Genomic DNA, 60,948 nt, shown 5'->3' on the forward strand with positions numbered 1-60,948 from the left:
TCCCTCATGTGGCTAACTTTATAATATTCGTACTTACTTTTCAGGGGGATGGTTTCGGGCCTGTCACATTTTGTGATTGCAGAACATCTGAGCTGAAAGCTGAGGGGGTGCTTCACACAGCAAGCACTGATGCTTACAGACTTCAAAAGAGATCTCAGTCTTTGTGTCTGGAGGACTCCGTCTTAATACGGGCCTGAAGAGGCGCAAAAGATTCAAGTAAGGCCAGGCAACACTGAAGAGAAGAGCATACAGGGAAATAAAGAAAAGAAAAGGAAAACACAAAACCAAAAAGAACATGGAAAATTTCCTCTCTCCCAGTTACAGAGCAGTAAATACAGAAAAAGGGTTGACTTAAATGGACTTATGATTAACATGCTCCAGTAAACAGAAGGATGTGTGATCTGAAGTGCCATCATGCCATCAGCAAAATAACTTGTATTTTCTTTCTTCTAATCACTGATAACTGTTTCTTCGGCAAGTGAAAAATTGACCTAGCCTTGATTTTCTAACATATGTTTCCCTGCATCTCATTTTGATCTGAGAGGGAAGGCATTCATCCTCCTCTAAAGACATTTTAGAATTTGGATTTCTGTGCAGAGACTTGTTGACCAAAGTGTTCTTTAACATCCAGGTAAGAACTTTGTGGTGGCCTGCCTGATAACAGTTGTGGTTAGTGTAACCATTGCTGGGACCTGGCAGTAGCCAGGCACTGCAGTAGCGTCTTATTCCTCCAGGCGAAGAGGCTGTGTTTCTGCCACCACTGTTTATCTCTTGTGACTTGCTGGGAGACATGGTTGCCTTGGAGTTTCACCAGCTGCCTGAGCTCCTTCCCTTTATTTTCCCAATTATTCTCCTTGCCTTTAGGAGTCCCTCTATGGAGTTATGTTACATTAGTCTCCGGCACTTTTACCTACCCAGGTATCTGCTGGACACTGAGGCTGGATTGACACCATCTTAGAAGCTTTAGCACAAAGCCCTCAGACTCCAAAGTTCTGCATTTGGCCTGTTGCCAGGCTGTGCATTGTGAGGACACACATTGCCTGCCAATGAAGTATAACATTGTTTGTGAAATGTACAGGCTTGGGACAATAAAACATACGATCTTGTTTAATGGATAACATTACACTGAACTTGACCTTCTGACTGAATGCAATGCTGCTCCAATAACATGTCTTTCTCATTTGTATCACTCAAGGAAATCCTGCTCTCTGTGACATTACTTTTTATCTGCACCATCAATCTCTACCAGAAAGACATACAGAAGCTCTGCTTAGGGGACTGCACAAATCTTTTTTATTATTATTAACGCCAAACATAACCATTTCAGCTTTGTAGTCATTATTTTCTGAATTCATCTGTTCATTTTTCTGGAACTTGAGAAAAATGTAGGTTTTATGTCTTATTTAACGAACTGTGGTTCGCACCGTAATGGAATTGCAAGCTACTGTCAAATCACAGATAATATGCCATCTGTGATGTTATACTAAGTTGTTGGGCCACATATTCTGCTGGTATAAGTTAGCACAGCTTAATTTACATCAGCAGTGCTTTTCAATCAAACTTGAAATAACAAATTCATCCACCCAAATGATCTTCCCTTTCTTCTAATTCCAGAGCCAAAATGCAGATATCAGAAGTCGTATTACAACTCTAGGAGTGTGAAAGCACTACTTCAGGCAAGCAAACAAACAAACAAATCAAACCAATTCTTTTAAAGAGTTGTTCACATGTATCTTAAATGCATATTATTGTGTTCTGTCTGCCCTAAACATTAAGCCAGCCAGTCTATAACAGATTTTTTTTTTTATCTTCAGTCCTAAATAATTGATGCATGAACTCAGCCTTTCCCTTTGCTGGTGTTTAAGGTCACTGTTTTTTTTTTTTTCCTGTGAAAGTGCGTATTGTACTGGGCCCAAAGCACAGTCATATCTTGGCTCTTTCACCAGTACAGTAAGAAATAGGCTTTCTGATGGTATTATATTATATTATTCTTGCACAAATACTTGAAGTAGTTCAAGTACCTGTAGCAGCCTGTCTGCAGCAATCACTTTTGCTTTCCAATGAAGGCAGAATGTCACCATAAAATGGCTACTCTGTCTCCATGGTATTTCTTATGGGCCTAGCGTGGATTTGTAAAAAAGGCATGTACAAGACATAGATCTCAAGAAAGGGGCACTGACTGGGCTGGCTTCCAGAACACCTTCTCTACTCTGCAACCTGCCCCCACTGCTCTCTGTGCTGAGGATCCTTGGCGGCAGGCAGGGAGGCTGCTGTGGGCAGACAAATTGCTCAGACAGCCCACAGACAGCATCGTGTCCCTTCCAATGATTGGGATGTTAGGTGACTAGATTTGCACCAGACATGTGATATGGGAACCACAATTCTGGTCGATGCTAGAGGCACTTCCAGTCATTGAACAGGAGAGAACATGGCTTTGCAGTGTCACCATAGAATGTTATATGACCCGTGTTTGCTGTAACATTTTTCACCCTGCCTTAAATTCTTGTGGAGTTGCAACTATTGTCATTACCAGGCATTGGCAAGAGTAAGCACAATGCATATGCTGTGACTGTACTGCCCATGACATGAGAACCACAGAACAGCTCAGCGCTTGGGCAAAGGCACAGATAAGTAAGGGATAAGCAGCACGTGAGAGAGAGCAACACAGGTTTTCCAAACTGTACACTTAATAGCAAATTGGGAAAGATAAAAGCCCTAGCAATTTTATGGGAACATTCCTCACCTGGACACCCCCACACCCCCTGACATGATCTAGGACCTTTTGGAAAGACACAGCAATAGTTGCAGATACACCCACAGTCTGTTCAACACTCATTGGCAGTAAAAGTTCTGGACTGAGAAGATGAAAGCTGAAGCTCTGCCGTTTTTATCCTCTGGAATTAAAATAGCTTTCCTTTCACCTTGCAGAGCAGCAGCCCAAACAGGGTTGCCCCCACCCAAGCAGTCACAGCTGCGTTGCCAACACTTGATCGCTGTTTGGAAAATAAGCAGTTTTGGGAAAGAAAAGATAGGAAGATTTTTCCACAATGTTTGGGAATGTTTGGCATGCAGAAAACCCCTGCTGGCTGCCTGCCGGCCTGCCCAGGAGCCAGTGCACAGAACTGCAGATTCTGCTGATATCGTCCAAATGTGCTAATTTTGCTGCCGCTTTGGGTATCTTTCATCATCTCCGTACAAAGCAAGAGATAGACAGGTGGGGCCTTTTCCTGCTCCCTTTGAAGCCTGTGGCAGGTTTCCCTTCAGAGGCAAAGTGCCAGAATCTGTACCTGACCAAATAATTTTGTGTTTCAGCAGCTGACTGCATTTCCCTGAAAGTGCTTGATCTGAGCCATGGTTCCCAGCCAGAATCCCATGGCTCCATAAGAACAGATTTTGGCCCCGGAGCTGGTACCAGTGCAGATGATACTCCTTTACTTAGTGCCACTTTCCATAGAAAGCCCTGGGTGTCCTATGCAGGGAGGAATGTCTGTGGGGCTGTGCCTTCCCCTAAAGCCATACCCTGGCCCTTGTTTTTCAGTTTCTGACTTGTGCTCACAACGATGCACCAATAGTGGCTGTATTATCACCTTCTTAGGTCAGGAAAGATCACCAGGGTGGATCGCCTGCCTTGCAGTTCCCTCAGTTCTAGTCCTGCAGCAGAGTGTTTCCTTTGCTAATGGTGCCCTTGGTGACAGGTCTGTGCTCTAGCGGGCACAGTTTGAGAGATATGATCCTTGAGCCACAAGGAGGTGAAGGATTCCCACACTGTGTACACCCAGGGTGAGTTTTATCCTCGGACAGAAAGGGCACTGGTTACATTAACTGGGAAAATAAACTCCAGCCTTGAAGACTGTGCTCACTCTGGCTTTAAGCACAAACTGGTTCACGTCAACACGCAAAGCATGTGCATGCTGCTGTGGTTTCTCCCTGCTTGTGGCAGGAAGGATCAAGGAAAGAGTTGTAAAGGTGAATAAAGCCTTTACAGCATCTACAATCCACTTTTCAGAGTAACAGCCTAGACCTGGATCCTGTCTCACCACCATGGGCAAGTAAAGTGGGAGGAATGGAAAGTGGCAGCGCTCCATTTTTAAGCTCAAAAGCATTAAGAGGAGTATGGCACTGAAGTTAAAAATAACATCTGATTTCTGCCGCCAGCAGATGCATGCTTTCCTGCCAGGGAGATCAAATTTGAACAGGCACAGAGAAACATTTACATAACAAGACTGTAAGAAGCAGCATACTGTAAAAGAGATCTGTAGGCCAGAGCTGAAGTGTCAGTGATTCTTCTGGTGATAGCAATACTCAAGCAAATAAACCACAGGGCTTTGAGACCACATCAGAGATACACATTAATGCTTAAGGTATTCAGATGAGAGCAAAAATGAGACTGTAGGAACTATTCCATATCTGAACAAGATGCGAAGTAGTAAAGTTTGCAAGATGCTTGTGTGCACAGAGCTAACAAACACAATCAGGAAGCAGGAGGCCCTGTATTGTGTGTTTTCACAATATATGTCATACATACTGCTTTCCATCACGATGTGATAAATCATTTGTTTGTATCCACAGCCTGACATACTTTAAAACAATCAGCAAAGGACTGCATTGCAAACCAGCTTGTCACTGCTGATTCTCTAAGCTTTTAGTGACTGCTGTTTTGTCCATATCATTACTGTTTGTCCTTTTAAAAAACATATGGCAATATAGCAAGCACCAAAGCAGGAAGAAAGGAACATGGCTAAAGCAGTAGTTTAACTGTGTCCATCCTTTATCAAAGTAGATAGCTTGGTTTTGGCTGGAAAAAAGTTATTTTTCTTACCAGTAGCTGGTACAGTGCTTGTTTTGGATTTAGTGTGAGAATAATGTTGTTAATGCACTGATGGCAGTGCATATCTACATAAAGGTCTATTCAGTTTCCCATGCTCTTCCAGTGAGCAGGTGCACAACAAACTGGGAGGGAGCACAATGAGGAGAGCTCACTTGAACTGGCCAAAAGGACATTCCATACCACAGAACGTCATGCTCAGTAAATAAACTGTGGGGAGCTGGCTGGGAGGTGCAAACCACTGCTCACGGTGGTGAGCAATTGTATTTTGCACCACTTGTCTTTCTTGGGTTTTATTCTTCTCTTTCTTTTTGTCATCTCCTTTTTCATTACTATTATCGCTATTATTACTACTACTACTACTATTATTATTGTTGTTGTTGTAATTAAATTTTACTTTATTTCTATAATTAAACTGTTCTTTTCTCAGCTCACAGTTTTTATCTTTTTCCCGATTCTTCTCTCCATCCCACTGGGGGAGTACAGAGTGTGAGCAAGTGTCTGAACAGGACTTAGTTGCTGGGTGGAGTTAAACTGCAACATGCAGAGCAGTGGTAGACATCTGCAGCCTGGACCTTTGCCCTTCCTCTCTTAACATCATGCAACTTGCAGTGTCACCTGATGATGTTGCACACTTCTGCAGCCTATGGTCCCACATTGTGCTCTGATTGTTTGAATCAAATAAAATACATGTAGATTTTCTCCCTGCCTTCTCCTGTAATTAAAAACTAGCAGGTGGCAAGTAAATTTTATTCTGTTTTTTATCCAACATCTCATGCAGTGTTACAGCAAACTGTTAAAATCTCAAAAACCTCAAACAAAAAAATGTGTCTGTGAATTTTTGTCAAGATGGAAACACAAGAACAGAAAAGTATTTAACCTATTGAAAAGGACACCAGAATATTAGTGGCAGCATCAAGAATGAAACAAAACTAAAAAAGACCTACCTCACCATTTCTTGTACCAGCCGTTGTACCACTGAGTCTTCATCACTGTCCTTGTGATGCAATCCATAGCAGTGTACCACTGCTTCCACTGGTGCTTTACCATTAGCAGCTTTATTGCTTAAGATTTTCTTTTTCTGCAAACAGTAAAATATTGCAATAACGTTTTTCAATGTAGATTATTCCCTGCTTGTAACAATTACCACTAAAATCCTCATATGATTCTTCAGTGTTCTATGCCTTGAAAATGGTATGAGCTCAAGAACTTTTACTGCACAACAGGAATGATTGAGTATTAATTTTCTGGGTTAGGATATTGGGATAACCAGAAAAGATGACACTCTTCTTAAAGGACATCTAGCAAGGGCTTTAGTTTTCTTAAATTATTGTCATCCAAGTTGAACACTAGGGGTCATATTTAGATAACCACTGACACATTGCCGAGCACATCCAGGATTAAAAATAACCACACACTCACCAATGCTAAACCATGAATGTTTAACAATTCACAAAGGAACAGCAGTGATTTTCATAGTATGTGGTGCAAATGTTGTTTTGCTGTGAAGTGCTGGGTTGATTCTTGTATTTCTGTTCTCAGCGGGAGTTTGGAAACAAGTGGGAAGGCTCACAACATGCTTACAGCGTCAGATGAGCCCTATATTTTCCCCTAAAGGGGAATGCCCCTGCACAGATGTCTCATGGTCTGTGCTCTCTCAGTTTTTTATTTTCAGCGCCACACCTATTCTAGTTCAGGAGAAGTGCGGCACAACATTTTTGTTGTTGACCCAAAGTGCTCTTGGGGAAAACCAGAAAGTTCATTTAGGAGTCAGATTCAGGGGCAGCAACACCAGCTGTTTCATCAGTTTTACTAAACTTTTGTATACTTACACATTTCTTGACATTAACTTTCACCACACACAAAAGACAGATGACTCTGAGGAAGTACGTTGACATTACATAGATTCCTGGAAGCCCAGATAACGCCATAGTGTAACATTAATTTTCCACCATTCTTACAGCAGTGGAAAGAGACTACCAGGAGATACGTGCTTTTGTGGAAGTGCAGCTCTACCGGTGCTGAGGGACAGACGTGTTCCCTTACCCCAAACAAGAAGTGCTAGAAGTGGCTTGACAGATGTCTTTGCACTCCCACTCTCTCTGGCTGTGCGTGGTTCTCCAGTGGTTCTGTGGTCACAGTTATAGATTGTTGCAATTCTGGGTTGATGTCAACCATTGTGCTGCTTTGTGCTGCTGCAGTTCCACATGATGAAATGCAAACATAGAAAATAAGCATTAGCTTGTGCCTAATGCCTTTCTGTCCACATGGCTTGCTTGTTTCCTACATTATAGTTTCCATTGTGTTGCCCAGTCACCTTTAAAAGTCCTAAGTACTGGAGTTTCCACCATTTCCTTTAGGAGACTATTTCACAATTTGAAATGTCTCGCTGTCAAGGAGGTTTTCCTGACATTCATCCTAAAATTTCCTTCTTTTAATTTCATCTAATTATCCCTAATTAAACACCCATGTAAAAAATTCCTTTCCTTGTGCCAGATTGTGGCTGTTCTTTCATATACTTGCAAGCTGAAGAAGGAAAAGGGAACCCGAATTTACCCCTGCCCTGTGAGGTAAATGCAGAACCAGCACTGAGTGACTCTGAAGAATATTCTTTCAAATTTGAAGTGATAAATGTGTTAGCATATACAGTTAGTTTGAACTCAGATGCTGTAGAAAATGTAAATCAGAACTGAAAATAAATAAAGCAGTTCAAGACAAATAAAAGGTGCGGTGGATTTTTAGTGACCTAAAGCTTTTTTAAGAACATTTACTGCTATTCCACAGTAAAGATATGGGATCATATATATACCTTTCAATTTCTGAAAATGTGCTACCTTACTTAAGTATCCCCACTGTTTTGTGGAGCTTCTTGTGAAACTACCTGACCACTACAACTCTTTCTTCGCTGGTTGACAAGTTACTCCAAAGTCTTATTGCTTACCACTTAGTAGTAACAGGTTACCCCTTGAAGCAGGGATTCATCATCAGGCATGGTGATAAGAAACCCCGGATTCAAGTATTTGGCTGAAATTCATCAGCATTTTGGGCAATAAGAGATTAGGTCCATGTTGTCCTGGTTAAATTCTGATTTACCTCTCTTGTGCCAACATTTAGTTCTCCTGTAGTTTCAAACTGAGTGTGCTGGTTTTGATTTCCCTTCTCAAAAATGGTTGCACAACATTGCTAGTACACAGTGGCTGCTTTGGTTACATCTCTCTCAGACACCAAGCCTCAACAGTGAGTGGATTAACTGTTGAGATACTTCAATCCCTAAATATTCTGCAGGAAAACAAAAAACTCTACCCATATAGAAATTTAGCAGTATAGACATCTTTTATTAAAATGCATAGCTGCTCACAAAGTTTGCTCTTCAGAAACCCATGCTGTTTCTTGCATATATCAAGTTTATCTTTGGTTTGATTTCAGAACATTCAGAACAGTATCAACTGAGATCCAAAAGGACTACACCAACTTTAAGCTGTCAAAACCCTACAGAAATAAAAAGGAACTTTAAAAATAGCTCCAGTTCAAATTAAATAACCTATATTTAAAATATTCTTGTTTTCTTTAAGATCTCTGGGAAATCAACTTGTCTTAAGAAATGGCATGGCTTTAAAAAGCATGCCAAATGCCAGCTGCTGAGACTTAAGTTTGTTAACTGGGATACCAAAAAATTACCTTACTTTCATGATTTTTCCTGCTTGGGATGGGATGGGATGGGATGGGATGGGATGGGATGGGGCAATTCTGTGGCTTGCATGTGGAAACCCTACTCTGCTCTGCCTGCATGCTGGAAAGAGCCTTGCCTGGAGAAAAGAAAAGCAGGCAGGGAGATGGAAAAAAGTCTGGTTTCTTTCAGGCCCTACAGGAAGTTTGGGCGCAAAAGAGCTATATTAATAGCAATATTTCTTTCATCCTTGGGTGCAATGGGACAAGAGAAGTGTGTAAAGACTGAGGCTAGTAGCTGGAACAAGCTGGCTTCTTGTGTGAGTCTTCACAAAGCTTTACTGGTAGGTTTTAAATAATTTTTTACAGTCTATTGTTATGAGCCATTTCAAATCATAAGGAGTGCCCTATTAATTCGGTAAAATGTCAGCCTGAAAATGAGAAAGTTTTACAGACTGCCAGAAGTTCTATGTTTTGTTGCTTTCCAGCCTCAGAACCAGATTTTTAATAGGTGAATTCCACCCCGCCCCGTGCTTCTCATACTACACAGAAAATTATTCTGAATAAGTAATGATGGGGGTTTTTTAGCATATTCTATTCTTAAAATCAGACAGACTGTAAGGAAAGGATAAATACCAAGCTACAGAGTGTCTATCCAACTAGATGTAGAGGACTATTTTTATCAAATGTGTAACACTGGAACAAAGAAACACCTGATGTATTGAAGTAAGGCAGGTGGGGCAACTCATCAAAGGCTGGAAGAATTAACACAGGAGTCTCACACAGATCACCTCTACTTAATATGGTTTTGTATTCCGATAGATAGTTGCATAAGCATCCTCCACGTGCTTAAACATTGAATTTAGCATTTCAAATCAGAAACTGGACACCTTTTAAAAGCTGGTGAGAAGGACTTAGCTTGGGAACCACAGCTTATGCAGAACACTCAAGCATGGGCATTTGCTGTGGAGATGAAGGCAGTGGCTTGTCTTTGGGGTACTAACTTTAGTAGTTGACTCTTTAACTAACAGTTTCTGTGCTTGGGAGTAACAGAGGCTCCTACCAAGCAGTTGCTGAACGTCCTCACTTCTTCTTTTCAATGAGGACTGGGGAATTCAGCACCTTGCAGGAACTGAGTAGTGTTCAGGGAACTACAGTGTCATGTTTTGCTGTTGATTGATATAAAATGGAGAAAACGTTCCTTTAATAAATCATAGTTAGAGAATTATTTAAACTTACTGCAAATGAAATTTTTGGTGATATTAGCGCTAGTACTATCTTCTGTAACCTACTTATCCGGGGTTCTATCCAAAATACATAAACAAAATCTACTGATTCGTTACAGAATGCACCAGAACGCACAAGTTTATCTAGACAAAATGTAATTGTTTTGCTTTAGCAAAAAAGGGTATAAAAGGCAAAGACCACAATATGTGAATATGTCAGTGCTCGCTTAAGGCCGTGCTTTTCAAAATGTAGTAATCATAACTGTTTGTTTAATGTTGACAGCATGCTTGCTGCTCTGCAATAGCAAACAAAATCATATTTTAATACTTTTGAGCTAACGTAACAAAGAACAGACATGACAGAAAGGACTGACAATACTAAAATAACTAATTTGAGTTACTGCTCTTACCTTCCAATTTTATAGCTATTGTAAAAGAAATGAGTTGTCAAAATGGATTGAGTGGAGAGCTATAACTTTGGTGAGATGAAATCAGGAGGATTCAAAGCAGTTTCCAGACTGTGCTGTTCCTGTCATATGGCTCAGTCAATGGTCGAGCCATGTAGAAGGCACTGGTTTTAGAATACTTCACCTGAAATTTACCCTCTCAGAAAACCATATAATTTCTTGAAATAATACTTAGCTCTCCTAAAACTGTGACAGAGATGTTGCGAAGGCTGAAACCCCACCATCCTCATGTTGTTTTTTTTATAATTTCTAGGTATCATATTTAGTCTTCACCTAGACAATACTACAGATAAAAGGTGAATATCAATTGAAATTTTTCCCCTTTTTTTCCTTGAATACACATCACACAAAATATAGCATGGAATTTAAATCTGTTTTGGCTTGCAAGAAAGCCCATAGAGATAGCAGGAATCCAAAATAACGAATGCATAATAGATAATATATAAATATATATATAATAGGTAAGGAAGTCTTCCTTTATTTTCAGGATATGAAAATAAAGACCCTGAAAAAATGAGGTCTGAAAACATGAGCAGGAGGGGAGGGGAAGTCCCTACATTTCTATGCGCTGTCCCAAGACCTGTAACAGCAAACTAGGAAGAAAGCTCAGAACATAAATAAATAAATAAAGACCAGTTCCCTCTTTGCCTAAAGGAGAGGGAGGGTGAAGGTCTCTGGCCATCTCACAAGCTCCCTTTGCTGAAGATGCAGAGGAGCTGTCAATCCAAGAGCTCTTGCAGGTGGCCTTTGGGTAAGGGTCTAAAATGATACCTTTCCCCTTGCCCCTTCACCCACCTTCCAGAAGGTGGTTAATTCATGAGTCTGTGACTTCCCAGCATTATGTTTTAGTGACAGAACCTGTTCAAGGTGCTGGTGCCCCCATTCCCCCTGGTACATGCACACTGCACAGCGATGCTGAGGTTTCTGAGTGACCCAGCAAACCGCAGCTACCCCTTTAATGAATCACTGTGCCTGGTGGCACTGTTTACTCACAGGTTTCCACACCTCAGTACTGCCTGTGGGACCCTTCCTGCCCTAAGTACTGCAGCTCTGTCCCAGCTTTTCCTTCTCTTCACCACCAGTAGTTCATTCCTGCCCTTCTGCAGCCCAGCTGGAAGAATGACTGCCAGAAGTGGGAAGCCTGCTAGGAAGGTCACATTTATGTTTACAGCACATTCTCTCATCTTCTTCCTTATTCCAGGGGCTCCCAAGGCATGAAGTCATTTTACGACCAGATGAAGAGAGAAGTGAGACAGCCATGAGAAAAGTAGGGATCTCTGTGGGCTCTGCTTCCCCTTTGAACTGTGATCAACCCATGGGATGCTTTATAAGACAACTAGAGCTTATCTGAGACAACATTAACACCCAAGAGATGTATTCACACTGTCTGATTCTAGATATCTAACATATGTGCTCTGACTAGTCTTCTGAACGGCTCTGTCTCTCTCTCTCCACTGACTTTGCTGAGGGCTCAGGCATCCAGGCTCCCCTCTTCTGCATCATGTCCCACAGCCACAAACCCAAAGCAGTCCAGAATACTGAGACCACATGGTTGCACAAACCACAGCTCTGCTTTCCTGAGCTCGAGTGCTGGGACCTGCTAGCTGGTGCAAGAAACAGAAAGCCTTCAGCATTTCTTCTCCTGGTGGATCAGCCCCTGCCGTGCATTTGGAGGGACCGGGGGTGAAGAGGTTTCCTCATCAGTTAGCACTGCTGAGCATTGGTGCCTACATGTTCTCTGTGGTGCTCACCTGGACATACCCCGTCCCCATGAACAGCCACGCTTGAGCTTCCTCTGTCTTCCAAGGAAATAGCACAGGGACCTGTGAGGCTAGAACCGTTATAGCAATGGCACACAGAACACAGTAAAAAGCCTAGCAAACCAGAATTTTTAGGTTTTTTCCAAGAATGGATGATATTTTATGAAGTACTTAGCTCCTGCTTTATTCTCTACTAGGATGTGAACTGTCTTGCAACTGTGAAGTGCTTCAAATCTTATTCTTAAGTGACACTGCCTTTTATGAAGTCTGTGAAAATGATGAGACACACCAAAGACTGAGGACTGTTTGCTTAGCAGATTACAGGAGCAAATTATTAGTGCTAACACACAGAGGACCTTTGTGTGGTTGATCTCTCCATGTAGCTGGTTTAGTGACAGCTGTTGGCAAAGAAGATGAAAAGGGAATCTGTATTACAGCTGGCCATGGGGGAATGAAAATAAAAGAAAAAAGTCTTCACAGTTTGTGAGTTATTTTTTTTACTATTGCATTAAAGAAGTTTTATGAGTGTGCTATTCGCTAGTCACAATAAAAATGTTAGAAGTAATCAATAGGTAGTTCAAGTCCAAATTTTACTGCTTTCCAAAACCAAAAAAATAAAGATTTACAAAACTTAATGATTATTGAAATATCTTTCAGATGAATGTGTTACCAAAAGGTAAGTTTTACTTTGGATTTTGTAAAACCAAAAAAACCCGATAAATGATACCAAACCTGATTTGTAAGGATGGTATATCTGATTAATCTTATTTTTCTGAACTGAATGAAGGCAAACACTGAGCAAACACGAGAAATAATGAAAAATATATGGACTTGAAAAAATACTATTGAAATTCAAGAATTAAATTCTAAATCTGCCAATGCAAGAATAATTAACTGAATTTGATATGAAAATGTCTGACTGTCCCTTGCTAGGGAGCAGGGATCCTCATTTGCAGAGACACATGGTGGCCTTTCCATGATCCCTGAGCGTGTGCTACTTTCCATCTCTGGCCATGAATGCTAAATCTGTGGTGCAGCCATTGTGCAAGGTAGATGCAAGGAATCAGCATGGTGTAGGCAGCTGTCTGTCAGAGACTATGATCCTTCCTCCTCCCTCCTCCTCTCCCCTCCCCCTGCATGACACAGCTTGTCAGTGGTTCTAGCCAGTGGAAGAAAAAAATACCTTATCTGAGTGTTTTTTTTGTTAAGCCTGCACTGAATCACATTCAGCGTGCATTCTTGGAAATGCCATCCCTTGGAAAGTGACTTGGAAAAAACCCCATTCCTTACTGTTCTAAGTTGTTTCATGAACATTTTCACCCATGGAGAATCAGTTTCCTAGGTTCTGAACCAGAACCATACTGCCCCTAAACAATCTTGCCTTTTATTTCTGTTCTTAGCAGAAACCTCTCACGCCCCCCTTGGGACCTTCCCTCTACCACATGTGGGACATTTAAAGCGCCAGGTTTTTCCCAGCATGACTCCACAATTGTTCTGTTCACTTAGAGCAAAGAAATTATAGACATAACCAGAATCAGACTTTCAGTTTCTGTTTTGGTTTCAACCTGAAAGCAGACTTTGCACGAAAACCAGACATTTCAATAAATCCTGCTAGCTTTTTCAACACACTCTCTGCCTAGGCGAGTGGCTGGAAAAGCCAGGTGTATTGGCCTCAGTGGTTCCTGGTCCACACAGGAACTGGAAGGTACTCAGAATAGCACAGACCTTTTCAGTGAGCTCAGTCACGGTGAAAACTAGACATCCAGACTGGCCAAGCAGAGATATGTCATAAGCCTGTTCCTCTTGCACAGAAAATCAAAACTCATGCAGTTGGTTGGAAATATACATGAGAAAGGAGATGAAGCCTATATAACAACTTTGAGATTTTAGCACTTAATGTTTTAGCAGTTTAAGTGTAAACTTTTGTTCATCTTAGACTTAAAAATAAAATAATAACCAGGAACAATTTCATAAGTAATCTAACAATTTTTCATTAGAAAGCAGTTAATTCAGGAGCCAAAGAAAGCCTGGGTTTATCATTATATTATGTCTGCAGTATCAAATAGGTTTCTAATATCCATAATTTTATTTTCTTGATGGGTGCAGAAAAAAAATGATTACAAGAAAAACAATTGGTGACAGTTTTTGTAATGCTCTATCAGCACATTAAATCCAAAATAATTTGGTGGACTTCACAGGGTTCATGCTGATGTAAGAGATTAAGATAATCTTCACAGTTATACAGGGCAGGCTGGAACCAATCTTGCCATGCATCATGAAAATCTTAATCCACATTTTAACTTTACATGTGGAAAATTAACAAAAACAATACTTCATCTAAGCATGAGAATTATGTCACTCCCAGTTGCTCCCTGTTGACAGCTGTTTACAGTATGGTCCTGGGAGTGCTGATTCACTCCCACAGCCTGAACTGTGATGTTGAAGTTATTAAGAGAAAGAACACAGAAGAAACCTGCTCTTTATGTTATTGCTATTTGTTAACCACCTGGTTTGGAGCCACCTGGGCACGTACTGTGCGGACATAACTTCTGTGGATGGGATGGCTGCCAAGCAAAGAACGTACAGACTCTCTTTCCCCCCTTTTCATGCTCAGTGCCTGGAGAATGTAGGTTCCCACATCATGTAAGCTACCAGCCTTTGCAATGTAGATGGTTTCAGACCAATAAAAGAAAAGTGAACAGCATGTCTGAGAAGGGAACAACAGGCTTGTCTGATGGCATCCCCATGCTGAGGGATGATTCAGGAGCTCCTTTGGGTTTCTCTTCTCTTTCCCCAGCTTATTAACCTATTCATTGTCAGACACGTTATGACAAACCAGAAACGACAATGCTGTATATAGACTGACTGTTCATCTTCTAGGTAGCTTTCCCCAAGATGGCATCTACTGGAGGTCGTGGCGGTTTCTGTCCAGACTGTGTGTCTGGGATCACTTCACCATTGTGTAGATGGGTCTCACTCCTAAACAGAAAAGCAATATAGGCAGAGCGGGGCAGGGCCTGGGGAGCAGCCCACGCAGCTGAGGGTGGAGGGTAGAGAACTTATACAGCCAGAGAATTTTATTTTCTCTTGATCTGAGGCCTCAGTCTCACCAGAAAAACCCCACCAACCACAAGAAAAGGAATTATGATCAGATGTTGTTGTCTGGGTCTGACAGTGTTCTAGACTGAGAAAATCTCCCAAAGGGACAGTCCGGTGAGAAGGAAACCACACAGTACCACTAATACTTTAGTGTCTAACGCAGCCCTGTGAAAAGGGACCAGTTGTGATATACATTAGTGGGAAAGGAAGAACCAGTCCTATGAAGTTAGGAGACTTCAAACAGCATAAAGCAATTGGACCTAACAGCAGCTTTTAGGAAGGATTCCTTCTTGGAAGGAGACAGCAAAAAGCTGCAAACAGTGTGCAGGTGGTCACTATGAACAGTTGCAAATCAGTTATTTAGATCACTTAAAGGACCACTGTCAAAAGCATTAGCAAAAGTGCTTTTGATATGATGTTATAAAGGTGTGACTTAATGAAGTTCACTGGCAAGGTTCACGCTATTGTACAGCACCATCATTTGAACAATGATTCCAGTCTACCAATACACAAACCAAAGTTATCAAGTAACAAATCAAAGTTACCAAGGCACTAACTGAAGTTATGAAGACAAAATTGAAGTTACCAAGTCACCAATCAATATTACCATACTGCAAGGTAATGCACAATATTGGTTGCTTGCTATAGATCTGTTGGTAAAAAGGTCTCTCAGCAATGAGGAGAAACCTTGAGAGGCGTCCCAGCTCAAGGGGAGACCACTGCCATGCAGCCACGTTGCCTAGCGGGGAGAGCTCAAAGGTTCACCTAGGCTGCCATATTTGTGAGATAAAGTGGTTGGCTTATAGTCAAATTATATGCGATGGGAAAGGTATGCATGAGACTTCTTGTACCTACAGCTTTCTTTGTTCCTTGATAAATGACTGTTGGAAAAGCCACCTGCTATTCATGTGTTAATTGTGTGATCAGTGTTCCAAGCTCATATGCATCGATGCTCTCTGTGTCACTCTGCTGCTCTGTGGGTTTTCAGAGAACAGATTGAAACTAGAAGAGTTCTTGGCCTGTTAACAACACAGGCTTTTACCTCCTTTGGTGCTTGTACCAAACTCCTGCTAGTTTATTTGAATGCATCCATCCCACCAGTGCTTCTAGCTTCAGTCTATTTCCAATGCTCTACCTCAAGCAGCAGGAGAAAGCATCCAGCATTTCAAGTCCATGCTTGACAAAGACAAAAAACCTGCAGAAAATTCAACACACAGTCATGCAAGTCTAACAGCCCAGAGACAATACCTGTTCTGTAGCTTCAGTCTTCTGCTCTGCTCCACATCTGTTCCACCCTCCTTTTCAATGACTGTTGTCTAAGACCAAGTGTTGCTGGTCAAAAATCTCAACAGACTTTAAAAAATAATTAAAACTGCCCAACAAGATAACACTGTCGTCAGTCACACAACACAAACAGACAGCTTCTCCTGAAATAACCAGGAACCATGCAACACTGTCTACTGAGTCATAAATTCTTAGAAGGGATATTCTGGCATTATGGATATACAAAATGGCTGTCTGCAGCGGTGTATCAGGGTATGGGTTTGGTGTATGAACTGACGTGAACAGTCCTGGTGAGCAAAAGGAACATGTACAGCTGAAGAAATCCCCGTGGCAAGACTTCTAGTGTAGTCTGAAGTTTTTTCTGTAAATGTTTTTTTTTCCCCTGTGCTTTAAGTTATAACCAAAGGCTTTTCTACAAAACAACAGCAGTCTTAGAAAAAGTGTTTTGTATAAATAATAATAAAAAAGGATGAAAACCAAACCCCATTTAAACATTTTAAAAAACAGAGGAAATATAACAGACCTAAGAGCTCTGCTTTTCTTTCCCCCTCATTATTCTTGGCTAGATGTCTTAACACTCGCTTTTTATTTGTTGATAACTGCTTTGAACTCCTGTGAGCTCATGTGTCAATCCATATGCTCTGTCACAGGCAGTGAATTATTTTACATTGTCTGACTACTGGCTGTAGCCTTTAATACGCTTGTGACCTAATATAATTACCTCCAGTTATGGAGAAGTCTTACAGCAGCTGGTAAGAGCAGCAAATGAATGAGGACTACAAGAGTACCGTGTGTGCTTTGCCTAGTATTTCCCAAGTGTCAAGGTACAAAACAAACCCACAATTACAAGAAAATCAAAGCCCAAACTCAAAATAAATAAACATCCCCAAACCCCAACCCAAAAGAAATACACAGATTCATTTTTTCTTTTTCTCTTTTTCTTTCTTTCTTCCTTTCTTTCTTTTTCTCTCTCTCTTTCTTTCTCTAAAGCACCAAAAGTTTGCAAAAGGTTTAGAGACAATTTTATTATCCCTCCCACAGGTGTGGAATACTGATTTCCCAAGAGTTTTCTTGGCTTTACAGCCTATCAGCTATAAATCAGAGGGGCAATACTTGGTAGCAGTGGTGGTAGGTTTTCACTATATTTTGCTTCCAGAAAGGGCCTTTTTTATATGCCTACAGCACTTCAGTTGTAGCACAACTGTTGGATACTCTGGAAAAATATTACAAACTAAAGGACAAAAGTGTATCTCAAAAATTATTTACCACTATCTACTTCATATAAGACAGACACTACATTAGCTAAGTGACTAAAACAATTAAAATGAAAATTACTGCAATTACAGACTGATCACAAAAACTAGATAAATCCATATAAATTTCAAACTCATCTTGAAAGATGAGTTTCCAGAAGAAATACTGTCATATTATCAGAGCTAACAAAGTAAGAAACATCACTGCACAGGGAAGGATATGCAAATATGCCTTTTCCTGGTATTTTCTGAAGAGTGACACATTTTACAGCATTAGATGCTCAGCCTAAGCCTGTGAACATGTTAAGTAATTTCAGGTGCTAAAGTACACAGTAGACATTAGAGTACATGAGTACTTGCAATTAAGTAAGATTACCAAGAAAGACCAGAAGAAGTGCTGGATTAGTTTCCCAGTCTAAGTAGACATAAAACTGCAGCCTTTACTGCTGTCAAATAGCCAGCTTTGAGAAACCACCAAAAAACTTGGTGGATACTTTGGCAACCTTCCACATGTTACAGATCTTCAAACATGACACCAAATTCAAAGTCACTGACCAAAGTCAAGTTCTTGTCCACCTCTGACCTGAATAGGGCTCACAATCCTACTCACATAACTTTACGTATGTTAAAAGATGAAAACACATCCTGTTAATCATACCATCTTATTTTAAAATAGCTTTTGATGGTATTGTTTTAATAAAGGTAGTTGTGATGATTACATACAGGGTACAGGAAAAGCCTGTCTTTAAATGACTGCAGCCAATGTCATTTACCAGAAATGAGTTTGGCCCATGATAAGTTATAAAGGCCACTTTAAATTATAATAAGATATTTATTGCCAGGAAAGCTCCTCTCTTTAATACAGATTTCCACTTTTCTCTGCCCCAAACAATTGACAAATGTGGCTGGTCTGAAGGATATAGTCTGTAACTGCTAATAGTTCATTAAAGTGGTGATTAGATATTACCTGACTCAAAAAGTAAAAAATATGCAGATGACAGAGTAGTAAATCTAGCTGTACAAGCACATAGTTGTGAGAACACTTTAATCATACAATGATTGTGAAAAGCAGGTGGTACTGTAAAAACTTCGGAATATTTTCTAATATGCTAACGTTTTCTAATCTGAGAAATGAAATGTTGTGTTACATACATATAGTATGACTGCAAAAATAAAATAATAATAAAAAACCAAACAACAACCCTGGATATATATTATCGTGTAACAATGTATGCAGGCTTAATGCATAGCAATACAACAAATTGCAACACATAACCAAATATCGAATATCGGTAACTAGAGCCACATTCCCCACACATTGCAGTGCCGAAGAGCCCTTTAGGCTCAGCTCTGCTTGTCTCTAGTCCCATTAGCATTCTGCCAGCTCACTCCTGAACAGTCTGCGGTAAACATGCAATGCAGAAAAGCAACCAGGAAAGCATAGCAGAGAGTGACTTACAGAAAACAATTAGGTGTCCTTCAGGTTTTTTGTTGCTAAGTGAGAAGCCTATTGTTTTTACTCAGCTAAAATGCCACAGGTATTCTGTAGGCCAGAAGGAACATATTAATCTTATTTTTCACAGACAGTTCAGATATGTATGGTTATTGTCTTAAAGCAATGAAGCAAACCAGTAAATGTCTCTGGGTTTTGCATCTGGTCTCATTTTCCCAAAATGAAGTGGAATACTATTGCTGCTGCAGTTACCTCTATGTTCTTTTCTAGCTATGCTGGATAGAGGCTCAAATTATTTTTAGCCTGCTGAACTTGTTTATTTCATTCTTATTTTGAACATATAGGAAATCATCCCTGCTGTCATTGGAAAGAGCCTGTGAAACACAATTTATTTCCTTCTGGAGTTAAAAAAATGAAAAAGAAAAAAAAAAAAAAGAGAGAGAGAGAAACCAAGGCCTTAACATCGTAGTTATCACTCTGGTTGAAGATCTAGTCTGATCATAGACTGGTACTAGAGGAATCTTCCTGGTCTTCAAGACTTACCCTGAGCATGACCACAAGATTTTATTTTTTTTTCTAGCCACTCCTTACAAGTGACTGTGTACAGGACCTGGAAAGCACTTACACTTCAAGTTGTTCACTTACCTGCATTGAGGCGGTTACTGTACCTTTCTGAATTTGTATCAGTGGTTTCATTTTTGTAACAGCACAGTGAGAAAAGGTTGAAAAAAAAAAAAGGCTAACTCTTCTTTCAGAAATATGTCCTGAAAAATAGATGAGCTTGTCCCTTAAAACTTGGGTAAATATAAAGTCTTCTGTTGTGACTTGGTTTGTTTGACTTTAGATACCAATGATTTCGGCCTTGCACAGGCAATGACCTTGCAAGGAATTTTTCTGGCATGAAAATCAGTTTCAGTGCCTCTTCTTCCTTAGGTTATGCTTTTCTGGCAGCAGCTGGGAGAAACTGGCAGAAGTCAGAGCAAGTCAAGTGCTACAGTGACTGCACACTGGGAAGCAAGATTACTTTACCTGGCCCTGCATGGCGCAACTAAGTAAGCCCGAAGCACCTGGGTGGTGGAAAGGCTCCTGGCAATGGGACCTGAGGTAGGATTAGCAAAGAGCTTACATGTGCTGCTTTCATGGCTGAAGTAGGAGCTTTCACAGTCTCCTTCAATCAGAATAGCAAAGTGTTATAACCCGTGGACAACGGTATATAGATGTTTGCGGCCAACCTTTTAGCTTTACAGTTTTCAAGAAAGGAGAACCTGCTATTTGAAGAAGTACGGATATCTGTGACAATTAAGTCCTTCACAGAGGGATACACAGACTAACGCATACTCTCAGTGACTTACGTAAGAATGATCCTAACTCGGTCATATAGTTTTTCAACTAAACCTCTGCAATGTGTTCCCAGTGCAGAGAAACAAAATGCTATGTAATGGCAGTCTTCAGGGTCTCATTAACCTTGCATGCCTGGCAAATAAATAAATAAACCAAACTTTAAAAGCCTGGAAGCTGCTGCCATCTTTAAGATCTTGATAAACAATTTCAAAACAGAACAAAATTTTTTGAGTTATTAGACTGACCCCACGGGACAACACATTAATTTAGTGGCTTCCCATGCCTCCACTTCTTTTGTGCTTGGTATGCACTAGAGCTCTGTTTGATTAGGGCTTCCATTCCCAAGGGACTATCAAGGTCTTCATTTGCAGTACATACCCTAAGTGCATTACATTATTTTGCTTTTAAAATTCACCCTCCTGTTAAGCTCTCACCCATTCCAGGAAACACTGGTGATGTTGATCACTTGTAACACCTGCACAGGTCTGTCAGCTACTGATTATTGAAGCTTTAACTTTCTGAATATTAAAATAAAATTCTCTCCAGCCAAAAAATTGCTAGATGTCTTCTGGAAATAGCACCAGGAACTGCATGAATGAACACAGGTGCTGAAGAGCTACTTCCTATGTTAGGTTGCAGCTTATCAATTCTCATTATTGTACAATTAAAAAAAATAAAATCTTTAGGGATAGCATACCATCTCATCCTCCCATTAACACTGGATTTACAGCAATAATTCAATTTATTTCAGCAGCATTAATCTAGCTATTGCTCCCAGAACGAAGTTTGGATGCACAGTTTATGAAAGAGGGCTATCTGAAATGTCTTTTTGTTTTATGTCTCTCTCAGAAGTCAACCCTGAATTGCTCATCAATAAGCAGCCCCATCTTCAGTACCACGTTACAAGGCTAGCTGAAAATTCAGCCCGAGCAACAGTGCGAAAGTGTTAACTGGCAAGAATACTAGAATGAAAAAAAATCAGTGGGGAAAAAGAAGGGGAGCATCTAGCCACTATAAGTGGTCTTCAGATGATAGATAAAGTTAGGGGAAAATGCATAAGCAAACAAAAACTCAGTGAAGCACAATGGACTAAACCTATCCCAAGTATAACTCCAGCCAGCTGGCCATTATCTGGTTGTCAAAATATGTTTACTGGGGAAAGAAAGAAACAAAATAAAGTATAAAATCTGTTCTAGAACATAGCACATTGGTTGTGTTTGTATAAATCAGGATGCCTTCTATAATGCAATTCTTCGAGATAAATTACTTGTTACTGCAACTCCAATATTAAGCCATGATCCTCATAATTTTTGTGAACCCTTCCATCCCCCTTTTTATTTCAAGCATTCTATAAATATCCAGCGTCTTATTTTCTTGTGTTCATAGTAAAGAGGTGTCTTAGGAAGTTTTGTACCTATATCACTGTGGAAAAAAGATATGTGTATACATCTGTGACTGCTCCTTCTCTAGAGAAAAATCCTGCATTATCTGTGCAAGCTTATGGCTAATTTTTCTGCATAAGATATGGGTGTCTTATTCCTACACTACTTCAGAAATTCATTTCATGTAGTTGCACATAGCAAGCTGTAAAGTAGGTTTTATGAAGCCAATAATGCAGATATAATACTTAAGGAATTCCTTTTGGTTTGGATATATTTATTTTTCCAAACATTTTGTTTGAGAGAAAACGAGATTGTTATCTGCTGTTTCCTTATTTTCTTGCAGGAAAGCAAAGGGTTGTTGACTTCCTCTCCCCTCCCTTCCTTCCTTCTTTCTGAAGGTACTGTACTCATCTGAAAAAAAAGAGAACGAAATGATTGTTCCTGTTCTCTTTCTTAAGTCATTTGAAACACTGTCCCTGCTAGTTTTCTAAGTTTACTGCAATCTCTGCACAGGGGGAGGGAGAGAGAGGGAGAGACAGAGATTACCAACATGAGAGCAGGTAGAGAGTTTAGGGCAAGACTCCTTCCAGCTTCAGCAACTGGTAAGTTAAGTGAAAATGCTTTTATGGTTAACTCTTTAGAAGTGCAATATATATGCTTTTGTATTAAGAAAAGGCATTAATCAGATACACATTTAACTGGTAGAAAGATAACCATATGCATTGACAAGCAGTATATTTAAGCTATAGATACCTGTAGTCTGGGTTTTAGAGACTGGTGATAATAGCCTACGCTTTTACCAACCTAGACAAGAAAGTATTTTCCAGTGAGGCTGATAATATTCATAACATAATCTGCTGTGAATTTTGCATATATGGCTTCTGCTACCAGAATCTTGTTACAGGCTTCACTAGCTTTATCCTGAATGTTTCAGCAAGATTCACTGGGTCATTTCTGAAACAAAGACAGAAGCCGTGTCATATGCAAATTGATGCATTTCATATATCATCTGCCACTAGTGAAGTCTGCTCCAACCCACCAACCTGTGCTATAGTGGGCGAATAATTACTAGGACTTTTTTTTTTCCTTCTAACCATCTTGTGTTTATGATTATACATGTTTATCTGTACTCACCTCTGTGTATGATTCGTCTAGGGTAAGTGACATTTAAGACATGGTAAGACAGTTCCAGGTTCTCACTTGAAAAAAAAAAAAAAAAGTACATGTTGTGTAGTATATAACAACACTGAGGCTGATGACTAGCATCAGAAATGGGATGGACCCAAATGTTCGTTTGTTGCTTGTATTGTTGCAGATATTGACAGTATTTTTCATGTTGGGCATAAAATCCATCAGAACAGTCAGAACTGGCATGTAGAATGAGTGACTGAATGCAAGAGTATATTACAAATATTGCAAGAGAAAAGTCCCCCTCTCCCCTCCGCGCCACACTTTTATAAAAGCAGAATGCAGAGGTGGGGGAAGGAATCAGGACAGGTGTCCATTTCCCTGCAGAAGGAGAGCTTGGTCATCTTCTGGTGCAGTGTTTCTTCAAGCTGCAGCTCTCTGAAGTGCAGGGTCCTCTGCGGGACGCCTGCAGCCCAGACAGATTGGCTCCACATGCTGGGCAGGCATGGTGGAGGGCCGTCAGGCAGCTCCAGCTGCCCTGCTCCCGCTCCCACTGGGGCACCTGCCCGTGCTTCCATGCCGGGACAACCCTCTGCTCCCACCCCTTGCTGAGCCAAATAGTGGAAAGGATTTTCTTCCCCCTCAACCTGGTATCTTTCTGCAAGTTTTTGCGTAGGAAGGAGTGATCTACCCCAAAGTCAGCCTGATTTCTGGGTAAGTTGTAGATTCCCTTCGCTTTAGCAGCAGTGGATGGATTCTGCTAAAGGGAGGTGGAAATAACTTGTTTCTTGAACTCTGTAGCTTTATGTTGCAGCTCGGTCCAGTTTGGTACCAATTATTAGGTTTATCTGGTTATATTTAAGCCACAAATGATCCTCTGCTAATAGCAAGTAAATGCCAGGTGTTGCCCTGAAAACCACTTGCCACATTTTCGCTCAGGATACGGTGTTTTATGTGACTAAATACTGACTCAAATTGAATAGATTATTTGGACAGCTATTTGGACAGCTATTTTGACAGCTACGTGTCAGACAACTGCAAAACCACTTTTTACTTCAAGTGAGAAGCAGAGGAGTCTCCCAAACATTAAAAAAAAAGTACATAAACTCTGTTGTGGTATTTTGCTCCAGCTGCGGAGTGGTAGTCTGGATTGCAATCACTTGTGAGTTTTGATTTGGATAGCTCAGAAGTTCAGTCTACCATGTAGGTAAGAGCCAGTTCCAGCCTTTAAGTACATATTTTATTTCTCAAGATACTAAACATTAATATATTCTTGATATGGACCACGTATATGACAAATTATTTCTCTGGGAGATTGTCTGAAATACATAAAAAGGAATATGTGTGTTCAAACTCATAGTAAGTGACCAAAAGTAGTACATACTGTTTCCCCAGTAATGACACACAGAAACAGCATTTTTAATGGAATGCTTAATAATTTAACAGTAAAAAATAGAACTTGAATTTTGAACTTCATTCTTAGATTTCACCTATTAGATTTACTTTTCTTTCAAATAATACATCTTTAAAATAATTTTCAGTTTATTTGTTTTCACATTGTATAATTCATTGCTGGGATAACTGTAACATGATTTAGTATAATGGTAATTTGTAACACAACTAATATCTTCCTCAAGGTGTCATGAAGAGGAGATTTTTGGCTGATGTGTTATCCTTATCCCACATGCTGAGATATTTACAAGCAGAGAAGGTTATAGACTGAAGCTGCGTTGAGTGCAGATCTACTACCAGCTTATGGCACAAATTAAATATTTGTGAAATGAATTTTCAGTTATTCACCTCAATGTTATAAAAAACCCCTCTAAATTTGAAGCAATGAACCAAGACTGAAAAGAGAGAGGCTCTGTTTATTTTCCTTACAGTCTTATTGCTTCTATTGCTAAAAGCCATATTTATGTATATAGCATACATAAGTAGACCGTCAGTGTATATGTTTACCTAGAGAATTAAAGCCATTATTTCCATTTGATTTGTTCTCAATTATAATGAAAAAGAAGACACAGAGATTTTGCTTTTGTTCTGAAAAACAAAATGAAAACTACACTAATACTGGCAAAGATGTTCCAAAAATAGGTTGCAGCCCATGGAAATCCCAAGTTAACAGGTCTGATTTAAAAACCAGAAACTGATAGAAATCTTTCTGCAAGTGTCAATTGCCTTTTTATTTTTAGGATCAGCTTCTTTAATGGTGAAAACTGTTGAGAACATGAGTTTTGGATGTAGAATAGTAGCACTGAATTACCTCCCTAGTAACATTTTGCATTTTTAATATAGATTTTTGACCAGGAGATAATTTGAATCTTTGGATTTTAAGGAGTTTTTTTATTGTTTTTGCATTCTTTCAAACAAGCACATTAATAAGAGCCTTGCCTTACGATTATCTGAATGTAGAGCAGATACTGGTGGACTCAGAGGCACAATGTGCATCTATCTCACCGATGAACATGTTGGCATACCTTTTAGGTGCCGTTTCTGGTAGTGCCAGATATACGTGCAGGCTTTAGAATGGGAGAAGCACAGGAGGATGAATCATTGTAGCAACCCAAGACAAGCCTCATGTACAGAGGCAGAAGATTATGGATTACCCCAGATAGCATTTACATTGTTTTCAGTCTTTGATATTGCAAAGCCTTGATGATGCAGAAAGACTGATTTCTGAAAGGACCACTCCATTCAGCCAGAGATGTCAGCAGCATACCACCATGAGGAACAAAAGCAATAAAGGCTGCATTAGGCAACAGGATTTTTCTGTGACCGTGGTTTAAGGACACAAGTCAGGCAAAGGTATGTAAGGAAAAGCAGCTTCTTGTTAGTTGATAAGAAACGATACATAGCTTCTGAGCACTAATGTATGTTCTTGATCCAAAGAAACAAACTGCTTCTTCAAACAGACCTTACAAATGCTGTGTAGACTGCTACAAATAGTTGTAAAATTATTCATTCATTTGCTGGACTGATTTTACACCCCAACCTATTTTCAAAAATAGACCACTTGTTAAAACCAAAGGAGCATTTTCTTTGTAAATGCACTAGTTTTCCCCGTTCTAGTTTACCATCCCAGACCACTGAAAAAGAAGGAATGTCATATTGCAGAAGGAAGAATTATAGAGAGACAAATAATGTGAAGCCTTCAAAAAGAAACAAATATGGAAAAAAGGTGACTTGGAATTATTTTCTTTCTGCTGAAAAGCTGATATTCTGAAACTGAGACTGGAGCTCTCCATTGCTGTTAAAATGCAGTAGAATTTTATGGATGATATTCAGATTTTCATTCAACGAAGAGGCCTAAGTTAACACTTACTGGCTATTTAAAACACATATTGAACTGCATGCTGGATGTCTGATTTTTCTTCATATCTATCTGGCAAGGACTAGTTCTTCTTGCCTGGCTTCTAAAATACTAATGATCCAATAAAAAATATTATTTAGTCTTTGTTTTAATTCCTTCCAAACTTAATACCTTTGTGACATGCTTTTGTAAGACAAATGGCTTTATACTAATGTTACCCTGATCCTGATAAGCAAAACTCAGCATTTTCCTTCTAAATCAACAATGTGTAATGTATTGTAAAAAATTCTCATGTCACTGGAAGCTAAATGATCTTGTATTAAAAGAAAATATTTTCATGATCTGAAAGTTAAGGGAAGAAATGATGTGAATACTTTTCTTTTTACTGTCACTCCTTATTTCCTGCTCTGTATGTTAGGAAGACACATTAATTATTTAGATGAAGGATGAAAAAAATAGCATTCTTGCTTTCTTTTCCCTCCCTCTTCTACTAGAAAAGCTAAAACACTGTCACATTTTCCCTCTACTTTGTGGATATCCATGAATTCATGTGATTTAAAAGAAGAAATAGGATAAAAGGTGTGTTTCCTGAAAACCTATTTTCTCCTTGACAATATTCACAAAAAGTAAACTTGGAAACACTCAATTTTCCAGCTGCTTATGCTCATTAGTAGCACCAGAATTCAGAGAACACTGAAAAATACAAATGTTCATTCAGTCTGAAGGTTCATTTCATTATGAAAAGTTACAAGATTAACTGAGTCTCATACATTGGTAATATCACTTTTTGCTAATGAATTGGAGAAAGGCACAACTGATTTGAAATTGAAAGCAAGGCTGTAAGAAGGGTCATACATTTTTAGCTGTTGTTCTTTGATGATGCTGTCCTACAAGGAACGCTAATGCATAGCAAGCAGGCATTACCCACGAAGTCCTCTGTCTGGAAGCCTGATGAAGAACAGAAACCACCTAACTTCTCCACACGGAAAGAATTCTGCAGGGTGGTGTTTCCAATGTGGAGAAGCAGGTGTGGCAGCTCTGGAAAGGGAGCATGTGGCTTTGCCCCTTCTTGGGGAGCAGCTTATTCTGACACCAGGCCCTCTGATAAGCCACATGTGTGTTGACTGGGAGGGACAAGATGACTTCCAGTGTTTCTTTTCACTGGTTTGTTGCTGTTCCTGACTGTGCAAATGCCACTTATGCTTTAGTCTTCTCTGGTTAGGGTTGCAGTGTAACTGCTGGACTCTTCTTGCAGGAACGAAAGACTTTGTTTTATGGAGGGCTCTGTGCTGGGTCAGCTACTAATGACTTCATAAATGTGAAAAAGTATGTGCTGTTACCAACACCCAAATCACTGGATTCAAACCAAACTCACATATATCTACTCTAAAGATATCCAGGAAGAATACATTGGAATATAGCTGCTATTTGAGGTTTAGTCCTCTCTCTGAGGTGCTTTCTAAAGCAAGTAGTGTTTCTGTTAAGTGTTTCAACTTCAGATAAAAATTATTTGAAAGCATTATTTGAAAAGGGAGTGTCTTTCTTACAGTACTTCTGGTAGAAAGATATTTTTGTACCCCTCTATTTTTTCTTAAAAGGATTTAGAACATATCTGCAATGAAAACAGCACCAGGAGGTGAAAAGGAAAGGGGTGTTTAGAGCATCCATCAGCTTCTAAACCCAGCTGGTAGGCACCAGCCTACGCTGGGTTGGTTCCCTCATGCAGGTTTCTGAGGCTATGAAGAGTGTTTTGTATTGTCCAAAACTATTGTCCTGTGACAGGAATTCTAGAAAACTGTAGAGGATCTCCTGGAAGAGCAAGTTGACAACAATGTGCTCATAGGCTTCCCAGAAATCAAACCATTTATGAAGGTGCAGGAAAACAGCATTTTTTCTGCAGCACTACAGCAAGGAATCACACCAGAGTGAATGTTATTTCAAAGAGTTTTTCTGTATAATGCTGCACTCACAATATGAAGCCACCAAGGTTTCCAGAATAATTTTATATGTCTGTAGGTAACATTTTGTCAGCATGCTATGGAAGCAGTCACATGCATCAGAGAAATGGTGCTGACCAGCTCCTCCTCCATATCTCCTTATCCTTTCCCTCCACCACAAAAATCAAAACACTAATTAAAGACTTTTGATCCCAAATACACTAATTTATTTTTTCATGCCCCACAAAAAGGGAGACCCACTTAAGCTTAAGCACAGATGAAGAAATGCAATTGAACAGATGTCACTGCATTCTGTAGGCAAATGATCAGGGCTTGGGATTCTCTCTGCAGTAAGGATTTTCACCAGAATCTTCACTACTAGGCACAGAAAAAAATGCATGAACAGGCACCCAGTGGAAGGCACTGAATGTGGTTGGACAGTAAGATGGAACAGAATTCACACAACTATTTATACTCTGGGTTATGTCCCCCTGCCTATATATTAGTCTTGCCTGCTATTCCTCCCAAAACACAACAATAATCTCTATCAAATATTCCAGGTTTTTGTACATGACACTTGGATTTTTCCAGGGAAAAAGCATGAATAGAATGATGGGGAATGGGGGGTAGGGATTGAGAGAAAGAGTCAATTTAATATATAAGGTGACGTTTTACAAAACTTCATGTTATATTGCTGGTTGCCCATTCTTAGTCATGGGGTATGTCACAGTGGTTTGATGGTGGTTTTGGTTTCTTTTTTCTTGTGATGAAAATCTGAACTGTGTTCAGCATACAGAATAAGCCTTTGGCATCACCAGTGGTGAAGGATTATTACTAGAGTGTTTGGGAAATGTTCAGAATTTCAGATTTCAAACTATGTTGAATTTCTTCTCACTCTTCCCCCCTCCCCCCCACCTTTGGCAAAAAGTAATGTCTTGTTTGTAGCTCTAGTCTCTGCTCCAGTATCTGCTGATGACATTTGGCTAAGTCTTAGCTGCCATTCCCACTCTGCATGCTAGTTTATTGAATTCAGTAAAATTGGTATTTTAAATCTGTCTTGGTTTAAAATAATTAATGTCAATAATTTTTCCCTGCTAGTTGATTTACACAGAGATTTGTTTTCCAATTGATCAAAATCACAGAAGCAATAACAATTTGTTTAAAATTTGAGATTTTCTTTTATTGTGGCAACAAACTAATGTTTATTTTTAAAACTTTTTAGAAGCTAAAATAACTAAAGACAATATGCACCATGCATTTTGGGGATCAGAAAGGGAAAGCATTTGCTTTTTGCTGTTCAGTCAAGGAGAAAACTCAAGTTTGGCATCACAGGTGAAGGGCAAAGCCAGAGAGGAAGTTATCTTAAATTACTTCCTCTTGGGCACTTCATATGATCAGTCAGAAATACCATTTTATGCTGGAACTGAAGAACTAAGCACATTCCTCTTCAAACAAAAGAAACTGAATTTTAAAAATGAAGCCTCATTTGAATGCCATTGTGAGATGTATGTGAAGGTGATAATTTTTCTGAACAATAAATTGATATTCAGCACTGTTTCAATGCTTTAACACAGCTTTTATGCTCTGGCAGTCTAGAAAACAGGTCCCTAATCACAGTGCAGATATATATAAAATACTTTCCTCCAGTACTCCAGTGTTTTGCCTGAAGAGCCATTTTTAACTCTGTGTCATTGTTCATGCTTCTTAGTTTTTTCTATTTGGATAGCAATGGAATAAACACAGTGGTGTCCTAGGAGTGGCACTGATCTCTAATTCCTTTGCTGTGTTTCCTATTGAACTTATATTCAGAGGGAAAGTCTAAGTCACTACTGAGCCAGCTTAATTGCAACTGAGTAACAGAGGTTAATAGGGATTAATCAGCCTTTTCAGCCAAGCAGCTTTTCCAGCAAGAAGTCTGCTCAAACTTCAGATGAAATCAAATCTATTCATCTTTTCTAAATGTTTAGGAAAGCATCATCTGGTAATTACTCTTAATGAACCGGACAACAAGAGAAGCATTCAGTAGCAAACATATTTTTCCTAACTCTGTCAGTTTCTGGGTGAAATCCTCTTCTTTCAGTTCTTGTAGGGCATAGTGTATCTTACTGGAACACACAATTCCTACCACTTTAGCAACCTTCAGTTTCACTAGGAGTTCTGAATTGTGTGAGACAAAGAATTCAATGCAAATTGAATACAACAGACAGTGGTCCTGCTGAAGACTAATAATATTCCCCCATGTTTAAATAAAACTTGACTCTTTTTTGACTAATCTGTTTTGGAGACTCTATATGAAAACTCTCCCATCCAGACCTCTTCTCCCTTGGCCCTTCTCCAAGCATACATGCACATATTACCTGGTACTTTCTTTTTAGAGGTACCTGTTGCTTTACACGTGCAACATCCAGAAGGTGAAATTAACTGCTGATGATGTAAGGAGGCTGCCAGCAGGCTGGCTTGAAGAACCGAGGCTGAAGGTGGCCCTTCGCTACCCTTTAAGACAACAAAGAGGTGGGAGGAGCCAGACCATCTCTCTGGCCTCCATAGAGGTGATAAGAACACTGGGACTACAGTAGGAAGGAAAGCTCAGTCTATTTCCTTTTTAAAGGTCATGAATGCCAGTGAAAGGTTTATTTTCAAAACAACAGCCCAAGCAGGACAGCACGAGGGTTATGGAAGGGCATGCTTTTTTGATCATTCTAATTTTGGGTGTTCTGCATAGCTCCATTATTTATTCTAAAATAATACTACAGTACAGCACAAAACCCCTCTGTCTCCGCTTCACTTTATAGTGTTTAATGATTGTGCTTTGTAGGTGGAAAGATTATGTCCAAAGTGTTCTTTCAAGAGCTCCACATTCTATTCAATATTACTATTTTACGATGAGATCCTTCCTTTTATTTATTTGTTCTTCTGTTCACCCTGTCTCTTATATCTGTATGATGAGGAAAAAAAACCCCTAAAACCGTGTTACTGTTATCTGATGATTTTCCAGAGGAAAAACTATTTAATGCATAGGATTCCTATGGTGCCAGAAAGGTACTATTTTAATTTGCTGTGGCAGATATGGAAGTAGACAGGAAACAGGGATAGAGTGATAGGACTTCTATAAACAGTGATTAAAGTGACTCCACATACTTTATAAAGGCAGAGGCAGATCTACGGTTCCAGGTTTTGACATAAGAGCTCCTTATCCACTTAAGAAAAGGAAGAAATTTGTCTTATTGGTATCACCTTATAACAGTCAAATCCTGAATCTTGTTCTCAGCTACACCCCAAATTTTCCATGATGATTTCAGTACAATGTAGATGATGCCAGGGAGCAAATTAGGACAGTTACTTAGGAGAAATTACTGCCATTGTTTAATTGAGTAATTAACTGAGCTGGCCAACCCATCATTAGTTCCAATAACTAGTGAGGGCAGGATCAAACTGCATTTCTACGCAGTCTGCTGGCACCCGATAAGCTATACACATTTGGAGCCCTGCTACTGTGTGTGCTCCTGATGTCAACACCATGGCCAATCTGCTCTGGTCAGCCCTGAACCCTGGGCAGGGTCTGCAGACTCAGTATACCTATGTCCATATGCTCTTGGGGACCCAGTCCTGTGAGAATATTTATATGAAACTGAATATACACCAATGACATCAAATTCAGTGCAAAATATAACAGCCACAAGGTGGGAGACTTTGATTCACTTCCCTTCTCCCCCCTGAGGAGTCTGGACGAACAACTCCAGCCTCTTAAGGGAATGCCCTAATTAGAGCCTGTGAGGGTAACCCTGCTCTCCTTTGGCTGTAGCTGGGCTATTACACAGACAAAAATGCAAGTGCCAAGGGACAGGGAGCAGAAAGAAGTCAGATGGAGGTAGCCAGGGGCTGCAGACTCCATCCCTCTAGGGGCTCCTCTCCAGGTGTTGTTTCTCCAGGTTTACTGAAAGCTAAAATGCACGTCAGCCTCCTGAGTGATTGTATTTATGGCTTGGCCACAGAGGCTCCTTTAAGTTCATTCTGCCTCATAACCCCTTCTCTGCTGTGCCAAAGCTCCAGAAGAAGGGACTGAGAGTCGAGTATGGGTAAGTGCAATTTGTTAAGGTGCATTGTTGGCCTAAGCTCAGACCTGGACTAATTTCCTGGACAACAGCTCTCAGCAGTCAGCCTTGCTTTTTTGTTTTCTTTTCAAAACAGGTGCAATAGTCTGAAGCACCTAAGACAATTGCTTCTTGATGTGAACATAGGAGTGCCTTAAAGAGCAACCCAGGGTCACACGGTGGTTAGCCTGCTTAAGGCAATAGTTCCCCCCACATATCCTCCAAATTTCTATCCAGAACATGAATGTATTTTGCTTTCCTGTTTTGGTGGGAAAAAAAAAAAGAAAAGAAGAGAGGCATAGTACATTTTTAAAACCCTAACCAATAATGACTATGCAGTTAAACTGTTTTTAGCAAAAATGATGCTGCTTTACAGTGGCAAAATAAGTTTCTAAAGATGGGAGAGATTGAAGCAGGACAGAGTCAGCTGTTCAGGGAGCTAGTGGGGAGGTGAAAAGTGGGGCATGAGTGAAACAACCTACAGTACATCTGGGTTTCGGGGGACTTTAAGGAGAAGAAATATAAGTTTTTCAGGGAGAGGTACAATGAGAAAAGCATAGGTGGGCATCTCTCCTCCTGAACAGTGCAGCTGACAGTGCGCTGGCTCCTTTCTAAATCTGCAGAGGTGCAATACCTTACATCAAAGTACTCAGATAGCTCACTTCCCCAAGACATTGTACCTATCTCTGTAGGCCCTTCAGCCTGCAAAAACAGTTGTCTCTGGATTTTTATATTAAATAACTTTTATCTACATGCATCCTTCATGGAATTAAAAAAAATATCAGAATGCAGCCTCTTTGGATCAGGAAAGTTCGGAGCCACAGACAGCTGGAGGCCTGCAGACAATGCGGGGAAGTTGTCAGGATACTGTCTCCTGTCTCTTATATTCCTCACAGGACTGGTATCTTGGGTTAGCTACACTACTAGCCTGAGCTGATATGGTTGGTTTTACATCCTCCTGTACCTCATCAGCAGCTGTTTCAGGCTACACTTAGCAGGTTTCTGAGGAGGAAAAGAGAAAGGCAGGAGATTGGGCCAGATCCCATGGTGCTGGGATGGGGCAGGGCTGTGCTGTGGACCCAGAGATAGGGATCTGCCAGCAAACATCTGTTCCCTCTCCCCTTCATTCCCACCCCATAGAAGCCTTGAATTCCCTGCCAGTACCAGAGATTCAGGCAGGTGGAGATGCCTTTGGTCCCCTTACACACTTTTGAGCACATAAACTTCTATGACTTTCAGGCTCCCACCATTTGTAGCTGTGGTCTGAGGTGGCTTTGTGTAAGCAGCTGACACTTCAGAACCTGTGGACTTAACATCCGCTTCATTATCCAGGTTGTCTACGTGTTGCTGACCATTTCAGCAGATAGAATAGAGAAGCAGAGAGGGAGTGAACCACAGATAGAATAGAGAAGTGAAGAGGGAAGGAAACGTTAGAGAAGAACTAGGAAAAGTCAGAAAGAGGAAGAAAAAAGAGAAAAAAGGAGAAAGGAGGATAAGAAAAAGAGAAATAAAGATCCAAAACAGCAGCAAGCCTAAATTGTGCTCAAAGGGCACTTGGTATGTGACATTGAAATGTGGTCATTTGAGATAGTCTATGAGGCCTAAGTACTGCTAGGAGCATTACTAGTAAAGCCCTGCTGCAGATATTTGGTGGTTAACCCAGCCATGCTGCCCTATGACCTCCACCCCTTGTTAGACAGCAGAAAAGTAGTGAGAACGACAGCAAAGGTTTTTCTAAACTCAGGAGAGAGTATATATAAAAGCAACTAGAGGGGCAGCAAACCATTTTACTAAACTAAGAACACGGCACTCGTACTGGAGAGAAGAAAACTATCTATAGCTACCTCACTACAGCATCAGGCAAATTTTTGTTATTCTAATCAGTGTCACCACTGAAAAGCAAATTATGCCATAAACAGCTCTATAAGCACATCTGATGCCACAAACAGTGCACCAGACTTGGCAGGGTGGGTGGTGGGACTCCTCCAGACTTTCAGCAGAGGGAGAGTCAGAGTCTAGTTTAATACTTTCAATAATTATTTAAAAAAAATAATTAGCTGTAAGTTGTGGAAACTGAATACACATTAATTTTATACTATTTTAAATTGTTTCTCTTTTACAAGAGATATCAAAGTAAATGTACTCCTGTAAAAGTGCTCCCTGAAAGTTACACATACACCCAATGCCCACCCTGCCAGTGCAGGCAAATGAATATGTTTTTCCTGGCTAAAATAAAACAAAAAGTATGTAAATTAAATATTAAAGTTCGGGAACAACAAAGATGATACAGGCAGGGTATTTCTGTTGTACAGTTTTCTGAAAGAAGACTCATTTCTTTGTATTGGTGTCATCTCCTAGACAATATTGATGCAGCTACACTGCATAGGAATCCCTTAGAGCAGGAGGAATACCTAAAATGATCAAACTTCAAACATGAAGCGAAGAAGACATGCCAAAAGAGAGTCAAGGAGGGAAAACAATTATTATTTAATATATGAGATATCTTTGAAAGTTCATCGCTTGTTGCATCTGTTTAATGTGAGATGTTAAACTGTTTAAAAGTGTCAGATTTTTTAATCAGTCAAGTTTCTTAGATGTGTGATTGCATGATTTCCATTACGTTTTTCTGCAAAAGTTACCATCTTTTAACATATTGTCTCAGGATATAATTTTTTTTCCCCCATAGATATATAATACATTTGTCAAAATTGTCAAATTTCAGTCATGACATAGATGGGTTTTCATATCTCATTGGACAACAGAACTCATAATAAATAGCAAGGAAAACTGTGAAGGATTAGTTTCAAAGCTCATTGGAAGTCTTCCCATATGCCTTAGTGAGCTCTGGTTATGCCTTAGGAAGAGTTAACAAGGTTATCAGTTTTCCTTTACCAAGCATTTGCTGAGAAATAAACCACATTTGTTGATGGAAAGAAGTTGTTTTATCCTGAAGCCTATACCAGTAGATGAAGGTAATTTCCCAGGGAGAAGTGAAAAGACACTGAGCTCCTCAGTACTATCATACTAATGTAGGAAGAAAGAACCTGATATGGTCCACTTCTCATTTTCAGTCATTGTAGATCTTTTTCATGAACAAATGTACACTTGTTTCCAATTCTATTAATTATGGTAATACAAAAGGGGAAGAATATTTATGGAAATATCTTTATCTTGATGGTGTTCTCCATTTAAGGAGACATATCTGTTTCACAAAAGGGATGGGACTAGAAACCTTACCTCAGAAGACAACTAAGCTGATGGTTAAATCACGGGCTTCATTTGACACCAGGTCTACATACATGTAAGAGAGAGAAAGCAAGTGTTTGTATTGGAAAAATATTGATTTAACTCCACAACAGCTATTATTCCCAACTCTGGCCTGCTTTTTTAAGGCTTCCCCAATATTTGTGTCTCCCTAATCAGTATCTGCACTCATTGATTTTGGATACTTTCCCTATACATGTGTTTATTTTTGCAAGTTAGTCCATATTTCTGTCTTCTCCTGGACACACACTGTGGCAGAAAAAGTGCTCTCTTAATCTAGAATTTAAATAATCTTTTAGGTTAGCTTCAAGTAGTGTATCATAAAGACTTCAAGGACAATTTGGGTCTATTAACATATACTCAGTTTATATATACCATGTACTCAGTTTATATACTCAGCACGTGTATACACTCAGTATATGTTAATTAATTAACATACACTCAGTATATGTTAATGAGGCTCATTTTTCAGATTTGTGTGCTTGATATGTGGATATTTATATCTGCAGAACATGGATGGAAAACACATCTTGCATATACTTCTCTAAAGAGTAGAAGAGTAGGATTGACACTGATTTTAGACAAGTTCTGGTATGGATCTGAACATGGTCTTTTACCTTCTGCCCTCATCTAGTGACTATAGTCACTCAAACGTAGAGTAAATAAAATACTTTAATTTGAAAAAAACTGTACAAATAATCCATTATTGAATAACAATGGTAGTTTGAGCCGATATCTAGTGAACATAGTGTAGAAACAACTCTAAATCTTTTGAGCATATTTAGAACTTCTGCATCATTCACCAAGGCAACTGTTACAAATAAAAATCTGACTGTCCAAATGAAAAGCAGGTGCACAGATTTTACAGATACAGAACATTATTATCATCTAGTCCAACTTCTTACTTATGACAGGCCATAAAACCAACAAAACAGACAAGAAACACTTGAAAATTACAGGTTAAAAACATCCATGATTGTTTTCCAACTCTCCAAAATTATGAAATTCCCAATAGAAAAACAAATGAGGAACTGCAACATTATTTCACAACTCCATTAACACACTGGACACAGCATTGAAAAAATGGAAGAGAAAATAAAAAGGGGCTTATGTAGAGTTAGACCTGCCATTGAAGGAAACTAGCAGAGAAAATCATAAGGAGGGATCAGATGCTTACCCACTGAAAATACTTGGTTACCAGTAATGTATTACATTCATGTTTGTACAGGTATTCCTGGCATTTTCAAAGTCTGACAAATAACTTGAAGCAGTGCAGATTTGGTGGGAAACACTGCTTTGCTACTGAAATAAAATGAGTTCATCATAGTAAAGCCCCTTTGGTCAGATCCTGAGAGTGATGCAGGTTTTGCATAAATAGCAAATGAGTGAAAACTAAGTAAAGAATTCGGTGCTTAGTTCAACAGCTGTATGACTGAAGACATCTAAAACCAACACCTATTTGGAAGTGAATTGAATGAAGAAGACCCCATTAAACCTGTTAAAATTTCCATAACCCCCTGTGCTGGTTTTGGCTGGAATTTTCCTCATAGTTGCTGGTATGGGGCTATGTTTTGGATTTATGCTGAATATAGTGTTGATAATAGGCAGATGTTTTAGTTCTTGCTGAGCAGAGCTTGCACAGAGTCAAGGCCTTTTCTGCTCCTCACCCCACCCCACCAGAGAGTAGGTTAGGGGTGCACAAGATGCTGGGAGGGGACATAGTTGGGGCAGCTGATCCCAAGTGGCCAAAGGGATATGCCATACCATATCACGTCATGCTCAGCGTATAAAGCTGGGGGAAGAGAAGGAAGGGGGGACATTTGGAGTGATGGAGCCCGGCTTTCCTGGGGATGGCTGAACACCTGCCTGCCCATGGGAAGTGGTGAATGAATTCCTTGGTTTGCTTTGCTTGCGTGAGTGGCTTTTTCTTTACCTGTTAACTGTCTTTATCTCAACCCACAAGTTTTCTCACTTTTACTCTTCTGATTCTCTCCCCTGACCCCACTGGGAGGGAGGGAGAGAGTGGCTGTGTAGAGCTTAGTTGCTGGTTGGGGTAAAATCTCCATACTCTCTCTATAATAACAGTTTACAAAAGTCAGAGATTGGAAAAAAACACGCCCGGCTGGTTGTTCAATAAGGCTAAAGCTCACCAGCTGCTCGGTTTTAGCTTAGAGTGTAACAGTGTGTTATTTGCCACTGATTCTTACCATATCCAACATAGAAACAGCTGTTAGATTTCATTATTTCCTTATAGATGGCAATATTTCAGGCCCCCAAGGGGAGAGCAGAAATTCACTTTTAGGGTTTCTACAGTAATAGATGTTCAATTAAACATGGAGTTTCTCTTCCAGCTAAGAGATGCTGTTCAGCCTATTGAGCCACCTTTAGGTTTCCTACACTTTGCTCTGTTTCATCTCCTGAAACAGCAAAACCAAATGAAAATCTTCTAAAAAGTAGCCCATTTCCCTTTGTCAGAAGGGACATAAGACTTCCACTCATCTTGGTCTCATTTCTGGTTTTGCCATTGTGTTGCCCAAGAGCAAAATCAGAACAGTAGTAGTCAGTGTTTAAGCTTGAGAAACTTCATAACCTTACATTTTTATGGCTGGGATTATTATCAGTTTATAGACATAAGTTACTTTCATATGGGAAGCAGAATCTTGGTTCTACTGAGATATAAATAAAATTTGCTGTTGACTTCAGATCAGAATATTAACTGGAGACTGTCACAATGTGTATGCTTGTAGAGTAAATAGCATGTTTTACATACTTTTTTAATCCTTTGTAGAAATACGATGAGTGGAAATGAGAAGGTAAATGATGATTCATATTCTGTATTAAACTCTCTTCCTCTTTCATGGAAGTTATCAACATCATTAGCTGCATAGATATTCTATTTTGGAAATACCTCCACAACTACCTGAGCTCACCACAGACTTTCTTTTTCTTTTTTTTCCCCTCCTTTTGTTATTGTTATTTGTTTGTTTTTTTGCAAGAGCAGGGAGAGAACTTGTTTGTGGTTGTATTTTTCAAAATAGTGTATTTCAAAATAGACTTATCTACATAAAGAAAGAAACTGTGAGGATGCTTGTCTGTTCTAAAGAAAATAACTTTTTCATAAGCTCTAGAGTGCTAGATTTAGGCGGGGGAGTGTGTGTGTGTGTATGTTTGAGTACCAACACAGCATGGAAATCCCTGTCCCAGTAAGCTTTCCAGACCAAGTTTTCAAAACTTAGTATATGAAATACAACTGACAAAAGCTAGAATTTTTAACGTCTATCCAGGTTTAAACTAACCTTAATGTTTAGAATCAGGTACTGCTGTGCTACATAGCATGACATTTTAAATACTAAGTGCTGAGGAAAGAAAAAAGTTTTAAAGTGCTTATATAGGAAACACATAAGGTCCCTAAGAAATATTTTAAACAATTTTTTTCCAATTCACCCCCATTATTTATTTATTTATTTTTGCATATTAAACTGAGAGTAGCTACTCCAGAGTCAGATGGAACAAAACTACTGGGGAACTGTGTTATTAAAAGCTTTAGTTCTCTACTGAAGTTATTTAAAGAAGAAGGGACTGATCCTTACCTATTTCTTGCATGGTGGTCAAATCTGTAGTCTTTTCCTTAAGGATTCACATTTTTATGGGATTAAGTTCTGGTCAAGGTGAAGATCATGTTTCTATTCAAATTAGCAAGAGTTTGCTACCAACATGAAAGGAGATGAGAAGAGAGGCTACATTTAATATTTCCTCAATTAATTTCTACATCATGTGGTTTGGCAGACTGAAGGGGGGAAAAAGAAGCAAGGTGATCCATATTTAGACTGCAAGTCTGCACTTTCCTTCGCCTTTTAGGTTCTCTTTTTTGGACTACATAGCAACTCTCTGATTGTGCTGGTCACTGACTGTTTTAAACACTTTCCCTTGTAGGCTTGTTCCTGTGATGTGTATAGCTGTGAACAGTGGAATAAACCCATGTGCTCAGTGAAAGCATCCAAAGGTTAGTAGTGCAAGGAAATTATTTCTTTCTAGTAATTTCAAGCAGTTCCACAGTCTCTGCCTTAACTCCATGTTTCAGAAAGATTGAAATTCTGCATAAAACAGGCAATGGAAGAAGGGATTAGCTAGCAGCCAAAAGACAAGACAGCAATTAGACACAACTCACTCTCACTTCTGTAACATTTTTGGCAGGATTTCAATAACCTAACAGAAGCAGTAAATAACATAGTTGGGCTCTCAACTGCTGTGAGCTTTCTGAAGCACTTTATACCCATACTGCTGGGAAAGAATCAGATACAGAAGATGAAAAATATTTGAGGGACAGGCCTTTACTTTAAAGGGAATTTACGTTCACATTTTATGAGTTTAACTTTGTTTAAAATGAATTTTTAAAACCCCACCTTTTTCCCATTTTGGAAAGAAGTTGTCTTTTTTGGTATTTAAAGAATTTCCTTCCCTTTCTCCCTTTTTAGTATGTCAAGCCTTTGTACCCAAAGAGTATTCAAGATCTAACCGTTCCTTATTTTGCCCAGGAAGTTAGGGTGACAAGAAAACATGGCAGAATGCATACTCCCTAACAGTCCACTCTGAACATACATGGTTACATATATTACATATTTACACATACACACACACACACCCCAAATATAGTGTGTGTGTATAGATAGATAGATAGATAGATAGCGAGATATCTATCATGTGTGTATATATGTACACTGTTTCAAATCACTGAGCTAGGGACTGAAAGTCATATTCTGATATAATTATTAGATATTTGTCCCAGGTGTAAGCAATTTTTTCTAGCTTTTTCCACCATCACAGGTGTCTTTTAAATCATCAGTGTAGAGAAGCTATAGCTGTTGCTTCATTTACTAGTCCATCTTTGTGCATTGATTGATTTCTTTGTCCAAATTTTCCATCTTTAAGTTTTGTCCCTGTGCCTTTCACTTCATGCAGTATCTCAAAGATAATTCCACAGTCTACCTTGTAAGAAGGAAGTAATCCGTTTGCAAGCAGGTTTTTAAGATGCCTTCTCTTGTCTACAGCCTAACTAGGTCACAGAGATGTGATTTTATCTATCTTTAGAAGCAGGTTTATCCGTCCTGAAAAAGAAACATGAGTGTCTTTAGTACTCCAACCACCTTCATGCTTTCCACCCAGCGTTTCCAAGAACAGTCTTATAAATAGTACTGACATGTCACAGGTGACAGAGGGAAAATACGCCTAGATTTCCAACCTGACCTCTGCCTGGTTGGATAGATGCGTGCACACTAACACACACACACATATCTAGATAAGTGCATCCCTCAGGAGGACTACAAGGATGTTGTGACATTATGCTGGGAGAAAATCAGAAGGGTTGAAACCCAGCTAGAACTTAATCTGGCTGCTGCAGTAAAGGACAATATATTTTTTTTCTATAAACACATTAGAAAAAAAGGTGGGTTAAGGAGAATCTCCATCCTTCATTGGATGTGGGGGAAAACATAGTGACAAAGGATAGAGAAAAGGCTGAGGTACTTAATGCTGACTTTGCTTCAGCCTTGTTCTTCAGGTGCCCAGGCCCTGAGCTGGAAGACCTGCACAGTGAGCAGAATGAAACCCCCTAATCCAAGGGCAAATGGTCAGTGACCTGCTGCAACACTTAGACACACAAAATTCTTTGGGGCTGGGTGGGATCCACCTGAGAGTACTGAGGGAGCTGGCAGAAGAGGTCACCAAGCCACTTTCCAGCATTTATCAACTGTCCTGGCTAGCCAGGGAGGTCCCAGAAGACTGGAGGTTAGCCAACATGATGCCCATCTACAGTAAGGGCCAGAAGGAGGATCTGGGGAACTAAAGGCCTGTCAGCCTGACCTTGGTGATGGGGAAGGTTATAGAGCAGATCATCCCAAGTGCCATCACACAGCGTGTGTAGGACAACCTGGGGATCAGGCCCAGCCAGCATGGGTTTATGAAAGGCAGGTCCTACTTGATGAACTGATCTCCTTTCATGACAAGATGACCTGCCTAGTGCATGAGGGAAAGGCTGTGGATGTTGTGTACCTGGACTTTAGTAAAGCCTTTGACACCATCTCCCACAGCATTCTCCTGGAAAAACTGGCTGCTCATGGCTTGGATAGGTGTGCTCCATGTTGGGTAAAAAACTGGCTGGATGGCTGGGCCCAAAGTGTGGCAGTGAATGGACATAAATCCAGTTGGCGACTGGTCACAAGTGGTGCTCCCCAGGGCTCAGGATTGGGGACAGTTTTGTTTGATATGTTTAACAATGATCTGGACAAGGGGATCAAGTGCACCCTCAGTAAGTTTGCAGATGACACCAAGCTGGGCAGCAGCGCTGATCTGCGGGAGGGCAGGAGGCTCTGCAGAGGGGTCTGGACATGCCGGACCGATGGGCCGAGGCCAGCTGGATGAGGTTCAAGAAGGCTCCGTGCCGGGTCCTGCAGCTGGGTCACACCAGCCCCACACAGCGCTACAGGCTGGGGCAGAGCGGCTGGAAAGGGCCTGGTGGGAAAGGGCCTGGGGGTGCTGGTCGGCAGCCGGCTGGGCATGAGCCAGCAGGGTGCCCAGGTGGCCAAGGAGGCCAGCAGCACCCTGGCTGGTGTCAGAAGCAGTGTGGCCAGCAGGGCAAGGGAAGGGACTGTCCCCCTGCACTGGGCACTGGTGAGGCTGCACCTCGAACCCTGTGTTCAGGTTTGGGCCCCTCACTGCAGGAGGGACGTAGAGGGGCTGCAGCGTGTCCAGGGAAGGGCAACGGGGCTGGGGAAGGGTCTAGTGAGTAAGTCCTGTGAGGACTGGCTGAGGGAACTGGGGTTGTTTAGCCTAGAGAAAAAGAGGTTCAGGAGGGACCTTATCACTACAACTACCTGAAAGGAGGTTGTAGCAAGGTGGGTGTTGGTCTCTTTTCCCAGGTAACAAGTGATAGGACAAGAGTAAATGGCCTCAAGTTGTGCCAAGGGAGGTTTAGTTTGGATATTAGGAAAAATTTCTTCACCAAAAGTATTGTCTAGCATTGGAACAGGCTGCTGAGGGAAGCGATTGAGTCGCCATCCCTGGAGGTATTTAAAAGACATGTAGCCATGGTGCTTAGGGTCATGGTTTAGTGGTGGACTTGGCAGTGCTAGGTTTACAATTGGACTCAATGATCTTAAAGGTCTTTTCCAACCTAAAGGACTTATGATTCTACAGCCAAGGCAAAAAGATGCAAACTTGTTCAAGATGAACCAAAATTCATAACCAATATTTTTGATAAATGCCAAATTCAGGAGAAGCTCCCTGTATGATCAGTAAAACACAAAATTTTGCTAGAAGAAAATTATTAATCTGCCTTGTCACATTGTGCCACTAGAAATGCTCTGAGTATTTTTAGGCGTCAATTACTCTGGAGTCCTGGGGGCTGTGGTCATTAATTCTTTATTTAGTTTTATAGTAGAGATTTTGCCCACCTCTTTAGAAACAAAAAAAACCCTAGATTAAGTCTATAAAATTGAACGTAACTCAGAGAGTCGTCAAAGGTCTTTCCTCCCCCAAATCTGCCAGGTAAATATCTCTGGGATTAAAAAAAAAAGAAAACAAATTAATCTCCGCCTTCTTATTACAATACAAAGTGAGAGAAGCCAGGAAATATGGCTCAAAACCTGATGGTACACAGTGTCCTTAGATCACTTGGCCATTGTTTTCTCTCGCGGCAGCACATGTTAATGATACAAAGGAGTTTGACATTTTTTGGCTTTGGCTTTTCATGTCACAACCATAATAAATGTGCACATTATTGTTTGTATTGCCATATCCTTTAGATGCACCGCCAATTTCTAGAGCCTGTGCATGCACAGCCAAGGACAGGATTTTGCCCACAAATAGCCTGGCTGAATTAAATTAAGCAGAAATTTGCCATATGAATTCAATTGCAAAATTGTGGGTCATGGTACAGCATGTTTATGTTGCAAAAATATTGAGTGGGTCAAACTTGATTTAAACCATCAATTCTACTGCAGGAAGACCAAAGCTTCTTTGTTCTTCTTTAACCAATTTAATTCTGCTTTAAAAGGCCTTTGTCTTATATGAGTCTAAGACAACCTTAGTTGTATTTAGTTAAAAAAACCCAACAACCTTCAAAAGAATAAAATCGGCAATAAATATTAAACCTGGGAGAACAGGAAGAAATGAAGAGATTTAGTGGTTGTTTGCTTTTTTGTTTGTTTGTTTTAAGGAATTTGGGCAACACAGGAAAAAATCAAATATGATGAAGAATGAAGAAACTAATTTTAATATGGGTAGTACCCGAACGTCTCCCTTCTCCCACTGTCTGCAGCCACTGAGCCCTGTTACAAAGCCACACAGAACAACTCCGTTTGGTGAAGAATTCAGACCACACCTCTCACATTTCCACTATGGCCCTTCTCCTCTTGGAGACATGGAAACATTCCAGGGGTCCTTGGAAGGAGGGTCTCGGAAGCGCAAGAGCATGCCGACAAAAATGCCTCCTTCTATCGCCCTTGAGGGTTCCTCATCACCACCAGATAGATCTGAGGATCGCAATGACATAGGCTCTTCCAGTCTGCCCTTAGTGTTTCAACAGCCAGCACAGCCCAAGTACAGTTCCCAGATGATTGACCTCTGTAACTTTGGTTTTCAGTTCTATAGAAGTCTGGAGCACTGTGGAACCAAACCCATTAAGCAAGAACCAGTGAAGCCTAACATGGCATGGCCCAGTAGCCCAGCATTCATGCAGGCTCCTTACCCTTATTATCCTAAAGTCCACCCTGGATTAATGTTTCCTTTTATTGTGCCACCAAACTTTCATTTCAGGAACCCCTTTCAAATGAAAAGACCTCCAGAGCCACCCTTCAGGAGGGCTGAAGTAAGAGGAGGTGGTGAAAATAAACAGAAAGTGGAAAGAGTAGATGTCAACCTTCAGATAGATGACAGTTACTATGTTGATGTGGGGGGTGAACAGAAACGCTGGCAGTGTCCCATGTGTGAGAAGTCCTATACATCCAAGTACAATTTGGTCACCCACATCTTGGGGCACAGCGGCATTAAGCCACATGCTTGCACCCGATGTGGCAAGCTTTTCAAGCAGCTGAGCCACTTGCACACACATATGTTGACACACCAGGGCACCCGGCCACACAAGTGCCAGGTGTGCCACAAGGCTTTCACTCAAACTAGTCACCTTAAGAGACACATGATGCAACACAGTGACATCAAGCCTTACAACTGCAGGATCTGTGGCAGAGGTTTTGCCTACCCCAGTGAGCTAAAAGCACACGAGTCGAAGCACGAGAGTGGCCGAGAGAACATTTGTGTGGAGTGTGGTCTGGACTTCCCAACCCTGGCCCAGCTGAAGAGACACTTAACAACCCACCGTGGCCCTATACAGTACAATTGCACCGAATGTGATAAGACCTTCCAGTACCCAAGTCAGCTGCAAAACCACATGATGAAGCACAAAGACATCCGCCCGTACATCTGCACTGAATGCGGCATGGAGTTTGTGCAGCCCCACCATCTCAAACAACACTCCCTGACTCACAAGGTAAGCCTGCATGGGTTGCGCTCTCACGTTGCATCAGGAGGTAGCACAAGAATTACAGGCTCTGAAGATATTTGTATGTACTGCCACGGAAAGAAGGTAATCAATCTATAGAGCCTCATGCTGGCCCTTTGCCAGCTGGGGAGTTCTATGCAGAACAAAAGCCCCAGCAGTGCTGGCAACAGTAGGAGCTAGATGTCTCTGTCAGTCTTAAGAAAGTACGCACAAAACCTGCTTTGTTCCAGACAGCTGTTTGGTTAAACCACCCTTATTGCTTCCCAAAACCATATTCACATCTCTCCATTTCTGGGTTTTATCTTCAGAATGACCCTCTGTAACATAACACACTTGTGTAGAGCTGCACAACCCCCCCTGAAATCTTAACAGGAATTTTCTACTGAAAACTGGCTCTATTACTTTGCTCCCTTAATTGGGAAGTAGGTGGATTTGCAGTAGACTGCAGCAAAAGAAAGTATACTCAACAGATTTTGAAGAATCATTCTAATGAAACACTGAGGTAAAAAAACCAAAACCAACCTAAGAAAAATTCCCCTTCATGCATAAGCTATCCACAATGCCACTTAATAAAAGCGGATAAGCGGGACCGTAATCCCAGGCAATTCTTATCAAGTGGTCGTCTTGCTGCTGCTGACAGCAATGACAGCAGAGTCAGGTTAGGCTAGGAGTGGGCTTTGGAACGCATCCAGAAAGATTGCTTTCAAAAATAGGAAAAATGTAACTGTTCCATTCAAGAAAATCTGATATTGGCTTATTCACCTTTATAAAAATGTGGTGAAGACAAGTCACCACCACCATCCCGAATTTTACAAGTTTGCTTCCAGCTTTGCATATTTCTTCTTTTAACACTTTAATTCTGGTTTTTATATGAAAAACATCAAAAATACAGAAAGCTACAGCATTTCAGTCTTACACATTTTATTTTAAAAAGGAACAGCCTCTACTTCCACATTTGCTTTTTCTTCCCTACTACATGATTATAATTTCTGCTCTTTTTGGAGATTCCCTGGTCTTTGGATTTACCACGTAAAATTCTACTAATTTAAGACATGGTAGTTTTTTGTCACAGGAAGTGCAATGCCCCTGACCCTTTAGAGAGCTTCTGCTTCTTTGTCCATAGCTGCAGGTGGACTCAGCTGTGAACCTAATTAGCAGTACTTAGCTGACCAAATGCAGCCTCACATCAGATAGGCAAACACAGCTGGTGGTGTTCACAATTTTAGCTTTGCAATTAACTGTGAAAACCACTGGCTGGCCTGAAAGTAGAAATTGTTTCAAGTCATCTTTGTAATTGGGGCCTGCTGGAGAAGTAATTGCTCTCGACACTTCACTAGGAAATCCTCATTACCTTCAACAAGTTATGCTCAAAATCTTGAAGTGTTTAGTGGTAAATTCATTGATTTTCATAACATCTAAATTACTTTTTGAGAAGCTGGCAGTGAGACCACATAGATGTGAGCAAGAATATCGAATTATGCATTAGCAAATTGACTGGATGTCTTAAAAGATGCTAGAAATGCTCCGTAAACAACGGAGAGAACACCATCAATCCATTAGGGTTAATGCAAGTCACACTAAGAGTGAACAGTTTTTTCTCCTCATTGAATGTAACATCTATATCCTTCCTTGGTGAACATTGCTTAACTAGTTCTCAGTTACTTCCGATTGTTTTCTTCAAAACAGGGTTATGCCTTTTTTAGAAGCCAGTGGCCTTCAATTATCAAAGGCAAGCACTACTTCAGTCTCTTAACTGGTTAGCTTTTCCTCTTTGTCAGTAAGTACATATATTTGACTGATACTTTACATAAGCAGCAAAGTTGGACTAAGAAGCTCTGCTACAGACTATGTCTCATTGATTCGTAAACTTACTGATGGAAACAAAACTCATTATTTCATGAAGCTTATGTTTTGTTTTCCCTCTCTGCTTCTCAGATCCTTGTAAGAGTTTGCCAGGAGAAAAAAAAATAGTATCTATTACTTCAATGAATGATGATAAAAGTGAAATAATTTATTACCTTCTTTGCTAATGCAAAATTAATAATTCATATATTGCAGTACTGAAGATGAGATGATCCAGAAAATTTTCCATCTACATAATTTTCTGATTTTTTTGTTTTCTTTCAGGGTGTGAAAGAGCACAAATGTGGAATTTGTGGCCGGGAATTTACTCTGCTGGCCAACATGAAGCGACACGTCCTGATTCACACCAATATCAGAGCCTATCAATGCCATTTGTGCTTCAAGAGCTTTGTGCAAAAGCAGACTCTCAAGGCCCACATGATTGTTCACTCTGATGTCAAACCCTTTAAATGCAAGGTAAGTGCATTTGGTGGCACTGGCATTAACCTATTGGATATTTTCCTGATGTTATAATCTTGCAATATGGTAGAATTAGAAAAACAAGTTTTGCTAACACCTACTGCAGTTGCATTTAAGTTAGCATAAACCAGCCTGCTTTTCTTTCTTTATCCAGGTTCTGCTTAAGTAGCACAAAATAACTGAGGTCAATATCTGCTGTGGTTTATTCCCTTCTCCTTCAATACCAGTAACTTTCATCCTCAAATATTTTTTCTGCTTTGTGAGCATTTAAATGCCATGGTGGTTTGAGGACAATAAACATACCTGACATTTGCAGAAGTCTAAGTGCTTAGTAGCTTGAAACATTTACTAAAAGCATATATCAAGTTGTGCACCCCACAGAGGACCATGGAAAAGTAGCAGCCATGACTTCACACAGTGATGCTATGCAATGCTTCAGGGAAGGACTCCAAGCCACAGCAAAATATGCTAAGGAAGGAATTTGAATGGGCCAAGTGTAATTACCAGACTGAAATTAAGGGCAGGACATCACTATCCTAACAAAACAGCCTCTGAGACTATCGGGCCTTTATTGGTTCCTGTGCAAATTCCGGTTTGCTGCCTCCCTCTAGCACATTTGAGGATGACATTCCCTTACCATCCTCTCTTCTCCACCCTGCCCACAAATATTTGAGGCTTTGGTTTTCTTGACCGTGCTCAATACTTCCTCATGAATTATTCATGTTTATATTCTTACCCGCTATTGGACACTACATCTGTTTCTTCTGCTGCTTATCTGGTTTGTTACTGTAGTCATATCTTGTGAAGTCAAAGGTTGTAGGTTTTATTCCCACTTTGACCTGCTCTAAGAGACATATGAATACAGAGTGGAGCATATTACACAGTTTATGCCTAAGTAACTGAAGTTTGATCTGGAAGCAATTTCTAGAATTTTAAATAGAATTATTTTCTCTTGAAAAATGTAGAACTTCAAAATGTCATAGGAAAATATGGCATTCAGTGATAATTTTAGTGGGAAAATGTCAAAATGAATCTTTTTTACTTCCTCACTCTCCTTTGATAAGTTTGAAACATTACGCTTTGAAAAAATAACAGCAAAGTCTTTCAACTTTAGCATTTTGCTTCATTTTAGTTTATGTCCTATTAAAAGGTATACTAGAACTTGCATTATTCTATATTGATAAAATAATTTCTATAACTGAAATGTTTGGGTAGTTACATGTCAAGTCTGCTGGAGACTTTCACTCTTCGAGAACACCTTCAAGCCTGTCTTTTTGTTCCCATTTGGTCAAAGTCCTCCTCTGACCCGTCAAATTTCAGAAAAGGAACTTAATCATTTGATCATCTGTTCTGGATGCAGTACCTGCAGCCACACTATTTTTTAGGTGTGTGAAGATGAGCTGCAAGTTTGTGTTCAGGTTAGGGTTTGATGATGACAGACTATTAAAACTTGGATATGGCAACAGTTTGAACCAAGAACTGGAGTACCACCAGTATGTTTTCCAACCAGTAACAAAAGCTCTACAGGAACCCTATTTTTCTTTTTTTCTTTTTTTTTTTTTTCCTTCTCTGTCCCCACCCAGTGTTCCTAGGAGGAAAGAAACAAGTATGCACAGTGAACTAGCTTCTCCTACGGTGGAACGAGTATGAATCAACATCAGTGCCCCTGAATGGAGTGGAGATTGTAACAAGCTAAGTCTGAATCAGGAATTGCTCTTTGGTGTTAGGAACATCACTTACCCCACTGGCAGAGCCCTTGAAAGACTTCAGCAAGTATTTCTGGCTGGTATTTAGAGGGTTAAGGCAATGACCAGATAGCAGCCTTTTGGCACCAAGCTCCTCCTCAGCAGAAGGAAGGATATAGCTGTATGAACAGGCTGCTTAACAATGGCTCACATGTCCCCGGGGAACCGCCTGCAAATAGATTTCATCTTGCTTTCTCTTGTACTTTTCAAAGCTTCCTGTTTTCTCACGGTCCTTTTGGACAGTTTACAGTCTTTCTCCCTCTCCCTCTCTCTTTGAGGAAAGGAACACCCTTCTTACCAAGGGGAAAAAAAAAAAAAAGAATACGAAGAATGTAAGGGAAAGAGAGCACAGCAGTAGCCTTTCTACTTCACCGCATGCAATGGTTTTCTTTACCTTTTTCTCACAACAAAAGAAAACATGAGGCTTTCCTATGTGTCTAATCACAGCTAAGCACAGACTGTCTGAAGTGAGGCAGTAGCAAATAGTTGTCCCTTCTGTTTCCTCATCCAGCTGCAGTCTGGATCTGTGTTTGATTTTTCTCTGAAAAGCCAACTTGTCTGTAGCATGTAAAGGCCTGAGCCCACGCTGCCTTAGTTGTTTCTGTTTAAAAAAGCACACAGAAGACTTTTGAAGGAGTTGCTCCAACAGGTGTAATAGTACTAATTCTGATTTGTAGAGGAAGCGTCTATGAAATTTAGAGTAGCTTTTAGTGCTGAAGTCAGCAATGTTTCAGACCTCTGATAAAGAATGCAATGAAGTTTTCTCCAGCCCAGTCAAATACACTTTGAAGCTGATGTTTTGAACTCCACTGCTCTCCCATTTAAAATCCTGAGATTAGATCAGAAGTCAAAACCAAAGAAAATGTGAGAGATAAGTACTTAGGGAAGAAACAAAACAGTCTGACATACCTAGAAGGGCAATACTTCATGTGGTGGCTTGGGAAGACAAAGTGTTGAAGTAATTCAGACTTTTCTAGCAAACTGTACTGAAGTCTGTTTCACCAGTCAGTGCAACAAAGTGTGTTCAGCAGACTTGTAGTTGAGGTCTTTCTTTTCAGGGCTTGAATTTTATTCTGTCTAAAGTAGACAGCCTAACACAAGGTCCACAAATAAACCATGCTGTTCCTGCTATCCCAAGTTCTCTTGCATGACCTTTGCATCTCCCTGAGCTCTAAGGTTATTTGTGATGAGTTCTGCTGGAGCTCCCTCCCATGCAACTGGCTCAGGGTCAGCTTTCACATTCTGCTCATCAGTGCTCACACCCCTGCCCTGTCACAGAGAAACTCTTGTACACCTTCCTAGTTTGTTCTGCAGATTCAGGCTGTTCTTGAAGCACTAGCTGTGAACCCCAGCTAGCTTTGAGTTGCTGTCTTTCAGCCCATGAGCCCAAAGCATGCTCTCTTCACCCTCTGGATCATGAACAGTAATCTGAAAGTCATCTTGTGCCTTTTGAAAAGCATAGGTTACCCAGAGACTGTGCCACATAGAGACATCATTAAAAAAACAACAAATCCTATCTGTGTTTCTTTCATTTTCCTGCCACACCTCTCCACTTTAGTACCATTTTCTCATGTCCCCAGAAGAGATTTCAGGACAAGAGCACATCACACATCCATAAGATTGTGCATGACTTTGGGAAATAGAAAACCTACCCGTTTTATTCAGAGACAAAGAACTTCTGTGCTGTAAGGAGCTATCCTTTACAAAGTCCTGTGTCTTTTCATTATGAAGAAAGAGAAATTAATATTGCCTTGACAGAAACAAAATAAAAGCTCCTACTAGACACATTTTAATACTCAATACCTTAACAGTTACAGATTTGCAGGAAGTACTCCAGCTATCCACCTGTTCAACCTGATTTTCCTTGATTATCAGTTCAGATAGAGAAGTAAAGACTTAGCTATCAGAAAGCAAAAGCTGGTGAGAACACAGGTCAGCCACAATATAAGCAGATAACCAGAAGCCTTCTGCTAAGAGGCACTGAGGTATTATTGCTGGCATTCTTGTAGTCAGAAATATTGACTTGTCATTCCAGCAGCTGTCAAGATATAATCAGCTGCTGTTCTTCCTTGTAAATTTTCTGTGGTCGTCAGTGCTTCTTTTCCTCTTTGTTTCCTCCCAGCGCTTTCAGAAGTTGTTTCTGGTGCATTCATTCCCCTGAATATAAGTCATCTGGCATATTAGCTTTCTTTGAATGCAAAGAAAAGACAGTCCTCTTTCCTAAGTGGATAGATGACCCTTGGAACCAGATAGCTTACTTTTACAAATTAATAACTTATTTTCAAAGGCTTTTTTTCCCCCCCTTCACTGTCTTGGTGAACACTTTGCTGACAAATTTATTTGCTAGAATATTCATTTTAACAAAATCACAGACAGCAAGACACAGAAGAGAATTTATGCAGCTGAAGCAAATGTTTTTTTAAAAGCTAGTATTTCCAGACTCTTTCTTTTTGCAGCATTGACTTAGGTCTAGTTTTTATTTTAAAACAATGCACCTGAAAATTTTTGTAGTAATGAAATGTTTCCATTTCCCCTCAAGAGATGGTTTAAAAATGCAAAGGATACATTACTGTTTCACCAAGGATTGCTTCTTACCTAAATTTCATCCAGATATTCCAGGTGATGGCTTTGTGAATTTGAATCAAAAAGTAGGGTAGAAGACCTACTGTACTATCAAAATAAATCACATCAGAAGTCGTTAGACCAAAAATTTGGTGGAATCTCAGTAGTTGCTTGTCAGTAATTTTCTCCCAAATGAGTACACTGCTTGATGAAAGTTTCAATTACTCATTAGTGGTGATTCTGGCTCATACAGTAATAAAGATCATTAGAAGAAAAAAAAATCTGATTATGAAAGCATTCCAAAAGAAGGAGTTGAAGTCGAAAGCAAACACAGAAGTTTTCAGAGGATGGAAATAGCCACTTTAATGTGAATAAAAACACAAATCCTTATAAGGAAAGACCAGAAGACAAGTAAGTCTAGAAGCTTGTAACAGTAATGTCGAACTCTCATGTCTTGAGAATACATTTGATTTATAAGGTACCAGACTACAAAAGGACACATCTAGATAAACAACAACAATAGGAAAAAACCACTTATTGTTTCATCAAAGGGAAACTTGCACGATCAATAGCTTGAGCTGGCAGGAACATGCTTCAGGGAAAGCTGAGTCATTCTTGCAGCCCCATGACTGTTTAAATTGCAGCTTACTCGCCAGAGACACCGAAACACAGAAGCTGGTAAACAGAAGACAAGAGGATCAGAGAAAACTGTGGGACAAAGAAAGAAAGGAAAAAATTAATTGCTTTTTCTAAATTCAAGCAAAATATGCAGCCATTAAATTTCCGCTTAAGGAGAAGTAATATTCTGCTTGAGTGTTTCACAGAAACCCTTCATAGATTTTATTTTGTATCTCCATCTCTGCCTGTTCTTGGTTAAAGGCTAGATTTATAAACTACAAAAAAAATGGTTCACCAGCGCAGAACATTATACCTTGAATTTCTTTCCAGTTACAAGCCTTCCAGTTTATGCACTTAAGGCTCTCCCCTCCCTACAACAATGTTCCCTGCTTTGGGGGAATCTTTGACTGTGTGCCCTAGTCACCAAACTTAAAAAATGGCAGCAGTGCAGAAGGCCCCAGATAGATCAGACTCAATCACATATTCTTGTCTCTAGGAATTTTGCCTGTATCTTTACAGCCAGAAGTTACATCCAGAAGCAGCCAGGGCTCAAGTTGAGATGAGTAGGTCCTATTTTCTTTTAAAATGTTTTCCTTGAAAGTACCCCTTTGAACTAATCATTTTTATTTTTACTGTTTTTACAGCTTTGTGGAAAGGAATTTAACAGAATGCACAATTTAATGGGACACATGCACTTGCACTCAGACAGTAAACCTTTCAAGTGCCTCTACTGTCCCAGCAAATTCACTTTGAAGGGGAACCTAACCAGGCACATGAAAGTCAAACATGGGGTGATGGAAAGAGGATTTCATTCTCAAGGTAATTTTTTTTCAGCAAGGTTATTCTCTGAAAGATTTGAAGATGTGCATCAGTAAACCCAAATGGGCTTTGTTCCACAGATCTGCAATCTTGTACCATAGATCCAATACTATTGGAAGAATTTAAATCCCATAAACCTGGGAGGTTGTTGTGAGCTATCTATATTACTCCAGTGCTACAGATCGGAGATCCCCAAGTTATTGACCCTTGTCAGACCTTTCAGACTACATATGTGATAACACAGAGGTACAGACTAAGATATAGGAGAAGGCGGAGACAAAATAAGACAGTATTTATGAGCACAAAGGAAATAATTTTAACTACATTGCTGTCATCAGGTGTTAGGGAGAATATGATCAGCAGTGTGACAGCAGAGGATTTATCAAGCCATACCAACTGTTCTTGTACTTAAACCCAGGGCTCCCCATCCATCACTGTGACAAAATGAAACATCCACAGCACCACAGAGCTTCTCCCAGCATGTGGGTACTCTGAGACACAAATGGGAGCAAGCTGGTGGACAATCAGCCTTAGTTAGGCTGTGGCACATGTAGTTGGTCAGGGAAGTAATTAGATGACATGGTCTTCCTGATTGAAGGTGTAGTTCTGTTATTTTTTGATAAACACTACTGTTTCAAGGGGCTTGATTCCCAGAGGCTGATAGACCACAGCCTAGCAGCCATGGACAAGCAGACATTTTGCCCTAGGCACATCTGGTTGGGAGTTCATAGATTTTCTCTCATGTTCGAGGTACATCATAAACCATAAATTCATTCAAAACTGTCAGAAACAAAAAAAAATTTAGAAGATTTCACGTGACTTGCTCACTGCTTATTGGATTCCAGTCTGGAATGAGAATGAAAGCCTGAATGGCTCTATGTCTTGGTTATTCTGTACCATATTAATATAGCTGACATTAGTTGAAGGCCACAGGTTCAAGACCTAGATCACAAAAAATCATGTGAACAGGAGGAAACGCTCCTCCCCCATCTCAAAGCATATGGATTTTTGACTACCCATGGTACCCTGCAAAGCATTTCTTAGCTCCCACTTACCACATACACTTCCTAAAGTCATCCTTATGTATGCACACATGCCAATGTTATCTAAAAAAGTGAGAGAACTAGGGAGGATTACGTTGAGAGCTTGTGTATCCAAGATGGTTTTTGTTAAGATTTCCTGGATAAGTAATTCTTTCATGTGTGAGATTTCTTGATGTTTCTGAAATTCAAGCTTTAGGGCAGCCTAGCACATATGTAAAACACATACTTTAATGATATTTGGCATAAAATGTAAAAAGATCCTAAAAGGTCATGAAACAAACGTGCTTTTTTAAAAAAAATCTCCTAGAGCACCATGCTAATTACACAATTACTTGTAATTGAAGACAGCCTAAGAGCTTTTCAGTGTACAGAGATATTTCAGCCCTGGAGGCTTATCAGGCACAAAACAATTTGCAAGGGCTGCCACCTGCTCATGAACCATTTTAACAAATACAACCTGTTGCAAAGTAGCAGCTGTATCTGGTAAGGCTGCATAGATGCTGCAGAAACTGGATTCAATTACTGAAAGAAAAAAACCAAACCAAACCAAAGAAAGCCAAATAGTTGCTTTTGTAGTTATTTGCAATTGGGTGAAATCCTCATCCAAGTAATGTCACTATTCTTTTAATTTAAGATGGACTATGCCTGCAGCATCTGAATTATCTTTGGTGCATCCCGATGCTCAGACAGTATTTGTGTCCACGGATGCCTCCTGCCTAACCTCTGGATTTCCAGTAAGAAAGGAGGCACTCTGACAAATATTAAGATAAAACATGTCCAGAATTACACTCAGACTTACACTGCACTGCTCAAAATCATCACTTGTTTATAATGATTTCCTTGTGCTGAAGCACTATGTAGTCCATAGAGCTTTTCAGTGGTGTAAGTGGCTTCTTGGTGGATTAAAGAGGAAAAATTAAGGAGAGTGGAGGCTGTAGACTGCTGAGAGTTGATTGTTTTTTTCATTTTTAAAGTAGTAACTTTGAACCAGAGTGTCCAAAGAACAAACACATTAACATGTTTTTAATCTCTTCCATTCCTCTGGAAAAAAAAAAAAAGTACAAAACCTGGGACTTTGATTATGGCCTGTGATGCTTTAGATCAAAGTTTTCATTAAAAAAAAAAAATAGTAATGAGGAAGTGGGTAGGTTCACTAGCAAAAATAGTTTACAAGAGGCCAGGCTACTTCAGTTTTATTCCTAGCTCCCTCATCAAGTGTCTGGCATGTACAAGCCAATATTTTGTGTGCCCTGAGCTGGCTGTAAAGTACTTCTTCTAACAGCATCTGAAAGGAGATGCCCTGAGATGTAAACAGTAGAGTACTTGGCAATTGCAGGGTAGAACACAAAGCTGAAGTATGAAACAGAAGACCACCTCACATTTTGTTTTTCAACCATGTATCATGTAATGAAGTTTCTTATATATAAATCATTCCTTTTCTCCTTCCTTCAAAACACTACAAGGTTTTGGAAGAGGAAGGATTGCTCTGTCACAGACAAATGTCTTGAGAAGCTTGGAACAGGAAGAGCCCTTTGATCTTTCCCAGAAAAGCCAAGGGAAGACAATCTCATTTCATTTGGATGGTGAGAGTGCCAAGGGCAACTTGGGCCAGGAAGAAGAGGAAGACAACTGCTATGAGGCAGAGCAGTACAGCCCCACCACGTACCACCATGATGACAACAAGCTGTATGTGGCTCAAGATCTGTCTGGCAAACGTGAGTGCATGATGAAGGACTTCAGAGAGTCCTACTGCAATGAGAAGGAAGTGCTAAGTGAGGAAGGACTGGAGAAGAGAATAGAAAATTCAGACAAACAGGAGAGCCAAGGAGAGAGAGACCTTGCAAACAACAAAGAACACCTCAGCTTTAGAGCCTTTGAAAAGGCCAGGCTTGGCCACTCTCTCTCTGATTACTTGTATTTCAAGCACAGGAACAAGAGTTTGAAAGAATTGCTGGAAAGAAAAATGGAAAAACAAACAATGCTTATAGGCATTTAAAATGGACATTTTAAAACAGCTGGAAAATTGCAACCAGATAGCTTTTAACAGGAACTACAATTTACCAAAGCCTGGAAGTTTGTAGTAGTCTTTAGAAATAAGAAAGCCAAATTAATAAAAATAATTTCAGGTAGAACACGTACATTGAAAAAATAAAGCAGTTCAAGGTCACCAAGAAATGCAATAGATATTGAACAATAACATTTTTATACTTATCCATTTGATGTAGACAATGGGGTGGGTACAGAAGTTTATTTTCCTTTATCTGGGGTGGTAGAGACTTATATGCAATTTTCTAGTTATCAACAAGCAGCATACTTTAGTGTTTGATTTATTATCTGACTAAATATATATGAACACTTCTAACTATATGTCTCAAAAACTCTGAAAATACTAAGAATTTCAAAGTATAAACAAGAGTACTGTTAAACATCATGTGCATGAAAGTTCTAAGAGTGAATGAACTAACACAGTCCAAATACTTTCATTTGCTGAAGTGACTGTTAATTCAACCACTTAAAATGAGAAATGGGAAACAAATTAAGAAGAAATACTAATGTTTTGTGAGATAGTGGAGCGCAGCTCTGTAAGGCTTTGAAAGGGCTGGAATTTATTACAGTCACAGAAGCTTTTCCTCTGGCACAAGGGATGTTTGTGCTTTGCTATATATCAGTCAGTGAGGGAATATTCAGCAATTCTTAAAGTAAAATAGCATGGGCTGTGTTGATGTTTTGTTCTACTGTCTACTCAGACAACTGATAAGCAGCAGCAGCATGTAGCATTTGCAAGGCTTGCTGTAGTTACACATAGAGCAACATGAGTAATTCATTGAGAAAATGATGCAATTTTACCATTTATCTCTTCAGTTTATCTTGGCTAGCAAGGATGATTTTTAAATACACAAGTCTGATCAGACTGTTTTAGAAGGTATGCCAAAAATCAGCCCTTACAGGGCAAGCAGTGCCTCACAGAGGAAAACTGGTTTTGGATTTCCTCTTTTCAGAGTCACAATTTTTCTCTTATCATCATGGCTTGACCAGTAAGCTCCAGTAAAACATGCTGTTTTTACTGAGTCATTCTCAACATTTCATCCTCTGATTCCCATACAATTGCATGTTCATAACAAAGATGCTGAAAACACATTCCATTAATTGCATGAATAACTCACCGGCATCTTGATGCTTGTGTCTTCCAGATAGGTGACAAACAGCCCCACACCATCCTATTGCTTATAAGGAAGTAAAGTTTAAATCATTCATTTAATTAGTCTTATGTCATTCTGACATCCCAGTTCAAAAGGTTAAAATCCATATATATGGTACATCTTTTCCAAATATTGCTACCTTCTTCACTTACCTGTCAAGTCCTTGATTTGAAATGCCTTGCTCGATATATAGCAAGTTATAATTAAATATAGTCATATACTTATGGCTTGCTAAGGCTAGAGTCATGTAGCTGCAGCCCTCTCTCATTTTAAGAAACCACTCACAGGGCTAATGATTCTCACACCTACCAGTTAATCACCATTCATAGGGCAGCAGCCCTTACTCAGCATATAAAACTGTGTTTGTGTAGTCTGAGGTTGCAGAAGGTAGTTTCATTTTTCAGGGCTCAAACACAGCATAGTAAAGATTCTGAACGAAGAACAGAAAAAGTGGTTGATAAAAGAAGCTGTAACATAAAGGTGACTATTCAAAATGTAATTAACTCTACAGCTAATGTACATAATTTTTTAAAATAAAATGGGGATATTGAATTGAAGTAGAATGTAGGTCACTTGAGACCTAGAACTAATGATGTCTTTCAAAATGAGGTGTATTTCAGAGGTACATAGCGTGTTATTTCAATGATGAACTGTCTTATATACATTCAACTTCCTTGCTTCCACTGCAAGGTAAGTCCTCTTAAAAAAGCAGACATCTTTCTTTCAAGGAAGTTACTGTGATCAAGCAGAAGAATCGTAAAATGTTTAGTGATATTTTTAGTGATGTGTGTAACTGCATTCTTTATTAAACTAGAGGGGAAATGATTAGGTAGAAATCCAGCATGGTCTAGGAGATTGTCTCTCAGAGATGGCAACAAGTCCTTTGGTTACCTTCTTGGCAATATCATGTCTCTGCCAGACAAAAGCTCCAATCTGAGAATGTATACAGCCAAGGGCTGGGAGCTATTGACTCTAAGAAATGTCTTTCTCAAGGTGGTGTAGTTTCCAGCTGTGCATGATTCAAGATCAGTCCACTCCACCTTTGCAGCCATATTAGTTCCTATGACAAGGTGAATAAGCAAAGAATCAGGAATCTGGTTGCAATTTCTAGAATGCTGATCATGCAGATTAGTTGAATTAAGCAAGTGTCTTCACTTCTGTGGTGGGTAAAGCAGAAAGGCATGCAGCCCTTCCATTGCATTGGAGAGTGTTATGGAACAGCTAGGCAATCCTTATCAAGAAAGAGACAAATGATTACGTATCAACAGCACTCCAGGCAAATGGAACAAAGGAGATACTTTCAGCAGGGCTCTGCTGCCAGTAGATAACATTGTAACCACAAAAATTATGTCTACTGGAACCATGCAGTCCAGAGTTCCCTTAAAGAACTTGTAAGGGAAAGTGCCAGATGTGTCCTTAGGAAAGGGAATCACTGCAAACAGTTCTGGGTTGCTTCAATGCTTAACCCAAACACTTTCAATGGCACTGTCACTGCAGCCAAGTTACCCACTTCTACAATCCCACTTCTCGCTGGAGCAAAAGCAACTGCCAAACACATACAGCCAGGCTGAAAGGAGTAGAGGTCCCTGAACGGCAATGCTATTTGGGAGTAATATTAATGTGAATCCCTTTCCTTACGTTCTTCCTAGGAAGCAGAGAATATTCCATTACAAAGCAGCCTTGAGACTGTACCCAGTCACATAGTCATACTAAGTTAATTCACAAACACCCAAGACTAATTCATGTTAGAACAGTAAAGAGCTCATCTAAAACCCTATGTCACTGGTCAGAGGAATTGCAAACAAAACTATTACCGAGATAAGAAGACAGTGCCAAGTGACCCATGCAAAGACATTAGGAGATGATAGTCCTCTGTATTGCAGAGCATAATGCAGCTGGGTCTAAGACATTTGTTACAAAGAGGCCCCAAGGGACAAATTAAAAGTGAAGTAACAGCCATCATTGTGAAACACTTTGCTTTTCAAACGTATTTACATTGGCACCATTTTGGGAACAGACAGTAACAGCCTTTGGTTTTTAATAGCTTTGAAAATGCTGTATAGTAATTTGCTCTCATAATAAAGTTATTTCCCATCTCTAATTTTCGAGGGATTAGCTTCCTTGTTTTGCTTTCAATAGAGGCTCAGAAGTCCTGTAGAGACATTGCTTATGTCCAGGACCTTAGGGGATATATTTTCTCTTTTTCCTCCTTCCTAATCTATCTACCTTCTTCTTGCTATGTTGTGGGAAAAAAAAAAAAGTATTTATCTGACTCTTCTCTGCTATTTGGGTTTTCAGCTCATGGTAACACATGAAAGTAAAGCCCAGCCTCCACCACTTGTATATTAAATCACATCCATACCATTTCCCTGCATTACTATATGAAGCCTAACTTCACCCTCCTGCAAAGCATCAGAGCAAAGTAGAGTGGCCACAAACTCACATAACTCAGGTGTTTTTCAAACTCATACAAAATGAGATACTTCAAGAAGCTGTGCTGAAGAAAGATAAATTGGCCACACTATGAGTCTAAGCAAGTGAAGGCAAGTGGTTTGTTAAATTCGAGGCTTTTCTGCTGTTAAGGGCAGCAGGGAGAATTCTAGAAGACACTGTAAAGAACAGAGTAGGTGGATGAAATGTCAAAATCTGGGTTTGTAAAATCTGAAGGTAAAGAAAGACAACACATTTACTGAGAAAGTGAAGTTGTAGGTCACCCTGGAACAAGCTGTTTTGAACGGCCACCAGGACTCAGCTGACTCCTAGTAAACTTGAGTTCTGGCTGCCAGGCAGCCTCCAGTCAGTGAAGGCAAAGACAGGTGCTCTGTGTTCAGCAACTCAAAGGATAAAACACTTCGTGATAATATTATAATAGAAGTTCTGTGCTTTGTCCTATAAAACGAGCTACTGCGAAGACCAAGTAATGCTACTATACCCATCTTTTCACAACTCTGTGTTTGTCCACTAGCTATTCTCAAATTTCTGTCTTCTTATGGTGCTGCTGGACTCCGCTGTTGTGAGTGTACAGTTAAGAAGTAATATAAGTACTATATTTATTATTCCAAGGAGTTTTTAATAATTATTAATAGTTTTGCAAATAAGTAATGTCTGCTCAGCTGAACAAGATGTAACAGAGCTAACATTTTGTACTCCTAATAGATTTTGCAAATACTGTGGTGTATATTTATTTAACATAGAATGCTGGGTTCCTATCTAAAGACCCAACTCAAAAAACCGGCCAACTATCTGTGAAGATTTAGTTTCTGACTTTCTATCTCAATAGTAAAAGCATGTATGATGTATTGTATTAATTTAAGCAAATAAACATGTACTGGAGAAACTGCTGTACTTTGCATTGAAATGGATCTGGAGTTCTTGGTACTCTAGCTATTTGACATACTAAATGCGTGGGGCTGGTCTGGCAAGACCATACTTCACTCAGCACCAATGAAGAGTGATCCTTGTAAAGGGAAGCCTAAATCAATGATGGAGGTCTAGTTAGAAGACAAGGGCAGAAATGCTGCCAGGTCATCTGAGGTAGAGACATCGCTTCGTTGTAACAGACTGTAGCGATGACATAAAGAATGCTCTGGAATGGTTATG

At 39.9% G+C, this 60,948-nt stretch overlaps 1 protein-coding gene across 1 annotated transcript; it reads left to right on the top strand.

The window, feature by feature from the left end:
• The first annotated feature begins 5,441 nt into the window (after window positions 1-5,441).
• Window positions 5,442-60,693, top strand: ZNF366 (zinc finger protein 366). The gene is given in 6 exon segments (XM_080372239.1): window positions 5,442-22,358; window positions 43,699-43,715; window positions 43,717-45,027; window positions 47,167-47,358; window positions 52,931-53,105; window positions 55,612-60,693. Coding segments are annotated over 6 exon segments (2,280 nt in total). The 5' UTR covers window positions 5,442-22,306; the 3' UTR covers window positions 56,145-60,693.
• The last annotated feature ends 255 nt before the right edge of the window (window positions 60,694-60,948 follow it).

This window comes from Falco punctatus, assembly GCF_963210335.1.
Source record: "Falco punctatus genome assembly, chromosome: Z".
Classification (NCBI taxonomy): domain Eukaryota; kingdom Metazoa; phylum Chordata; class Aves; order Falconiformes; family Falconidae; genus Falco; species Falco punctatus.